This window comes from Rhinopithecus roxellana, chromosome 22 (genome assembly GCF_007565055.1).
Source record: "Rhinopithecus roxellana isolate Shanxi Qingling chromosome 22, ASM756505v1, whole genome shotgun sequence".
NCBI lineage: Eukaryota > Metazoa > Chordata > Mammalia > Primates > Cercopithecidae > Rhinopithecus > Rhinopithecus roxellana.
In genome coordinates this window covers 2,761,167-2,833,255 of record NC_044570.1, presented here as the reverse complement: position 1 = coordinate 2,833,255, position 72,089 = coordinate 2,761,167, and the positions used below count along the sequence as shown (strand labels likewise).

Here is a 72,089-nt window from a genome sequence, read left to right as displayed (position 1 = left end):
AGTTGAACAGGAAGCTTTCAACAACATCAAGAAAGCTTTAATCCAGGCTCCAGCCTTAGGACTGCCTGACCTTACTAAGCCATTCTTTCTCTTTCTCTATGAGAGAAAGAGAATGGCCACAGGAGTTGTAGTTCAAATGGTAGGGTTGTGGTATTGACTAGTGGCTTTCTTGTCAAAATGACTAGATTTTGTGGCCTTCAGATGGTCTCCCTGTTTCAAGACATTGACCACCACAGCCATGCTAGCCGAGGATGCTGCCAAGTTAACTCTAGGACAAAGGCTAATAATAGGGGTGCCACATACCATAATTGCCCTAATAGGTCAAAGGGGATATCACTGGCTATCTAATCCAAGAATATTAAGATACCAAGGGCTCTTATGTGAAAATCCAAATATAAATTTAGAAACTGTAAATATCCTAAATCTGGCTACTCTTTGTGCGTGGAAATGCCCAAGCTGCATGACCAATTTCCCCAACCACTACTGTGTAGATGTGATGGATGAAATATTCTTGAGCCAGAACGATTTAAAAGACAAGCCCATCAATCAGGCAGGAAAAAGAAATAAAGGATATTCAATTAGGAAAAGAGGACATCAAATTGTCCCTGTTTGCAGATGATGTGATTATATATTTAGAAAATCCCATCATCTCAGCCCCAAATCTCCTTAAGCTGATAAGCAACTTCAGCAAAGTCTCAGGATACAAAATCAATGTGGAAAAAATCGCAAGCATTCCTATATATCAGTAACAGACAAACAGACAAATCATGAGTGAACTCGCATTCACAGTTGCTACAAAGAGAAAATACCTAGGAATCCAACTTATAAGGAATGGGAAGGACCTCTTCAGGGAGACCAACAAACCACTGCTCAATGAAATAAAAGAGGGCACAAACAAATGTAAGAACATACCATGCTCATGGATAGGAAGAATCAATATTGTTAAATTCGCCATACTGCCCAATATAATTTATAGATTCAATGTCATTCCCATCAAGCTACCAATGATTTTCTTGGAAAAGTTTTTTCCAGAATTGGAAAAAACTACTTTAGAGTTTGTATGGAACCAAAAAAGAGCCCGCATTGCCAAGACAATTCTAAGCAAAAAGAACCGGGCCGGAGGCATCACACTGACTTCAAACTTTACTACAAGGCTACAGCAACCAAAAAAACATGGTACTGGTACCAAAACAGAGATATAGACCAATAGAACACAACAGAGCCCTCAGAAATAATACCACACATCTACAACCATCTGATCTTTGACAAACGTGACAAAGACAAGAAATGGGGAAAGGATTCCCTATGTAAAAAATGGTTTTGGGAAAACTGCCTAGCCATATGTGGAAAGCTGAAACTGGATCCCATCCTTACACCTTATATAAAAATTAATTCAAGATGAATTAATGACTTAAACATTAGACCTAAAATCATAAATATCCTAGAAGAAAACCTAGGCATTACCATTCAGGACACTGGCATGGGCAAGGACTTCATGACTAAAACACCAAAAGCAATGGCAGCAAAAGCCAAAACTGACAAGTAGGATCTAATTAAACTAAAGAGCACAGCAAAAGAAACTACCATCAGAGTGAACAGGCAACCTACAGAACAGGAGAAAATTTTTACAATTTACTCACCTGACAAAGGGCTAATCTACAGAACCTACAAAGAACTCAAATTTACATGAAAAAAGCAAACAACCCCATCAAAAAGTGGGCAAAGGATACGCATAGACACTTCACAAAAGAAGATATTTATGCAGCCAAGAGACATATGAAAAAATGGTTATCATCACTCACCATCAGAGAAATGGAAGTCAAAACCACAATGAGATACCATCTCACACCAGTTAGGATGGTGATCTTCAAAACGTCAGGAAACAATACATGCTGGAGAGGATGTAGAGAAATAGAAACACTTGTACACTCTTGGTAGGAGGGTAAACAAGTTCACTCATTGTGGAAGATAGTGTAGTGATTACTCAAGGATCTAGAATTAGAAATACCATTTGACCAAGACATCCCATTACCGGATATATACCTACAGGATTATAAATCATGCTACTGGCGGCAGGCGCCCAAGATGTCTGAACAGGAATGGCTCCAGCCTCCAGCTCCCAGCATGAGCAACACAGAAGATGGGTGATTTCTGCATTTTCAATGGACATAGTGGGTTCGTCTCACTCGGGCATGTCAGACAGTTGGTGCTGGTCAGTCGGTGCAGCCCAACCAGCGAGAGTTGAAGCAAGGTGAGGCATTGCCTCACCTGGGAAGTGCAAGGGGGAAGAGAATTCCTTTTCCTGTCAAGGGAAACTGAGATACACAACACCTGGAAAATTGGGTAACTCCCACCCTAATACTGCACTTTACCAAGGATCTTAGCAAATGGCACACCAGGAGATTATATCCCACACCTGGCCCAGAGGGTCCCACGACCATGGAGCCTCCCTCATTGCTAGCACAGCGGTCTGAGATCTAACTGCAAGGCAGCAGGGAGGCTGCCAGAGGGGCGCCCACCATTGCTGAGGTTTAATTATGTAAACAAAGCCACCGGAAAGCTCGAATTGGGTGGAGCCCACCGCAGCTCAAGAAGGCCTGCCTGCCTCTGTAGACTCCAACTCTGGGAACAGGGCATAGCTAAACAAAAAGCAACAGAAACCTCTGCAGATGTAAATGTCCCTGTCTGACAGGTTTAAAGAGAGCAGTGGTTTTCCCAGCACAGAGGTTGAGATCTGAAAACAGACAGACTGCCTGCTCAAGTGGATCCTTGAACCCTGAGTAGTCTAACTGGGAGATATCTACCAATAGGTGCAGACCAACATCTCACACCTCACACGGATGAGGACACCTCTGAGAGGAAGCTTCCAGCGCAAGAATCAGACAGCAACACTCACTGTTCAGCAATATTCTATCTTCTGCAGCTTCCGCTGCTGATACCCAGGCAAACAGGGTCTGGAGTGGACCTCAAGCCAACTCCAACAACCTGCAGCTGATTGGAGAAGGAAAACTAACAAACAGAAAGGACACCCACACCAAAATCCCATCAGAACATCACCATCATCAAAGACCAAAGGCAGATAAAACCACAAAGATGGGAAGAAAGCAGTGCAGAAAAGCTGGAAATTCAAAACATCAGAGCACGTCTCCCCCCTCAAAGAAACCCAGCTCATTGCCAGCAATGGAACAAAACTGGAAGGAGAATGACTTTGATAAGTTGAGAGAGGAAGGCTTCAGTGGATCAAACCTCTCAGACCTAAAGGATGAATTACATACCCAGTGCAAAGAAACTAAAAACCTTGAAGAAAGAATGGAAGAATTGACAACCAGAATAATTAATGCAGAGAAGGCCATAAACGAACTGAAAGAGATGAAAACCATGACAGGAGAACTACGTGAAAAATGCACAAGCTTCAGTAACTGACTCGATCAACTGGAAGAAAGAATATCAGTGACTGAAGATCAAATGAATGAAATGAAGCGAGAAGAGAAGTATAGAGAAGGAAGAGTAAAAAGAAATGAATAAAGCCTCCAAGAAATATGGACCTATGTGAAAAGACCAAATCGATGTCTGATTGGTGTCTGAAAGTGACTGGGAAAATGGAACCAAGATGGAAAACACTCTGCAAGATATCATCCAGGAGAATTTCCCCAACCTACAAAGGTAAGCCAACATTCAAATTCAGGAAATACAGAGAATGCCACAAAGACACTCCTCGAGAAGAGCAACTCCAAGACACATAATGGTCCGATTCACTAAAGTTGAAATGAAGGAAAAAATGTTAAGGGCAGCCAGAGAGAAAGGTCAGGTTACCCACAAAGGGAAGCCCATCAGACTAACAGCAGATCTCTTGGCAGAAACTCTACAAGCCAGAAGAGACTGGGGGTCAATATTCAACATTCTTAAAGAAAAGAATTTTAAACCCAGAATTTCATATCCAGCCAAACTAAGTTTCATAAGTTTAGGAGAAATAAAATCCTTTACAGACAAGCAAATGCTTAGAGATTTTGTCACCACCATGCCTGCTCTACAAGAGATCCTGAAGGAAACATTAAACATGGAAAGGAACAACAGGTATCAGCCATTGCAAAAACATGCCAAATGTAAAGACTGTCGATGCTAGGAAGAAACTGTATCAACTAATGAGCAAAATCACCAGCCAATATCATAATGACAGGATCAAGTTCACATATAATAAAATTAACTTTAAAAGTAAATGTACTAAATGGTGCAATTAAAAGTCACAGACTGACAAACTGGATAATGAGTCAAGACAGATCCGTTTGCTGTATTCAGGAGACCCATCTCACATGCAGAGACACACAGAGGCTCAAAACAAATGGATGGAGGAAGATCTAATATGCAAACAGAAAACAAAACAAAACAAACAAACAAACAACAACAACAACAAAAAAAACAGGGGGTGCAATCTTAGTCTCTGATAAAACAGACTTTAAATCAACAAAGATCAAAAGAGACAAAAAGGCCATTACATAATGGTAAAGGGATCAATTCAACAAGAATAGCTAACTATTCTAAATACATATGCCATATCCTAAATATACGAGCACCCAGATTCATAAAACAAGTCCTTAGAGACTTACAAAGATACTTAGACTCCCATACAACAATAATGGGAGACTTTAACACCCCACTGTCAACATTAGATCAATGAGACAGAAAGTTAACAAGGATACCCAGGAATTGGACCCAGCTCTGCACCAAGTGGACCTAATAGACATCTACAGAACTCTCCACTCCAAATCAACATAATATACATTATTCTCAGCACCACATCACACTTATTCCAAAATTGACCACATAGTTGGAAGTAAAGCACTCCTAAGTAAATGTAAAAGAACAGAAATTATAACAAACTGTCTCTCAGACCACAGTGCAATCAAACTAGAATTCAGGACTAAGAAACTCAATCAAAACCGCTCAACTACATGGAAACTGAGCAACCTGCTCCTGAATGACTACTGGGTACATAACGAAATGAAGGCAGAAAGAAAGATGTTCTTTGAAACCAATGAGAACAAAGATACAACATACCAGAATCTCTGGGACACATTTAAAGCAGTGTGTAGAGGGAAATTTATAGTACTAAATGCTCACAAGAGAAAGCAGGAAAGATCTAAAATCGACACGCTAACATCACAATTAAAAGAACTAGAGAAGCAAGAGCAAACACATTCAAAAGCTAGGAGAAGGCAAGAAATAACTAAGATCACAGCAGAACTGAAGGAGATAGAGACAGGAAAAAAAAATTTGATGAATTAAAGGGGACATCACCACCAACCTCACAGAAATACAAACTACCATCAGAGAATTCTATAAACACCTGTATGCAAATAAACTAGAAAACGTAGAAGAAATGGGTAATTTCCTGGACAGTTACACTCTCCCACAAATAAAGCAGGGAGAAATTGAATCCCCGAATAAACCAACAGTAGGCTCTGAAATTGAGGCAATAATAGCCTACCAACCAAAAAAAAAGTCCAGGACCAGACAGATTCACAGCCAAATTCTACCAGAGGTACAAGGAGGAGATGGTACCATCCCTTCTGAAACTATTCCAATCAATAGAAAATGAGGGAATCCTCCCTAATTCATTGTATGAGGCCAACATCATCCTGATACCAAAGCCTGGCAGAGACACAACAAAAAAAAAAAAAGAGAATTTTAGACCAAAATCCCTGATGAACATCGATGCAAAAATCCTCAATAAAATACTGGCAAACCGAATCCAACAGCACATCAAAAACCTTATCCACCATGATCAAGTGGGCATCATCCCTGAGATGCAAGGCTGGTTCAACATATGCAAATCAATAAACGTAATCCAGCATATAAACAGAACCAAAGACAAAAACCACATGATTATCTCAACAGATGCAGAAAAGGCCTTTGACAATATTCAACAGCCCTTCATGCTAAAGCTCCCAATACATTCGGTATGGATGGAACATATCTCAAAATAATAAGCTATTTATGACAAACCTAAAGCCAATATCATTCTGAATGGGCAAAAACTGGAAGCAGTCCCTTTGAAAACTGGCACAAGACAGGGATGCCCTCTCTCACCACTCCTATTCAAAATAGCATTAGAAGTTCTGACTAGGGCCATCAGGTTACAGAAAGAAATAAAGGGTGTTCAGTTAGGAAAAGAAGAAGCCAAATTGTCCCTGTTTGCAGATGACATAATTGTATATTTAGAAAACCCCATTGTCTCAGCCCAAAATCTCCTTAAGCTGATAAGCAACTTCAGCAAAGTCTCAGGATACAAAATTAATGTGCAAAAATCACAAGCATTCTTATACACCAGTAACAGACAAACAGAGAGCCAAATCATGAATGAACTTCCATTCACAATTGCTTCAAAGAGAATAAAATACCTAGGAGTCCAACTTACAAGGGATGTAAAGGACCTCTTCAAAGAGAACTACAAACCACTGCTCAGTGAAATAAAAGAGGACACAAACAAATGGAAAAACATACCATGCTCATGGATAGTAAGAATCAATATTGTGAAAATGGCCATACTGCCCAAGGTAATTTATAGATTCAATGCCATCTCCATTAAGCTACCAATGACTTTCTTCACAGAATTGGAAAAAAATTGCTTTAAATTTCATGTGGAACCAAAACGATCTGCATTGCGACGACAATCCTACGCCAAACGAACAAAGTTGGAGGCATCACGCTACCTGACTTCAAACTATACTACAAGACTACAGTAACCAAAACAGCATGGTAGTGGTACCAAAACAGAGATATAGACCAATGGAACAGAACAGAGCCCTCAGAAATAATACCACACATCTGCAGCCATCTGATCTTTGACAAACCTGAGAAAAAGAAGAAATGGGGAAAGGATTCCCTATTTAATAAATGGTGCTGGGAAAATTGGCTAGCCATAAGTAGAAAGCTGAAACTGGATCTTTTCCTTACTCCTTACATGAAAATTAATTCAAGATGGATTAGAGACTTAAATGTTAGACCTAAAACATAAAAACTCTAGAAGAAAACCTAGGTAATACCATTCAGGACATAGGCAAGGACTTCATGTCTAAAATACCAAAAGCAATGGCAACAAAAGCCAAAATTGACAAATGGGATCTAATTAAACTAAAGAGCTTCTGCACAGCAAAAGAAACTACCTTCAGAGTGAACAGGCAACCTACAGAATGGGAGAAAATTTTTGCAATCTACTCATCTGACAAAGGGCTAATATCCAGAATCTATAACGAATTCAATCAAATTTACAAGAAAAAAACAACCCCACCAAAAAGTGGGCAAAGGATATGAACAGACACTTCTCAAAAGAAGACATTCATACAGCCAACAGACACATGAAAAAATGCTTATCATCACTCGCCATCAGAGAAATGCAAATCAAAACCACAATGAGGTACCATCTCACACCAGTTACAATGGCAGTCATTAAAAAATCAGGAAACAACAGGTGCTGGAGAGGATGTGGAGAAATAGAAACACTTTTACATTGTTGATGAGGCTGTAAACTAGTTCAACCATTATGGAAAACAGCGTGGGGATTCCTCAAGGATCTAGAACTAGAAATACCATTTGACCCAGCCATCCCACTACTGGGGATATAACCAAAGGATTATAAGTCATGCTGCTATAAAGACACATGCACACGTATGTTTATTGCAGCACTGTTCACAATAGCAAAGACTTGGAGTCAACCCAAATGTCCATCAGTGACAAACTGGATTAAGAAAATGCGGCACACATACACCATGGAATACTATGTAGCCATAAAAAAAGATGAGTTTGTGTCCTTTGTTCTTACTCATAGGTGGGAATCGAACAATGAGATCACTTGGACACAGGAAGGGGATCATCACACACCAGGTCCTATTGTGCAGAGTGGGGGAAGGGATAGTATTAGGAGATATACCTAATGTAAATGATGAGTTAATAGGTGCAGCACACCAACATGGCACATGTATACATATGTAACAAACCTGCACCTTGTGCACATGTACCCTAGAAATTAAAGTATTTAAAAAAAAAAGTTCTGTGAGCCTGGTACAAATATGAAATCCAGGAACTTACCTTTTGCTCTAAGCCTAGTGATGAAAGATATAATATCTCCTATTGGCTAAATTTCAATATAAGCTTGACCATTATGCCTGTGAACTGAAGTAAGAAATATATCGTAATCCTATTTGTGGGCAAAATATTAGGCAGAAGGGTAACATCACATAGGTGCTGTGCCATGCAACAGATCAAGACAGAGCCAAATCATGAGTGAATTCCCATTCACAATTGCTTCAAAGTGAATAAAATACCTAGGCACTCAACTTATGAGGGATGTGAAGGACCTCTTCAAAGAGAACTACAAACCACTGCTCAGTGAAATAAAAGAGGACACAAACAAATGGAAGAACATTCCATGCTCATGGGTAGGAAGAATCAACATCGTGACAATGGTCTTACTGTCCAAGGTAATTTATAGATTCAATGCCATCCCCATGAAGCTACCACAATTGGAAAAACAACTACTTTAAAGTTCATATGGAACCAAAAAAGAGCCCACATTGCCAAGACAATTCTAACCCAAAAGAACCAAGCTGGAGGCATCATGCTACCTGACTTTAAACCACATTACAAGGCTACAGCAATCAAAACAGCATGGTAATGATACCAAGACAGAGATATAGACCAATGGAATAGAATAGAGCCCTCAGAAATAATACCACAGATCTACAACCATCTGATCTTTGATAAACCTGATAAAAACAAGAAATGAGGAAAGAATTTCCTATTTAATAAATGATTCTAGGAAAACTGGCTAGCCATACGTAGAAAGCTGAAGTTGGATTCCTTCTTTACACCTTAAATAAAAATTAATTCAAGATGGATTAAATACTTCAATGTTAGAAATAAAGCCATAAAATCCCTGGAAGAAAACTTATGCAATAGCATTCATACCATAGGCATGGTCAAGGACTTCATGAATAAAACACCAAAAGCAATGGCAACAAAAGCCAAAATAGACAAATGTGATCTAATTAAACTAAAGAGCTTCTGCACAGCAAAATAAACTACCTTCAGAGTGAACAGGTAACTTACAGAATGGGAGAACATTTTTACAATCTGTACATCTGACAAAGGGCTAATATCCAGAATCTAGAAATAACTTACACATTTACAAGAAAAAATCAAAAAACTCCATCAAAAACAGATGAAGCATATGAACAGACACTTCTCAAAAGAAGACATTTATGCAGCCAACAGACATGTGAATAAATGCTCATCATCACTGGCCATCAGAGAAATGCAAATCAAAACCACAATGAGATACCATCTCACACCAGTTAGAATGGTGATCATTAAAAAGTCAGGAAACAACAGGTGCTGGAGAGGATGTGCAGAAATAGGAACACTTTTACACTATTAGTGGGACTGTAAACTAGTTAAACCATTGTGGAAGACAATGTGGTGATTCCTCAAGTATCTACTAGAAATACCACTGACCCAGTCATCCCATTACTGGGTATATACCCTAAGGATTATAAATCATGCTGCTATAAAGACACATGCACACGTATGTTTATTGTGGCACTATTCACAATATCAGAGACTTGGAACCAACCCAAAGGTCTATCAATGATAGACTAAGAAAATGTGGCACATATATACCATGGAATACTATGCAGCCATAACAAAGGATGATTTCATGTCCTTTTTAGGGACATGGATGAAGCTGGAAACCATCATTCTGAGCAAACGATTGCAAGGACAGAAAACCAAACACCGCATGTTCTCACTCATAGGTGGGAACTGAACAATGAGAACACTTGGACACTGGGTGGGGAACATCACACACCGGGGCCTGTCATGGAGTGAGGGTAGCGGGGAGGGATAACACTAGGAGATATACCTAATGTAAATGACGAGTTATTGGGTACAGCACACCAACATGGCACATGTATACATATGTAACAAACCTGCAAGTTGTGCACATGTATCCTAGAACTTAAAGTAAAATAAATAAATAAATAAAGTCCAAGAAAAAAATTAAAAATAAATATATACATACATACATAAAAGACCAGCCCTTTGAGGACCAAGATGTTGAATATTTCACAGATGGGAGCAGTTTCATATCAGAGGGGGTCTACCAAGCTGGGTATGTAGTGGTGACTCTAAGTTCAGTTGCTCAGGCACAGGCCCTCTCCCTGCTGCGACCTCAGCACAGAAAGCAGAATTAAGAGCTCTAACTAGAGCACTGCTGGTGGCCAAAGGAAAAACAATCAACATTTACACTGACTCAAAGTATGCTTTATCCACACTGCATGCCCACAGGGTTATTTACAAGGAAAGAGGACTTTTAACTGCAGGAGGGAAAGAAAAATAAAGAAGATATTTTAAAGCTCTTAGATGCTGTGTGGGCTCCAGACAGGATTGCAGTCATTCATTGTAAAGGACACCAGATGGAGGTGGCATAGAAGCACAAGGAAATAGAAAGGCAGACAGAGAAGCCAGGCAAGCAGCTATGTCCAACCTAGGTACTAAAAAGTAGACCCCAACCCTGCCACTTCTTCTACAGCCTTCCTTTACTGAGGCCCCAAGTTACTCTTCAAATGAGAGAGCTTGGTTTGAACAAGAGAGCGGAAGTTACATAGAAGGAGGCCAGTGGAAGTTCTCAGATGGAGGCTAGACATTCCAGATGCAATAGCCCCTTGATTTGTGAAACAGTTTCATCAAGGAACACACATGGGAAAAACTGCTTTAGAGACTCTTGTAGGACGGCACTTTTATGTGCCGCAACTTACTGCTATCACTCACGCTGTTTGTGGCAATGCGTGACTTTTGCACTGAACAATCCAAGGCAAGGGCCAAGTCGGCCCCTGGAATTCAAGACACAGGAGGGACACCTTGTGAGAACTTGCTTGTGGACTGTACCAAACTGCCCCAAGCAGGGGGCTGATGGTGCATAATAGTGTTTGTTTGCAATTTTTTCAGGATGGGGTTAAACATTCCCCACAAGGACAGAGAAAGCTCGAGAAGTAACCAGAGTATTGCTAAAGGACATTATTGCTAGGTTTGGATTGCCTCTGACCCTATGATCGGACAATGGCCCAGCATTCATGGCTGAAGTTGTATAGCAACTAACTCAGCTGCTAAAAATAAAGTAGAAATTACACACAGCCTACTTCCCACAGAGCTCAGGGAAGGTAGAATGGATAAACCAGACATTGAAGCAGCTGCTGAAGAAATTTTGTCAAGAAACTCATCTTAGGCGGGATCAGGTCTTGCTCATGGTCCTTCTCTGAGTCAGAGGTACCCCTACCAAATTAACTGGATATTCCCCCTATAAGATTGTGTTCAGCTGACCACCCCCTATTATAAATCAGATTATAGGTGATCTCTGGGAATGAGGAGAACTAACTTTAAGGCAAATGCAGGCCTTAGGGCAAGCTATGCAGAAGGTCCATGGCTGGGTTCAAGAAAAGATGCCTATTAGCCTGACAGACCCAGTCCACCCTTTTACACCTGGAGATTTTGTTTGGGTTAAGAAATGGAACCCAACTACGTTAGGGCCCACATGGGATGGGACCCACACTGTAATCTTATCTGCTTTCACTGCTGTTAAAGTTGCAGCTATTATAACCTGGATTCATCACAGTCAACTGAAGCTGGCTGCCCAGGACCAGTGGACCAGTCGGCAGGACCCAGATCATCCAACATGACTGATTCTGTGGCAAAACCAAGCCACTGCTGAGAACTGCCCTGCTCTGACCACACCAGAATCTGGTCTATGCACAGCCGAAGCTTGAGGAGTCTTCAAGCCCTGCTCTAGTCACACAACTGAAAGCTGACTAGTCTACCCACAGCTGAAGCTTGAAGAATCAGCAATAGATAAGTAGGTGTGGATACAACTCATAAGTCTAGTTGTGATTTTATCAGTATTAATTATCTTGTTATTATGCTATTACTACAACTGTTGCCAATCTCTTGGCCCAGGAGAAGGCCCTCCCTGCCCATGTGTAGTATAATCGTGTTTCTATTATATACACTAATGTTGTTACCATTTCTGCCTAATTCTTCCTTATCTCTTACCTCTTTTCATCAGAAGTGTTCAGTCAACTATAGAGGCAATCGTGGTCAGACACACGACTGCACAAAAAATGGCATTGACTAAGTATTAGGCTTTGCCCCAAGAAGAATATGTACGAGGCCAAGAAGAAATAAACAATTTTGGTGCTCTCTATTAAACAACATTAATACAGAGCACTAAAGTGGAGATGAAGTGGGAAATTAAGAAAATAACAGAATGGTAGCATAAGTAATAATAGTAAAAATTATAATAATAAGAAAAATAACAACAGTACATAGAATCAATTTCTGTATTAACCAAGGCTGAGAAGAATTTAGTCCCCTAAAGTTAAAGTTAGAAAAGAATATTAACTGTCTGTTCCAAGAAACATTACCTATCTACCACATACTTCATAGGCTCTGTAAATTCCTGCTTCTTTCTTCCCTGCACAGCTGCAAGGTCACAAGACAGATAAGCATAAGCTGCAAACCAAGTTAAGATGTGTTACAAAAGTGTCAGAGTAGACTTTTGTTCTCGTTTCTGTAAGCCTGCTTCACATAGTACCTGCCTGAAAATGCTTAAAAGGGACTCATTTTCTTTGTTCTGGCCTCAGCCTTTAGGACAAATGTCCGCTAGGCTGGTGTACACCTTAAAATAAACACTTTCCTGCACTCCATCCCGTCTCTCTGGTTCCTTAAATCCCGCTTCACAATGAGGCAAGAGAAAAAATAAAAAGCTTTCAAGTTGGAAATGAAGAAGTGAAATTATCTTGGTTTGTAGACAGCATCATTTTACACACAGAAAAACCTAAAGGATTCATCAAAACCAGAACTAATAAAAGAATTCAAAGGTCAGGTGTAGTGGCTTACACTTGTAATCCTATCACTTTGGGAGGCCAAGGTGGAAGGATTGTTCAAGATCATTCAAGATCTTCCCACCTTAGTGTTCAAGACCAGCATGGGCAACATGGCGAAACTCCATCTCTACAAAAAATACAAAATTGGCCAGGTGCGGTGGCTCACGCTTGTAATCCCAGCACTTTGGGAGGCCAAGGTAGACACATCATGAGGTCAGGAGTTTGAGATGAGCCTGGCCAGCATGGTAAAACCTTGTCTCTACTAAAGATACAAAAAACTAGCTGGGCATGATGGTGAGTGCCTGTAATCCCTGCTACTTAGGAGGCTGAGGCAGGAGAACTGCTTGAACCCAGGAGGCGGTGGTTGCAGTGAGCCAGGGTCGTACCATTACACTCCAGGGTGTAGTGTGAGACTGGCGACAGGGTGAGACTGAATCTCAAAAAAACAAACAAACAAACAAAAAACAAAACAACAGCAAAAAATTAGGCATGATGGTAGCTGCATGCCTGTAGTCCCAGCTACTTAGGAGACTGAGGAGGGAGGACTGAGCCTGGGAGGTTGAGGCTAACGTGAGCCCTGATTACACCAATGCACTGCCAGCCTGGATGCTAGAGGAAGATGCTGTCTTGAAAGAGAGAGAACCTGTAATGCCAGCACTTTGGGAGACTGAGGCAGGTGGATCACTGGAGGTAGGAAGTGCAAGACCAGCCTGGCCAATACGGTAAAACCCCATCTTTACTAAAAATACAAAATATTAGGATGGTAAGCTCCTGTAGTCCTAGCTACTTGGGACTGAGGTGGAAGAATCTCTTGAACCTCCTCAGAGGCAGCAGAGGTTGCAATGAGTCAATCTCATGCCACTGCACTCCAGCCTGGGTAACAGAGCAAGACTGCATCACCAAAAAAAAAAAAAAAGAGAGAGAGAGAGAGAGAAACAACACATAAATAAAGCCAACATTAAAAAATAGCATTTCTACACACAAAGAGATTTATCTGAAAAAAGCAATCACAAAAAATAAGCCCACTTACAATACGTACAAGAAAGTTAAATACTTAAGAGTACATTTAGGCTAGTTGTGGTGGCTCACACCTGAAATACCAGCATTTTGGGAGGCTGAGGCAGGTGGATCACAAGGTCAGGAGATCAAGACCATCCTAGCTAACACAATGAAACCCAGTCTCTACTAAAAATACAAAAAAATTACCCAGGCGTGGTGGCAGGCACCTGTAGTCCCATCTACTTGGGAGACTGAGGCATGAGAATGGCGTGAACCCAGGAAGCAGAGCTTGCAGTGAGCCGAGATCATAACAGTGCACTCCAGCCTGGGCAACAGGGAGACTCCATCTCAAAAAAATAAAAAAAAAAAGAAAAAGTATGTTTAACTGGCTGGGCACGGTGGCTCACATCTGTAATTCCAGCACTTTGGGCAGCCAAGGCGGGTGGATCATCTGAGGTCAGGAGTTTGAGACCAGCCTGGCCATCACGGTGAAACCTGTTCCTACTAAAAATATAAAAATTAGCTGGGTATGATGGTGCATGCCTTTAGTCTCAGCTACTCAGGATGCTGAGGCAGGAGAATCACTTGAACCCAGGAGGCAGAAGTTGCAGTGAGCTGAGATCATGCCATTGCACTCCAGTCTAGATGTTGCAGCAAGACTCTGTCTCAAAAAAAAAAAAAAAAAAAAAGTGTGTTTCACCAAGGAAATGGAATCATCTGTATACTGAAAACTACAAGATACTGATAAAATAAACTGAAGGAAAAGCTGTTGCTGTTCATGCATTAGAAGAATCAATATGGTTAATTTTCAATTCAACTCAGAGCTATTTATTTCAGTGCAATCCCTATCTATGTCAAAAAAAAAAAAAAAGAAAAAGAAAAAGAAAAAAAAGAAAAAAAAGCGTCTTGAAAACAGAATAGAAGAAAAATCCTGAAGTTCATCTGGAAGCACAATAACCCTGAATAGCCAAGTCAATCTGGAGCCATAAAACAAAACTGAGGTTATCAAGTTACCTGACTTCAACATATACTACAAAGCTACAGTAACCAAAACAGCATTATACTCAAAGAAAAAAAAAAGAAAAACAGCACTGACGTATGAAACAGAATAGAGTCCCAAAACAAATCTATACTAATTTTTGACAAAGGTGCCAAGAGCACAAAATGCATAAAAGAAAGTCTCTTCAATGATTAGCATTAGGAAAACTAGATATTGACATGCAGAAGAATGAAATTAGGCTCTCTCACAATACACAAAATCAACCAAAATACGTTAAGAACTTCAAGGTAAGGCCCAACATTTCCACAAGTAAGTATAAGGAAACACAGGGGAAATGTTCCAGGGTACTGGTCTGGGCAGTGATTTGCTTCATATGATGTCACAGTCAACTAAAACAAAAACAGAGAAATGGGATTACATCAAACAAAAAAAGTTTCTGCACAGCAAAAAAAAAAAAAAAAAAAAAAAAAAAAAACGAAACAAAAGAGTGAAGAGAAACGTACCGGGTGAAAGAAAGTATCTGCACACCATACGAATGATAAGAAGTTAATATCTAACATATGAGGAACTCAAAACTTCTAATAGAAAGTTTTCAACTAACTCAACAACAAATGGGCAAAGAACCAGAATAGACATTTCTCAAAAGAAGACACAAGAGTGGTCAAAAGCTGTATGAAAATACTCAATATCATTAGCCATCAGAGAAATACAAATCAAAACCACAAAGAGGTGTCACTTCACTCCTGTTACAATTGCTGTGATGAAGGAGGAAAAAGTTAACAAGTGTTCACGAGGATGTGGAGGAAACAAAACCCATGCACACTGTTGATAAGAATATAAATTAGCACAGCCATTATGGAAAACAGTATGGAGGTTGTTTCAAAAATTACAAATAGAACTACTATAGGATCCAGCTATCTCACTGTTAGGCACATATCCAGAGAAAAGAAAAATCAGTATTATCAAAGTGATATCTGCACTCCTATGATTCTTTCAGCACCATTCACAATATCCAAGATATGGAAGCAACCCAAGTGTTCATCATGGGAAGAACAGATAGAGAAAATGCAGTATACATACACAATGGAATTATCTTCAGCCTCACAAATGGAGAAACGCTGCCATCTGTGATGAAATACAGATAAATCTGGAGGGCATTATAAGTGAAATAAGCCAAGCACACAGAAGGATGTGATTTTGCATGATCCCACTCACGCATAATTCAGAAATATCAATCTCATAAACGTGGATTACAATACTAGTTAACCAGAGCCTGGGGTACTAAGGGAGCTGTGGTTGAGGAGACATTAGTCAAAGAATGTATATTTATAGTTAGACAGGAAGACTAAGTTCAAGAGATCTATTATTCAGCATTATGACTACAGTTAATGACAATATAGTGTATTCCTGAAAAATGCTAGGAGATTGAATATTAAGGGTTCTCATCACAAAAATGATAACAATACACATTTGTTAGTTACATTTAACCAGTCTACAATGTATGTGTACTTCAAAACATCATGCTGTATGTACACAACACATATAAGATTGTCAATTAAAAAACTTTTTTTAAAAAAGTAAAAATACAGAGAAAAAATGTCACGTGTTATTCGTCATCGGAATGGTTTGAGATACTGCAGTATCATAAGCCCTCCTCTTTTCAAAATACCAATCAGAGACCAAACACCAATCTTACAGTGCTATAAGCACAAAGTCATGTGACATAAATCCTGGCTTTCAGACACATTATAATTGAGACTTCAATATGTTAGCAAAGTGGGAAATGTACCATATAAAGCATTTTATCTCATTTCCCATGAGGGTGAGAGCACCAGAATTTTGGCAGTGTTGCCTGCAGTGGCCAAAATGCTGTTCTGATTACAATGTCTGAAGAGTACTGGCAGAGATCCCAGCATCTTGTGGAGCAAGAATAATGAGAAATGTTACATTAGACTAATTTATTTCATGCTTTTGGCATTACTCCAAGTAGGTTAGCATTAGCCGGCATCTCAAGTGTTTCAGCAAATCTATTCGTTACCCAGTTTCCTTTCCTGTTAAAATCACATCTCAGTTGTGACAAATATACCTGTGTAATCAGAACTCCAATGCCATAGGAAATAGATGGCTTAGAAAGTTCCCACATGCCTGTTAACAGTCATAAGCAAACTTCCATACATCCTATCCCTTAAAAGTGGCCACCCCATGCATTACTTCATCAGACTAATACCTTGTTTTTAAGGGTGGCATAATGTGTTTATGAGAATGAACACCACTTAAGGTATACAAATTGATACTCTTGTTACATATTCACTAATTGAGTTTACTCCCCAAGTTAAGATGAAGAATAATTTTCAGTACCCCAAAAGTCCATTCTCAGTTACTTATCCCTACCTCAAGGTAAGTGCTCTTCTATTCTCTGTGCACCAGATTTTTTATGTTCTTGAACAATATATAAATTAGAACCTCTTTTGAGTTTAGCTTCCTTTGCTCTAAACCATGTCAGTGATACTCTTCATGTTGCTCATCTTTTGAGTTTAGCTTCCTTTACTCTAAACCACTTCAGTGATACCACTTCAGTGTTGCTCAATGTTTTAGAAGCACTTTCCTTTTTACTGCTTGTGTGGCTTGTTCTCTATCACGTCCTTTAAACTACCTCTCCTGATTTTCTTGTATACTGTTATATCTGCATGATTGTATTCAGAACATATCCATATATGTAACTATATGCACAAATGCACAGTAATTCTTCACGTGACATCATGCACTGGTAGGCATATGGTATTTGGTTGACTTTCTTACTAGGAAAGGAGCTACTGAAGATGGTCAATTTCTAGGTGTTTGCAATTTGCAATGCCTGTTTCAACACAGCCATCCCTAAAATCAAGACTCTGGGACCCTTTCCAGGAATACATAAAGTCACAATTATTTTCACACAAAATATAACTTGCCCTTTTCACCATACTAATGTTTGCACTGGAGGTTCAATGGCACTGGTGTTTGAGACTCCTGGCTTCCTACCACTAATGGATCAAGACAGTAGCACCAAACTGCACTTGAAGTCATTTCTAATTTTCACAATCATAAAAGCTTCCCTAAAGATAAATAAATATAAGCAAGTTTCACTTAAGAATATCCCCAGCACACAGGGAGAATATCATGTGAAGGCTAGTTATGTAGCCACAAGCCAAGGAACTACAAGAGCTTGGAGAGGCCTAGAACAGATCTCTCCTATCCACTGAAGCAGTATGGCTCTGCCAACACCTGGTTTTGGAATTCTGGCCTCCAGGATTAGGAGACAACTAATTTTTGTCTTTTAAGTTACCCATTTTGAGTACTAGCAAACTAATACAAATGGAAAGCATAGATCCACCCCTTTAATTTTGGAGGGAAAGTGTTAACATGCCATTAACTTGCATGTACTCTTGGTTGACTCTATTCTACTGTATGTCACTGATCAAAGGCCTTTGTGTAGGGCCTGATCTAAGGAGACCTCTATCCTAGTTCCATGAACCTTACTTTTGTTGACTCTAAATCATCAATTTCCTACACATGAGCTCAAGCTTCAGTATTTTCTGTCTATTCTGTTCAGTGCATGTCAAATAGTAGGTACTCAAAAAATATTCCTCAAGAATGAAGAAATGAGAAAGTAATGTTTAATTTGGGAATACAGATTTTTGTGTATGGTCAAGAGCTGTTGACAATGATGGTGCTCATTCCTTTGTTCTTCTGCTTTTCATCCTTTTTTTCCTTTTCTTCATCTCTCTTTGGGCTGGGATTTAAGTATTTGGACTTGCTGCATGAAGCTCATGGGCCTGAGTTGCTCTTTCCCTGCTGTGGATGTGTGTGCTTTTGTACCAGTTTGTCTATGAGTTGTACAGAGAAGATGAGTTCTTAGTCCTGCTCTGCCAGCCCTCTTGGTAGGAAAGAGAGTTGGAGGAAACGAGACCTTCAATGCTTGAGCACAAAGGCCTGAGGGCTTGACCTCTGCCACACGGAAAGAGGCTGTCAGGTTCCGGACCTCTGTAGGGCAAAGATTAGGACCAATGTGCAGTCATAAAGTTCAAGACATCAAACAACAGAGGAGCAGTATTTTGTGAGAGCCCAGACTTGCTGCCTTTTGAGGACCAAGGCAAGCTGAAAGAGACTCAAAACAAAGTTACGGGTTGACAGTGTAGCTCTTTGAGCTCACAAGCTGGTGAAATATAGGAAAAACAAACTCAAATAATATGCAGTGCACAGAGGAGGATATTAAGTCAGAGATGAACATTTATGGAATAAAATCCTCCAACAGAGCAGGCAATGGATGGAAGAGATGTATGCCAGCTGATGTTTGGTGGCTTAGTTTTACTTACATATGATTTAAAATTCACCTACTTACAGAAAGGATTTGAGGGAGATGATGAGATGAGGGTGAGGGATAAGGTAACAATAACCCAAGGTTGTCAAGCATGGTGAGGTAAGGAATGTCCCTACTTCAGGGAGGAAGGACTGGAAAGAGAAGACATTTTTTAACATGTTCAGTATTGCATTTGTCAGTCATGAGATGGAGGGACACTGAAATAACAGTGTCACAAAATAACAATAAACATGGCAGTCAGAGAATTACCCACCTCTTTCCACTGTAGTATCTTTGTTTCACTGAGTCAAAATTTTGACTATCAGCCGGGGTGAATGGCTCATGCCTGTAATCTCAGCACTTTGGGATGGGAGGTCAAGGAGGGTAGATCAATTGGGATCAGGAGTTTGAGACCAGCCTGTCCAATTTTTGTACATCCAAACTATAAAAATTAGCTGGGCATAGTGGTGTGTGCCTGTAGCCCCAGTTACTCAGGAGGCTGAAAGGCACAAGAATCCCTTCAATCCAGGAGGCAGAGGTTGCAGTGAGCTGAGATCACACCACTGCACTCCAGCCCTGGCGACAGAGTTAAGACTGTCTCAAAAAACAAAACAAAATTTGATTATCACAGGCACATGCACACATGGATGCAAACACACACACACCCATTTCGGCAGTTGCAACTGGGATCTTAAAATTACACCAAATTCCTCAGTTTTTAAAGTTTTTCCTTCGTGTGTCCTGAAAGAAACCCCCTGGTTTTCTCTTTCCTTTATGTGGTCATTTCACTTCAGTTCTTTCAGAAACATCAGATGTGATACACAGGGAGAGCTCAAAAGCAAGCACCAAATGAGGATTTACAACAAAACAGCAGTTAAAACCATAGGTTTTTGAGCTCGTGGATGCATAAAAATACCCACTTGGCAAGTACCTCCTTTAAGACTCCAAGGAGGAAGACTATTGACTCTTATTCCCTCTATAACTGATTCTTGTATAGAATCCAACAAGACACAGTGTCTTGCCCTGTTGCCCAGGCTAGGGTGCAGCAGCAGAATCAGGGCTCACTGTAGCCTTGAACACTTTGGTGAAAAAAGCTATCAACTGGTCCTCCCACCTCCACCTTCCAAGTAACTGGCACTACAAGCATGTACCACTACACCTGGCTAATTTTTTTTGCTTTTTACTTTTTGTAGAGACCCAGTCTCAATATGTTGCCCAGGATGGCCCGAAACTTGTGTGCTCAAGTGATCCACTCCCAAAGTGTTGGGATTACAGATGTGAGCCACTGCAATATAAAATAACCTTTATTTTTACTTCCTGTTATGTATCATAATTCAGAATTTGCTTTTCAACAGTAGCCAAATCTTAAACTGTTGGCATCAACTGCCCCCAGCCATTTTTCTTTTGTTTCTAAGTCTTTACAAACATCAAAGACATCCATGTCCCACTGCCTAGTACTTGTAAATGCTACCTGCCAAGACAAAGTGGACTAAATGTGATGTCATTTAAGTGACAGTCCATGAAACAGAGATTATCCTGGTGGGCCCTTAAAAGTGGAGAACTGTTCCTGACTGGGTCAAAGAAAGACCATTCAGTGTATCTGAGGAGTAGGACCACTAGGCAAAAAATGCACGTGACCTATAGAAGCTGAGAACAGGCCTCAGCTGCCAGTCAGCAAGCGAACAGGGAACGTGCCCTACAGCCATAGAGATCTGAATTTCTACCAGTAATGTGAATGAGGAAGGAAACTAACACCTTCCCCAGAGCTTACACAAAAGAACACAGTCCTTTTGGAGACAGAGGCCAGACTTTGGAACAAAAAAACTGTGAGGTAAATTCTATAAGGTGAAAAAAGAGGGGAGGAGGGAAGAGGCGGGGAAATTATTTTAAAACTCCCTAATTAACACAAACACATTTTTCTTCTATGATTTCAACAAATGTTCATTCCCTCAGGCAGCCAGAAGTATCATGCTTTTTGCACTTTATTTAGTGATGTTATTGCCATCATTCTGACCAGAGAAGATGTGAGTAACATGTATGAGGGAAGGAAAGAAAAGGTTTATTTCCTGGAGGGTCAGAGGAAGAACAAGTGGTACCTAGAGATCTTAAGATGGTGCCAAAACCCAGGCCCAAAATTCAAACCCTACTATTATCCACAAGGGGGAAAACACACACACGCACACACACACATTAGGAAACAGGAATTCACTGTTTATTTGTGCAAAGAGAAAAAATATGCCACTACTGTAACTTAGCCACTGCTCTGTTTGGCAGCCAGCCTCTTGTCTCTCTCTTCAGCAATAGTAAGTCGGATGCCCTTTCCCCTGGGCAGGGAAATCCAAGGTTTATAACCCTTCAATTGAGAAGGAGATAAAATAAGTACATAAAAAAAGGGATGAAAAGGGAGGAGACGAAAGAAAGCGGAAGGGAAAGAAAAAAAAAGAAAAAAACAAAAAACAAAACCCAACACTTCACCAAAACACACATGCTTTGTACCTTCCTTTACATTAAGGGGCACCTAACAGAATACTACCAAGCAAAATTCCCAACAAAATAAAAACTTCCCTCTATGTGTTTCCTGAGAGTTGTCTCATTGTCACTGTTCCTCCAACTTCCCGCTGCTGAGCTGCTGAATACAGGTCTTCCTGCTTCTATTTTGTGTGAAGCAATCAGTCAAGAAGCTTTTCATGAACACCTTTTTCTATGAGGCACTCACAGTGCTGAGAAAAAAAAAAAAAAAGGCCATTAACCTCAGCTTCTCAGTTTTGAAGTAGAGAACTGTCAGCTACCTGTTATCAGCTTTACAGAGCTTTCACATGCACCTACTCACTCCCCTGATCCCCTGTTTTCAAAAGTACAGAATGAGCTGTCATAATTCAGTATTGAGAAGAGAAATGGACCAACTATAGAACTGCCAAATGGCACAGCCAAAGAGGCAACAGCAGGCTTTCCCTCTGTACCATATCGTCTCTCAAGTATCAAATGGCTGCCAGCGTACAAGTGTTAAGATGCCGCTCCCAAGGCTGAATTGCTGGATGAAAAGCTTTTGATTAAATCCCTTGCCCTTTGCTTAAGTCATACGGTAATGGATTCTCATGTGAAGGTATGTGTGACTCCAGAGGTGCTCCTTCACTGAAAAGGTCTTAAAATATCTCAGAGCAAAGTCATCTTTAATGAGTAAAGGAAACTCACAGGTGGTATGTGGCTTGTAAATGCTCTTATTCTCAAATTAGCAACTCACTCATAGTCCCTTACATCAATCTTCATTATCAACTCCATGTTCAATGATGAGGTATATGATATAGTCTCAGAGGGGTTGGCAGACAGTGACCTTAACCCAGCACAAACCAGTGATATAGCCCTGCGGAAGTTACAAGGCTGAGTTTAACTTAATTTGTTGTGTGACAGTGCTGGCAAGTCACACAGACCTCCTCAAGAGGCAGGCGCAAGGCTCTAGATCTAACTAACACTCTTGCTGGGTCAGAGGCTCTAAATAAAGCGCTTGCTGCACTCTGTGCACCTTAACAAAGGAAAAAGAAAAGAACAAACAAACACCAGTAGTGCATGCAGGTCTTTATGCTTTTTAGGGTGAGTCTTCTTAGAAAGTAGTAAAGATAGTGGAAGTCTTACATTGCCAATGACAAAAATGTTGGAAATCCTTGTGGCAAAGCTGTTGCCACTGGCATCCTTCATATGCACCACATCGAAAGAACCGGGATGTCTTTCCCTGTTTATGATCACACCAACACAACCGAGGTTAGCTCCACCAATCGCCATACACACATTGCCTAGAGGGAAAGGAAAATAAACAGGAGAGCAGTCATTTTAAAACCAGATAGAGGCCTGCTGCCTTTAAAACCAATTAACACAGATAGGATCACCGGGACAAAAAAATGGAGGATCACTCCAAAATCATAATTTCAAGAACTCTTATCACTATGAAGATGCTTTTTGTGAAGCAGATTGCAGTCAGCATTTTAAGGCATGTCCCTAAGGATTTTTCCAACAACAAGCTTTCCCTGCATTGTTTGTCCAACAATAATTCTTCAAAGGTTAAATAAATAATCATTTGGTGGGGAGGGGGGGTGGTCAAAGATGGCATGGAAGAGTACTGGGTGGGTGGGAAGAAAGGAATGATGACTAAGAGGGAGGGAGAACTGGAGAAATTCAGGCTAATCAGAAAGACACTAGACAATAATGAAAGGACTTTAACTGGACTGCTAGTTAATCCAATCTCTAGAGGGGGGAACTTCCAATGTTCTGATGGCTGTCATGGGGTCCCTGAAACAATACGTTCATTTTGGATATCTGGACTTATTTTTGTGGGACATAACCACCTAATATAAGCATCCTATATAGGGCACAGGCCACTATGTCAAGTAAGTTTTATTTATCACAGAATAAGCATGTTTTAAGAAAAAGTTTCCCTCAAACCATTGCTAAGACTCAGGCATGAGTCCACTTTTTTATGTGAAGACACATTAAAAAAAAAAGAAAAGAAAAAACCAGAAGACACACCAAAATCAGAGAATGCAGCCCTGTCTTAATGCCAGCAAAACAAAATACAAACTAGTACCCTAGCCTAAAAAACTCCAGGGTAAGTTTGAAATTATAACCTATGAATCAAGAGGAAAAACATAAATCAAGGGCATAAACACTTACTGAGCTCTCAAAACCTGATGGGAAAAGAAGAAACCAACTCAGCCTGAGGGGCTTAAAGATGAGGTGCTGGGATAAAAGAAAATTAAAATTATGTTTAAGGTGAAAATTGCTTGATTTGACAATGAACAAAGAGATTTCTGCAGTTTGACCCTCCCTACCACAAAGATGTTTATTGATCCAAAATGCAGATTTTTAACAGTAATCCAGGGCCAGTGGGAAATGTGTGTTTTGCTACGGTGAGAAGTCACAGGAATTAAAAGTACCAAAGGTTTGGCCTCAGCATTAGCAAGTATACTGAGAGTCAGAGAAGTGATCTGAAAGTAATTTTGTATTGCATTTATTCCAGATGGTATGAATACCCAATAATGTTCAGGTAAGTCACAAGAAAGCACCCACACACTCCTACCAGAAAAATTAAAAAAAATCACATTAACTGCCCAAGATTTTGTTTCTTAGGTCCGTATACTTGGCCAGAACCTTGGCCCAGGTTAGGGTTCTTGTGGCAACCACTGAGAAGACAGTTAAACGAGTAGCACCTAACACCCTCAGCTACAAAAAATTTTTGTACACTATGCTTTAGGGCAGAATGTAGGAAGATCTGGATAAAAACACCTGGTCAGTAACAAAATGCAAGGTTTGTTCTATCTGATAAACAGAAGATGACACCTGAAAAAGAGGTGAGATGAAATGCCAACGAAAGTTGGGTGTTTTGTTCTAATAGAAAAGACCCAATTGCAGAGACTCCTGTAAAAGAAACTCAGTACTTGGGAAAGAGCAGCAGAAATGCCTCACACTGTTTATGTCGATAATAAGGTCCACAAAGGTTTTTCAGTTCATTTTCCAGAGTCCTTATGTGGGAACACTATGGACTTAGTACGCACAGGGAAAAAATAGAACTAAATTACTCCTGGTAAGATTCAAATTGTTAATAATAGTTCTTTCCCTTCACTTGTTTGCTACTGCTTCTAGAACTGAAGAAAGGGTATAAACTGATGAAAACACTGACTCTTTCAAGGTGTGTTAAGTTCCAATAAAAAGCCCCTGACATTTAGAAAAGTACTCACCAGGACACTTTAGTAAATGTAAGTTGAAAGCTAAGACCCTTCACAAGAATCACTGTAACTCTTGAATGTGTCAGATCTATTCTATATATCTATTAGACAACTCTCAGGAAAACAGACTGAGTGGAAACTAATGTTGACTTTTGTTGTGAGACTCTGCCTTCTTTCTGATGGCCTCACAAGGAGAGTGGAATAGAAATCAAAGCGCTGGGTTCAGTCTCCAAGTGAAAGCTCTAACCAGAGACCCTCAAGGCAGAACTCTCATAAACATATGAGCCCAAAAACAACCCTGTCTTCCTACTAACAAAATACAGAATTTAGCCGGGTGGTCGTGTTTGTAATCCCAGCACTCTGGTGGGCTGAGGTGGCAGTTCACAGGAGGACAGGAGTTCAAGACCAGTTTGGCCAACATGGTGAAACCCAATCTCTACTAAAAATACAAAAAATGGCTGTGTGTGGTGGTGGGCAACTGTTCCCAGCCTCTTGGAAGGCTGAGGCAGGAGAATCACTTGAACCCCAGAGGCAGAGGCTGCAGCATGCCAAGGCTGCATCACTGCACTTGGTTTTCTCTTCTTGTGATAGTTTGCTATCACGACCACCCGGCTAACACATCACTGCACAGCGAGACTGTCTCAAAAAAAAAAAAAAAAAAAAAAATTCCTCAAGGATCTAGAACTAGATGTACCATATGACCCAGCCATGCCACTACTGGGTATATACCCAAAGCATTATAAATCATGCTGCTATAAAGACACATGCACACGTATGTTTATTGCGGCACTATTCACAATAGCAAAGACTTGGAATCAACCCAAATGTCCATCAGTGACAGACTGGATTAAGAAAATGTGGCACATATACACCATGGAATATTATGCAGCCATAAAAAAGGATGAGTTTGCGTCCTTTGTAGGAACATGGATGCAGCTGGAAACCATCATTCTCAGCAAACTATCACAAGAAGAGAAAACCAAACACCGCATGTTCTCACTCATAGGTGGGAACTGAACAATGAGATCACTTGGACTTGGGAAGGGGAACATCACACACCGGGGCCTATCATGGGGAGGGGGGAGGGGAGAGGGATTGCATTGGGAGTTATACCTGATATAAATGACGAATTGATGGGTGCTGACAAGTTGATGGGTGCAGCACACCAACATGGCACAAGTATACATATGTAACAAACCTGCACGTTATGCACATGTACCCTAGAACTTAAAGTATAATGATTAAAAAAAAAAAAAGAATGGAAAAAAAAATTGACTTCATGTTGTTCTTACTAACAATACTTTACATATAGTGTATAGCATGGAAGAAACTAAGACACCATGATAAAGAACCACCATCATCACCATAGCATCAAACCAAATGCAGAACTTGGAACTGCCTTGAAAGAGTCTACAAGGACACACACAAAACAAAACAGAATAAAACTAATGTAAATCAGCAACAGGAAGCCTACCTTTGCAGAGTGACCTAGTGGATTTGAAAATCAAATAATGAAAAATTTAGTGACCAAAATTAAGAATGGAAAGGAACAGGTTTAAAGAAACATGCCCACAATTGGTTGCAGAGAGAATCAGAAAAACAGAAGGTGCTGGGAGGAAACGCTCATGATGCACCATGGAAAGACAAAGGACAAAAAACAAAGAAGACTGGATAACTGGGTCTACTGTGAGAAGCCCTAATACAAGTTAAATGCAAGTCCCGAAAACCAAGGTGAGAGGAAGGTTAGGGACAAAGCAGTATGTGAAAACACAATTTTCTAGAACGATGCCAACCCAGATGCATGAAATCCATCAAAAATCTCAAGAACAGTAAAAGGAGAAACAGCACATCCTGCCACTGTCCCAGAGGAGAATAAAGAAGGTAGTTAATCCTGAGCTTTGATGATTTCAATATGCACACTGTAATCACAAGCACAACCACTTAAAAATAACAGAACCAGAGGTGGCTTTATTTCAAAACCACCAAGGAAACATAAATAAAAACTAAAATATTAAAAAATAACAACACAGCAGACATCTGTAAAATGGCAAAAGAGGAGGCCCCAGGCTCTCCCTCCCCACTGGACACACAAACTACACAACAACATATGCAACTAAATTGCACTGGTGAATACTCCACAAATCAGTTAAGAAGCTGCAGGACTCCAGGCTAGTACAAAGTCAAGAAAAGAAGCAATAAACCAATAGAAACATTTGTGGCTTTTAACCTGCACAAGACACTCCACTTCCCCAGCACCGCATAACACATTTGTGAGAAAAAAATCCAAAATCCTGGCATCTCCCACAGGAAAGAAAGAGAAATGTCAATGATGCATGGACGTTCTGGCTTTTCAAGGGGTCAAAAGCCACCTGAAAAACTGCTTTCTGTCTTATGTAAGTTAGTACTGACAAGGAAGGTAGTTTGGACACCCAGGCTCGAGGGACTCAGAGAAAGAAGACAAGGCATGCAGGTCAGGTGTGGTGGCTTGGGCCTATAATCCTAGCACTTTGGAAGGCTGTGGTGGACAGATCACTTGAGGCCAGGAGTTAAGAGACCAGCCTGGTCAATATGGTGAAACCCTGTCTCTACTAAAAATAGAAAAAAATAGCTAGACATGGTAGTACATCCCTGGAATCACAGCTACTAAGGAGTCTGAGGCAGGAGAATGCTTGAACCCAAGAGGTGGAGGTTGCAGTCGAGATCATGCCACTACACTCCAGCCAGAACTCTCCAATCCAGAAGACAGTGGGATGACTCACTCAAAGTGCTGAAAGGAACAAATTGTCAACCAAGTGTCAATTTGGGTGACAGAGCAAGACGCCGTCTCAAAAACAACAAAACAAAGACCTGCGAGTTTTGGAAGGTCGGGACAGTTGTTACAGCACCAGACAGGCTGTACTACCACAGACAGGCATCAGGGAATGAAAGAAGTTAAGATCTTCAGAGATGCACAGCCAGGAAAGTGCACACATAAATCCCGAGTTGAGAGATCCCCAGAACCTCTGGCCTGGTTGACTAGTGAAAGTCATCGTCCCTGTATGAAGACACCTGGTAGAGACTGGAGGAGGTGGCTGTGTTTCTCTAGAAAAATAAGCCTAAACAAATGATGATCTATGAGGTACCTTACAAAGAATTCAAACTAACCATCTTAAAGATGCACATCAAACTAAGGGAACACAGACAGACAGACAGAATCAGAAAAACAACACATAACATGAGCGTTACCAAAAAAGTGAAGGAAACCCACAACAAATAATCAAATGGGAGCTGAATACTATTAAAATGAATTGAAAAATACATAGGTTCCGAACAAGTCTGCAAACCTGAAGACAGGTCATTAAAATTAACAAGCCAGAGGAGCAAAAAGAAAAAAAAATAACAAAGATGGTGAGCCTAAGGAAGGGAGTATGAAACACCATCAAGAGGAACAATACACAAATTACAGGAGTTGTAGAAGGAGCAGAGACTATGAGAATATGAGAAGGGGATTTGGGAGAAAAGGGGGAAAGAGGGGGAAGGGCAGAAGGACTACTAGAAAAAAAACAATGGCCCAGGTGCAGTGGCACATGCCTGTAATCCCAGAACTTTGGGAGGCTAGGTGAGCGGATCACAAGGTCAGGAGATCGAGACCATCCTGGCTAACACGGTGAAACACCGTCTCTACTAAAAATACAAAAAATTAGCCGGGCATGGTGGCGGGTGCCTGTAGTCCCAGCTATTCAGGAGGCTGAGGCAGGAGAATGGCATGAACCCAGGAGGTGGAATTTGAAGTGAGCTGAAATCACGCCACTGAACTCCAGCCTGGGTGATAGAGCAAGACTCCGTCTCAAAAAAATAAAGAAAAAGGCCCAAACTCCCCAGCTATAAGAAAGAAGAAAGAAGATGGACATACAAATTCAAGAGGCTGAACTCCAACTAGGATAAGCCCAAAGAGACACACATCAAGAGATAATACAATCAAACTGCCCAGAGTCACAGAGAAAGAATCTGGGAAGCAGCAGGTAAAAAATGACGCATCATGTACAAGGGAACTCCTACTAGAGAAGCAGTTTTCTGATAATCTCTGATAACTCTCCAATCCAGAAGACAGTGGGATGACTCACTCAAAGTGCTGAAAGGAACAAATTGTCAACCAAGTGTCAATGGAAAGAGTGTAATTCTGTAAAATATTTGAAGAGATTTATTCTGAACCAAATACGTGTGATCATGGTCCATGAGACAGCTTTTAGGAGGTCCTGAGAATATGTGCCCAAGGTGGTCGGGACACACCTTGGTTTTATACATTTTAGAAGGGCATGAGACATCAAACACATTTAAGAAATACATTGGTTTGGTCCAAAAGGTGGGACAACTCAAAGTGGGGTCGTCCTAGGGGGTGGTCCAGGCTATTGGTGAACTTCAGCATTCTCTGGTTGACAACTGGTTTGCGTAAGGTGAGTTTGCCTAAAGACCTGGGATTGACAGAAAGGGAATGTTTTAGTTAAGATAAAAGATGGTGGAGATCAAAGCTGAAGGAGTCTTATAATGGCTGCCCTTGGAGACAGACATGACAAATGTTTCAGATTTTAGTTAATCTCTTTAGGATTGGAAGGATTTAGAAGAAAAAAGATCTAGCTAAGGGAGACTCTTTACTGCAGATCTTCCCCTCACAAGAACAGCTTTGTAGGGTCATTTCAAAATATGGCAAAGAAACATGATTTGAGGTAAAATTTTTTAACTTTCTCTATTGTCTCAAAATGTTATGCCAGTGTCAGGATGGAAAGTAAGTCATGCTATATAGGGTTAAATAAAACCCATCTGATGATAAGTCATGCCCATTTGTATGTCATGATTCCCCAGTCACCTTAGACAGGAATTTAGGCAAGATAAAAATCAGAGTTCAGTCCTCACAAGAATACCAATCAAGCAAAGGTGTCCTTCAAAATTAAAGAAAATAAGACCTTCTCAGATAAGCAAAAGCCACTAGGCTTGCCCTAGAAGAAATGCTAAAGGGAATCCTTCAAGTAGCAACAAAAGGACATTAGACACAAAACCATATGAAAACATAAAGATCTCTAGTAAAGGTAAATATACAGAAAAACAGAGAATCCTGGATCATAATAGTATATAAATCACTTTTAAGTCTGGTATAAAATTTAAAACATGAAAGCATAAAGACAACCATAAACCAATGTAAATGGGTACACAATAGAAAAACATTAATGTGTGGCATCAATAACAAAGTTGGTCTGAGGGGATATGGACATACAGCTTAATAGCTGAAAACAGACTGTTTTCAATTTAAGATAATTTATATAATTCCCTTGGTAACCACAAAGAAAATAACCAATAAAGGATACATACAATAAAATTAGAAAGGATTCAAAGTATTCTTTTATTTTTTGTCAATACAAAAAAAGACAGCAGCAAAACACAAAAGGCAGGTAATAAGGGAGAAAAAATAGGGACAAAATATCTACAGAATATACAGAAAATAGCAACAGAGCTATGCTAATGCCTTCCTTAACAGTAATTATTGACTGTAAATAGATTAACTCCCCACCCCAATCTAAGGACACAGACTAGCTAAATGAATAAATCCAACCAACCAATCAAGGTACAACGATATGCTACTAACAAAAGACTAGTTTTAGATTTAATGACACACATAGGCTGAAAGTATAAGACTAAAGTAAGACTAAAGCTGATGTTCCAGGCAAATGGTAACCAAAGGAAAGCAAGGCTGACCAAATTTGGGTCAGACAAAATAGACTGTAAGTCAAAAAATGTCACACAAGACAAGGCAGCTCAAAAATGCTTATGTTACAAAAGACCTCAAATCAAAACCTAACTAAATCACAAGAAACTAGAAAAAGAGCAGAATAAAACCAAGGTTCGCAGAAGGAAGGAAATTAAATAAAGATTGGAGCAGACATAAGAGAAAAAAAAAAAAAAAAAAACAGAAAAAAAGCTAAGGGTTGATTTTTTGAAAAAAGAGATTAACAAAAGGGACAAAACCTAGGCTGGGTATGGTAACTCCTGGCTGTAATGCCAGTACTTTGGGAGGCAGAAGCAGGTTGATCACTTGAGACCAGGAGTTCGAGACCAGCGTAAACGACATGGCAAAACCCCATTTCTATGATAACAACACAAAAATTAGCCAGGTGTGGTGGGGCATGTGCCTGTGGTCCCAGCTACTCGGGACACTGAGGCAGGGAGAATCATCTAAGTCTAGGGAGGTTGAGGCTACCATAACTAGTGATCGAACAACTGCATTCCAGCCTGGACAACAGAGTGAGACCCTGTCTCTAAAAACAAAACAAAACGAAACACAAATTCTGACAAAACTTTAGCCAGATTAAGAAAAAGAAGATTCAAAAAAATTAAAATCAGAAATGAAAGAGGAGATATAACCAATGCCACAGACACAAAAGCACCATGAGAATACTATGAACAAGTATACACCAACAAAATGAAGAACCGAGAAAAAAACTGATAAATTTCTAAAAACTTAAAATGAACCAAGACTGACTTGTGAAGAAATAATAATTATAATAAAAAAAAATTAACAGATCTAACCAGACCTGAAGTTTGAATCAGTAACCAAAAAGTTCGCCAGAAATAAAAGCCCAGGATATAAGAACATTAAAAGAATAATTACTACCAATCCTCTTGAAAAGGCTGGAGAGGAGGGAACACTTTGAAGCTCATTCTGTGAGGCCAGCATTACCCAGATACAAAACACAGACAAGGACATCACCAAGAATGAAAACTACATGCCACTATCTCTAGTAAGTATGATGCAAAAATCCTGACCAAAATGCTGGCAAATCAAATTCGACACCAAGTTAAAAGGATTATACACCACAATCGATGATTTACTCCTGGAATGCAAGGAATAATGAAAGATACAAAATCAATGTTACCTTAACAGAATGAATGACAAAAACCAGGCAGTCATCTCCACGGATGCAGAAACTGCATTCGGCATGATTCAACATCCTTCATTAATAAAAACACTCAACAAATTAGGCACAGGAGGATGTGGCCAAAACATAATAAAGGCCATATATAATATAAAAAGTCCACAACTAACAGTATACACATGGGTGAAGGAATGAAAGCCTTTCCTTTAGGATCAGGAACATGGCAAGGATGCCCACTCTATCACTACCTCTGTTCAACACAGGACCAGAAGTCCTGCCCAGGGCTATTAGGCAAGAAAACGTTTGTAAATAAAAGACATCCCAAGTGGAAAGAAGAACCAGCTCCCCATAGGTACTAAGGGATAGCTATACAATGAAAACTGCAAATGTCCATATAACCCAAAGCAACTTACAGATAGTTTCATTGCAATCCCCATCAAAATACCAATAGCAATTTTTTTTTCTTTTTGACAAAAAAAATCAGCTGTAAAATTCACATGGAATCTCAAGGGACACATGCCCTCTACCCTCTGACCACCAGAGATAGCCAAAACACTTTTGAAAAATAAAGACAGGCCGGGCATGGTGGCTCATGACTGCAATCCCAGCACTCTGGGGGCCAAGATGGGCAGATCACCTGAGGTCAGGAGTTTGAGACCAGCCTGGCCAACATGTTGAAACCTCATCTCTACTGAAAATACAAAAATTAGCCAGGCATAGTGGCTGGCGCCTGTATTCTGAACTACTTGGGAAGCTGAGTCAGAACTGCTTGAACTCAGGAGGCAGAGGTTGCGGTGAGCCTAGATTGTGCCACTGCACTCCAGCCTGGGAGACACAGCAATACCGTGTGTCAAGAAAGAAGAAAGAAAGGAATAAAGAAAGGGAGGAAAGGTGGAAGGGGGGAAGGGAAGAAAGAGAAGGAGGGAGGCAGGGAAGGAAGGAAGGAAGGAAGGAAGGGAGCCAGGGAAGGAGAGAGGGAAGAGGGAAGGAAGACACAAAGTTGGATAACTCACGCTTTCTGATTTGACACACAATACAAAATGACAGTAATCCAACAGTGTGGTATTAGCATAAAAAACAACAGAAGGAAGAAAACAGAGCCCAGAAATAAACCTAAGGGTATATGGCCAAATGATCTTCAACAAGGGTGCCCAGAACTCTCAATGGAGAAAGGACAGTCGCTTCAACAAATAGTGGTGGTAAAACTAGGTCCCCAAATAAAAGAATAACATGGGGAAGACTTTACCTTATACCATACAAAAATTCAGCTCTAAATGGATTAAACATAAGGCCTCAAACTGTAAAGACCCACAGCCAAAAACAGAGGACCAGAAGCTTCTTGATATTAGAGACATGATTTCTTGGGTATGACACCAAAAGCAAAAATAGACAAACTGAAAAATGCCTGCCAATCAAAGGAAACAACCAGTAAGGGTGAAAAGACAACCTAAGGAATGGGAGAAAATATCCACAGATATTAAATCTGATAATATCTAAAGAACTCCCACAAAGCAATAGTACCAAGAAACACCCTGACTAAATATTGGGCAAAGGACTTGAATGAGACCTTTCTCTGAAAACATACAAACACACAAAAATATATTCAATATCTCAACTCATCACAGAAATCCAAATTTAAAACAACAACAACAACAATAAAAACTAATGAGATATGATTTCATGCCTATCAGAGTTGTCAAGAGAGAAATAAAAAAAATGTATATAAAAAGCAAACAACAGCAAAGTCTGGGCAGGAATATGGAGAAACTGAAACTCTTGTGCACAGTTGATGAGAATGTAAAACAGTGGGGCTGCTATGAAAAGCACAAAAATTACTCAAAAATTGTGAAATTTTCACATATGATCCAGCAATCCCACTTCTGAGTGTATACATAAAAACATCCAACAGAATCTGGGAGAGTTACCTGCAGAGCTGTGTCTGCAGCAACATTACTCAACAATAGTCAAGAGATGGTAGCAACCGAAATGCCCATCCAGAGGAATGGATAAAGATAATGTGGTATACACTCAATTGATTATTATTCTTCCTCAGAAAGAGGAAGGAAATAACGGTCACATGCCACAACGTGGATGATGAACCTTGAGGACATTATGCAGTGCCAAGTAAACCAGTCAAAAACAGACAATCACTATGATTTCCACTTATTAAAACAAACCCAAAGGAGTCAAATTCACAGAAGCAAAGAGTGGGATGGTGGTTGTTAGGGGCTGTGGGGAGGAGGAAGTGGCAGAGTTGTTTAACAGGCAGAGTTCCAGTTTTACAAGATGAAGGCATTCTGGAAATCTGCCACACAACAATGTAAATATAGTTAACACTAATGGACTGTACGGTTAAAAATAATTATGATGGTAAATTCATGACTATCTTTTTTTTTTTAACCACAATTAAAAATTATTTAGGCATTTTAAACCAAACAAACCAAGAACTACAAAGAAACTTTTGCCCTTATTCAGTTGGTTTCTTCTTACCAGGAATATTGGCTCTGTGAAATTATTTTATGTAAACTCCTAGGAGTAAACTTAATAAGTAAACTTAATAAGTAATAAATAAGCAAACTAATAAGTTTTCCATAAAACAAAGATCTATATATTTCAAATAAAGTTAGGTAGGGGAGAAAAAAATCTGTTGAATTTTAACAGGGAATTTCATTTAATAAACAAATGGCAAACATTTCACTTAATGGGAGATAGGAAGTCCATGTCCATTTTAAAAATTATTTTCAAAGGTACACAAAAGTTGACACAAGCATAATATGCTCCTACCTATCCACTCTCCAGTTTCAAAACATTTGAAAAATCATGGCCAGCGCTGATTCGTCTTTACCCATGTAGTTCCGTACTGAATCACTTAGAAACAAATGGCCACTACCAAATTGTTTGAACCTGAAATATTTTGGCAAGCCTCTCAAAAAGGGAAGTAACTCTGCAAATGATTGCTAGGTATCTTAGGCATCTTCCAATATATACATGCTTTCTTTTCTCCCTTTATCCAAGTTTGTCTTGATTCTTTGACAAGAATACTTCCTGAATGGTATGGTGCACTGCCACTACTGGGAGATGCATGATATCTAGTTATGTCTTTTGTGGTCACACTGAAATCAACATGTTTAGGCATCATAAGCATGAAACATCCAGTTTAATATCCCCTCTCTCAATGTTTTTCCCTAATGAGAAGGCCTCTCAACTTTCATAGCCAAATATTCTTACCTAAAATTTCCAGTTCCATAGTAAATACCAGGAGTGCAGGCAGCACAGGCACAAGGTCATAGTGGTCAAACAACAATCAGCCCCAGCGTGTGGAGTACTGAATTCAAGAGAGCCAGCTTGGGCTCTTTAAACAGCAAGCCAACTGAGGACTTTGGCTGGGTCTTAAATCAGGGTCCAAGTGGGGACTATGGAGGTGCACATAAGCAACAGAACAAAGTGTAAAGTCATCAAAGGTAGGCAGGAGTTGCTACTGTTTGTTGTCCCTATCCTGTTCTATCAGTGTTTCTGCATTTCTAGAAAGTTCTGTTAAACACACTGGGCATAATATTTTACTTCTTTAGCACATCAGATACTAGAAAGCACTTGGGTGTAAACCTGTCAGGAGTCAGAGCCTGGGGTGCAAGAAGGTGAAACAAATCTGCAGACACATCTTTTCCTTATCACAAGTTTAAGGTCATCTGGACAACTTCAGCCCTTCACCTCAAGAAACACACATAAAATTTATCACATTTAAAACAAAGTTCCCCTCTCATGACAAACCAAATGCACACAGTTTACATAGCTATGGTTTACATTCTTGAAAGAGGCTGGGCTGTTGGATGTAGCCCCATGGGACATCACACCACTACTCAGCATGAAGAATCCACTGCAAACCCAACAGACCATGAGGCAACATACTCTCTCTTAGGGAGAGCCAAATGTGTTCTCTTTCTCTCCAATCAAGATAGTAGTACAGAAAAAATAGAATAAAATAGAAAGAAAATATAGGAAAAGGCAAGGGAGGTGGCCGAGAAGACAAGGAAAACAAACAACCAACAACAACAAAAAACAACTTACCTGTGTCAAATTTGATAAAGCTGGTTATCTTGCCAGTCCCTAAATCAATCTGCACAGCATCATTCAGTTTGATGACAGGATCTGGGTAGCAAATGGTTAGAGCATCATGAGTCACCAGGTGTGGAATTCCCTTTGTCCCCACAGTAATCTTCCTCACTTTGCACAGCTTGTACTATACACATAACAAGGAAAAACCAATTTAACAGGTAAACACAAAAAGTCAGCCCAAAGTAGTCACCCAACCGTTATTATCCCACCAATTTTCAGCATTTCTTTAGTCAGAGAGGGAGTGCTCTTGGGAAAATTATATTAACCAGTCACAGAGCTGAGGGTCTGCCATAATGATTTAGTAATTTAGACATCTGGGAAAGCTCGCCAAGGAGGAATCTGTTTTAGAATCCTCTGGGGGCTCTGGTAGCTGAACTAACTTCTGGTCCTTTATCACAGGCTAAAAGCTTGTTGCCTGTATACCTGAGCAGTAACACAGAATCAACTGACTGGTCTATCATTTTCTCCTCAGGGATGTTTTTCCTGAGAGAACTCTCATCTTGCTACCCTGGAGAGGTGGCTAGTGAGTGCCCTAGCAACAAAGTTAACTCTACTACTGCTAAAAACATGCTTTTATGACCAGGTTAGATAAAAACAGCTTTCTCAGCGAACCAGGTGCCTTCCATACACAATGCTCTTCTTCCTCATCTGATTTTTAAGTGGCACATCCCATTATCTACAGGCCATAGTTCCTTATTAAAATTTATTGCTCTGGTATGGCTCAAATGACATCTACCAGCAGAAGCTGTTCAAAATATCTCATACCAATTACTTGTGTCAGCCCAACAGTTAGACAAGCCCCATAATGTTCCAGAAGCAATCTTCAGAAGCTTCAAATGGTATACTTTGTAATCTCAAATGAACATAACCCATTTGTGGCTGTTAATGTCCATCCTAGGTAACACAGGCCCCCCACAGAGTGTCACTGCTCCAAAGTAACAAAGTGGTTTTCTTTTAGCTTTGCTGGGAAAAAAAGCTTCTCAGGGCAAGTTTTGGGTAAATACGTAAATAACAAGGACAAGTAGAGTGTCAGGTGACAAAAACCCCCCATTTGAAAAGATGAGAGAAACCCTCCAAAAAGTGCACAATAAATGAACTCCAGGAGCCACTACTATTTTTTTTTTTAATCTGCTCCTGCATTTCCTCTACAGATATTTCACTCTCTCCCTCATCTTTGGGCTCTCAGGACTGACTAGATTTGCCAGTTTGTCTCTATCATCGTTTTTGACCTGCCTAGGAGGTGTGGAAAGAGACATGGAAAATAAAGTAGCCAGAGCTTGGGCTCTCACTCCTATAAAAAGGCCCCAAGTTCAAATACTGTATCCTTAAGCTTCAGAGGACAAGATGGGAATAATTATTGCACACTCCTACATGTAATACATTTATGAGATGAAAGAACATAAAGGACCTAGCAAAGCAGTCAAAGCCAGCTAATATTATTTCTGCTGCTACTACAGATCCAACACTATTAAAAGCACTATGGAGTTGTAAGGCTATTTAATACAATGCAGCAGTCCAAGAAAGTGATGACACTCCACATGTGGAACTTAGGCCATATTAAGTCTACCAGTTAAGGTAAGGGAATTCACCAGCCAGGCATATCCAAGCCCACTTATATGTGTTAAGGCCTGGCTCCTAGGCAGTCAATCTAATGAGAGCACTCTCCTCTCTCCATCTCAAAAGTTCACAGTTGACACAACCCTCCAGGCACTCTCTTCAGTGAGTGTTCTGTTTGTTTACCAACACCAGCTCACATTTACCCCCACTACAAATACAAACCCAAGATCATTTTCAGCTTTCTTGGCCAAACAGTTAAGCACAGAAATGAAAGCTGCCTGGCTCCCCAATCAGAGCTGCCTAGTGGACCAACCAACTGAAAACCTTAGATAAAAGAGAGGTCCCACACAAATGCAGAAATTGAAGAAACCCCCAGACACTGTGTGAAAACATACCAACTAAAACTCTTAAAGAAAGTCAGAAGTAGTCCAAGGGACAATTAAGCTGATTGAGCTCTTTTCTTTCAAAAGGAAAACCAAATCCTCCTGTCCCGCTGCCCTGCTAGTACTACCCCCAAATTAATTTAGGAATACCTTTGGGTAAAGATTTCTATTTGACCCTAAAGGACAAGACATCAGAAACTTGCCTGCATACATACAAAAAGGCCCCAGTATGTAAAACTTTTGTTCTACTGCCAGTCATAGTAAGGCAAAGCAGGACAGGAGTCCTTTGAAAGTTTAGGGCCTGTGAGACAAGTTTGGATGGGATGTGGAGTGAGCGAATGGTGGCAGGGGCGCAAAGCAAACATATTGCAAACCAAGGTGACCATGGGAATGGATTCACCAACCAGGGATGTTTAAGTACTTTGCATTCATAAACATGTGTATTGAAGGTTATGTGTGCAGAGGTAGGGTCAAGAGGTGCTGTCATCAAGACACTGAATAAAACTTGGCAGACTCCTTCCAACCACACATAAATATCCCCGTAAGGGAAAAAAGATCCAAATCCAATATACAACGAAATTCAGCAGATAGAATTACATACCAGAACAGAACAAAATCAAGCTATGGTGGTGCCACAGGAGGCAAAATACTTAAGTGTGATGAGGCAGAAGGAGAATATGGACACAGACAGAGTGACCAGGGTGATGAAGGAGGACTTTTTGAGGTTCATTGAGCAGCCAAGCAGAATCACCTCAGACAATGAATGGCATACAAGGGCACAGAGGGTTACTAACCTGCCAGCTTCGCATGAATACATGTGGATGGGGTACAGTATGATTATCAAAGTCCATTCTTCTCTTTGTCTTCTACTCCTAAATGGAAACCTACCAAGCTACAGTTCATAAGCACCAGAGCAGCTGGCCAAGAAACCAGGCTTGTTCAAGCCTAGGGTAAATAACTGAGGAGTTATTTACTGAGGGGTAAATTAACTGAGGAGTATATTTTTAAAAACTGAGGAGAAAGCAGGCAGAGAAAGCACATTTTCCCCTTTTACCTCCTAAGGCCTTGGGACAAAACCATAAAAAAGAGAACATCACTCCACAGCCTATATTCTGCAACCAGTGAGGTCAGACTTGAAAACAATCTGTCTGTTGACTTCACTCTTCCATCCCCATTTAGGAGAAGGACAACTTGCAATATGCCTTTAAAAGTTACTATCCAATCATCAGTGAGCCAAGATCGTGCCATTGCATTCCAACCTGGGAAACAAGACTGAAACTGTCTGAAAAAAAATAATTAAAAAAAAGAGTGCCTTTCTCATCCTCCCAACTATAGAGGAAACAGTGGCCCACCCAGGTGAGGTCAGATACTAGGCAGCAGTAGCAGAGGTAAGACCTGGAAGCAGAAACTGACAGGGAAAGGCTGCAAATCCAGGTCCCCAGGCAACACACAGCCAATGTTCTCTCTGAAAATACCAGGATGAGGAAGACAAGTTTTTGCTATTCAGTGTTCAGAGTTCCACCTGTCCCAAGAAGAGGCTATGTAATCTATCAAGTTAGTTACCAAGTGCCTACTATGTGGATGTGGACCCTGAGGGCTGTATATTTTCTCTTGGATGCCCCATGTTTATTCCTGCCCAAAAAACTTTTGGTATCTTAATCACCTCGCTTCCGTCTTCTTCTTCACACTGGCTCCCTTTCTATCTCAGAAGACCCAAGACTTTCTTATGGCTTCAACCACTATCTTCCATTGTCACCACATCAACAATGTGGAAATTGCCTAGTCTGCCTCTTGTCAGATGTTTGCATTCTTTGCCTCTGGGAATATGTCCTCATCCTGCCAGGTCTTCAAGGTTGAGTTCAAGAGACTCCTGTATTTCTCACACAATTTCCTGCCCTTGTTTCATGGCACCTGTAGCCTTTACTGTTAAACCTGTATTTGGGCTCAACGTAAAAAGCAGCGAGTCCACCCTCTGAAACAAAGGGTAACTTCAAATTAAATATATTCGATTATTAATGGGGACTCAGTGCACTGTCACTGAACTCCTTTGTTATGTGGAATTCGGCATGTTCATTAACCCCCTAAGCTCTGGGCTCTGGGAGTGCCCTCTAAACTGGGAAGTTCAAACAGCAAAGGAGACCACCAGGACTTGATATCCTGGTGTTTTGTTGTTGTTTGCATTTTTAATCCTGCATCTATTTGAGAGCGCAAGCTCTAAGAAATGGGTTTCTGATATGACACAATTTGAATAAATTACAACACAGCAGCCTAACAGCTCTTTTGAAAATATTAACCCCTATGATGGGTGCTGTGGCTAACAACTGTAATCCCAGCACTTTGAGAGTGGCCACAGCGGGTGGATCACAATGTCAGGAAATTGAGACCATCCTGGCCAACATGGTGAAACCTGGTCTCTACTAAAACACAAAATTTAGCTCGGTGTGGTAGCTCATGTCTGTAATCCCAGCTACTGGGGAGGCTGAGGCAGGAGAATTGCTTGAACCCAGAGGGAGAGGCTGAAATGAGCCTAGATCATGCCACTGCACTCCAGCCTGGAGACAAGCGAGACTCAGTCTCAAAAAACAAAACAAAACAAAAAAGAATGGCTCCTGAATGACTACTGGGTACATAACGAAATGAAGGTAGAAATAAAGATGTTCTTTGAAACCAATGAGAACAAAGATAAAACATACCAGAATCTTTGGGACACATTTAAAGCAGTGTCCAGAGGTAAATTTATAGCACTAAATGCCCACAAGAGAAAGCTGGAAAGATCTAAAATTGACGCTCTAACATGACAATTAAAATAACTAGAGAGGCAAGAGCAAACACATTCAAAAGCTAGCAGAAGGCAAGAAATAACTAAGATCAGAGCAGAACTCAAGGAGATAGAGATACAAAAAACCCTCCAAAAATATCAATGAATCCTGGAGTTGGTTTTTTGAAAAGATCAACAAAACTGATAGACCGCTAGTAAGACTAATAAAGAAGAAAAGAGAGAAGAATCAAATAGACATAATAAAAAATGATAAAGGGGATATCACTACCAACCCCACAGAAATACAAACTACCATCAGAGAATACTATAAACACCTCTACGCAAATCAACTAGAAAATCTAGAAGAAATGGATAATTTCCTGGACACTTACATTCTCCCAAGACTAAACTAGGAAGAAGTTGAATCCATGAATAGACCAATAGCAGACTCTGAAATTGAGGCAATAATTAATAGCCTACCCACCAAAAAAGTCCAGGACCAGATGGATTCACAGCTGAATTCTACTAGAGGTACAAGGAGGAGCTGGTACCATTCCTTCTGAAACTATTCCAATCAATAGAAAAAGAGGGAATCCTCCCTAACTCATTTTATGAGGACAACATCATCCTGATACCAAAGCCTGGCAGAGACACAACGAAAAAAGAGAATTTTAGACCAATATCCCTGAGGAACATTGATGCACAAATCCTCAATAAAATACTGGCAAATCGGATCCAGCAGGACATCAAAAAGCTTATCCACCATGATCAAGTGGGCTTCATCCCTGGGATGCAAGGCTGGTTCAACATATGCAAATCAATAAATGTAATCCAGCATATAAACAGAACCGAAGACAAAAACCACAATTATCTCAATAGATGCAGAAAAGGCCTTTGACAAAATTCAACAGTGCTTCATGCTAAAAACGCTCAATAAATTTGGTATTGATGGAACATATCTCAAAATAATAAGAGCTATTTATGACAAACCCAGAGCTAATATCATACTGAATGGGCAAAAACTGGAAAAATTCCCTTTGAAAACTGGCACAAGACAGGGATGCCCTCTCTCACCACTCCTATTCAACATACTGTTGGAAGTTCTGGCTAGGGCAATCAGGCAAGAGAAAGAAATAAAGAGTATTCAATTAGGAAAAGAAGAAGTCAAACTGTCCTTGTTTGCAGATGACATGATTGTATATTTAGAAAACCCCATTGTCTCAGCCCAAAATCTCCTTAAGCTGATAAGAAACTTCAGCACAGTCTCAGGATACAAAATTAATGTGCAAAAATCACAAGCATTCTTATACACCAGAAACAGTCAAACAGAGAGCCAAATCAGGAATGAACTTCCATTCACAATTGCTTAAAGGGAATAAAATACCTAGGAATCCAACTTACAAGGGATGTAAAGGACCTCTTCAAGAAGAACTACAAAGCACTGCTCAGTGAAATAAAAGAGGACACAAACAAATGGAAGAACATACCATGCTCATGGATAGGAAGAATGAACATCGTGAAAATGGCCATACTGCCCAAGGTAATTTATAGATTCAATGCCATCCCTATCAAGCTACCAATGACTTTCTTCACAGAATTGGAAAAAACTGTTTTAAAGTTCATATGGAACCAAAAAAGAGCCCACATTGTGATGACAATCCTACACCAAACGAACAAAGTTGGAGGCATCATGCTACCTGACTTCAAACTATACTACAAGGCTACAGTAACCAAAACAGCATGGTACTGGTACCAAAACAGAGATATAGACCAATGGAACAGAACAGAGCCCTCAGGAATAACATCACACATCTACAGCCATCTGATCTTTGACAAACCTGAGAAAAACAATAAATGAGGAAAAGATTCCCTATTTAATAAATGGTGCTGGAAAATTGGCTAGCCATAAGTAGAAAGCTGAAACTGGATCCTTTCCTTACTCCTTATATGAAAATTAATTACAGATGGATTACAGACTTAAACGTTAGACCTAATACCATGAAAACCCTAGAAGAAAACCTAGGTAATACCGTTCAGGACATAGGCATGGGCAAGGACTTCATGTCTAAAACACCAAAAGCAACGGCAACAAAAGCAAAAATTGACAAATGGGATCTAATTAAACTAAAGAGCTTCTGCACAGCAAAAGAATCTACCATCAGAGTGAACAGGCAACCTACAGAATGGGAGAAAATTTTTGCAATCTACTCATCTGACAAAGGGCTAATATCCAGAACCTACAAAGAACTCAAACAAATATACAAGAAAAAAACAAACAACCTCATCAAAAAGTGGGCAAAGGATATGAACAGACATTTCTCAAAAGAAGACATTCATACAGCCAACAGACACATGAAAAAATGCTCATCATCACTGGCCATTAGAGAAATGCAAATCAAAACCACAATGAGATACCATCTCACACCAGTTACAATGGTAATCATTAAAAAGTTAGGAAACAACAGGTGCTGGAGAGAATGTGGAGAAATAGGAACACTTTTACAGTGTTGGTGGGATTGTAAACTAGTTCAACCATTATGGAAAACAGTATGGCAATTCCTCAAGGATCTAGAACTAAAAGTACCATATGACCCAGCCATCCCATTACTGGGTATATATCCAAAAGATTATAAATCATGTTGCTATAAAGACACATGCACACGTATGTCTATTGCGGTACTATTCACAATAGCAAAGACTTGGAATCAACCCAAATGTCCATCTGTGTCAGACTGGATTAAGAAAATGTGGCACATATACGCCATGGAATACTATGCAGCTATAAAAAAGGATGAGTTCGTGTCCTTTGTAGGGACATGGATGCAGCTGGAAATCATCATTCTCAGCAAACTATCGCAGGAACAGAAAACCAAACACTGCATGTTCTCACTCATAGGTGGGAACTGAACAATGAGATCACCTGGACTTGGGAAGGGGAACATCATACACTGGGGTCTATCAAGGGTGGGCTTGAAAGGTTAGCAGAGGCAGCTTGTCTCTAAGACTCACGTGCCAGCAGCACTCCCGGGCTTCAGGCTGAGCACAAGAGCCAGCCCAGAAGCCCCAGTGGCACTCTTCTCAGACCTCTGCTCTCCAAATCGGGTTTCCTGAAGCAGCACAAGCAGCATTCCCATCCGCCAAGTAGGGGCACCCGAAAAGTGAAAGATCGCCAAGGTGGAAAGGCCCTCCTTCAAAAGACAGAGGCCGGTAAGCCCTGAGGTAGAGCGTACACGTCTTACCGTGGCGAAATCCTGAGACGGTAAAGAACCTCTTGTTTTCCAGTGCAACAGTACTCTGTGGTCCTCCACGGGAAGTCAAATGAGTGAGAATTTCAGTTCTGGTTTCCGCCTCTAGTAATTAACCTTTTCTTACTCTACAGTTGTAGAAGTCACAGCTTAAAACTGAATTTCTTAGCATTTTCGGTTTCTCATACCAATTCACAAGTGTCAGTTGTGCCACCGGACTTTTTGTTGTACTTCCTCCCGGTTTGGACAAACGGAGGCAAGATGGCGCACTTCCAGGTTCTTCACCACTAACCTACCCCTGCTGGAGAAGAGTACCGGACCATGGCGAAGGTGTGAGCATGACGAAAAACCAAGGAAACCGAAACTTAACTGGGGAAATAGAAACTTACCCAAACCCAACCCCCTGCTCCACCCCTGACCCGCCCAAATTCCACCCCTGCCCTGCCGATAGACCTCTCACCCTAGACCTAGCACATAAAAGGACACACCCGATGGACACCAGGCACGAACTTCCTCAGCCCCTAGTCCTGTCGGAACTGCACGAGGAACTTCCCCGGAGAGCTCCACTGGGCAACTCCCTCGGCCTCCTTTGCCGGAGACCCACAGACCTCACCCCCACATCTTCTTCCCTGAAGCTGGATGACCAAAAAATAAATTTGCAGTTTTGCTCCTAGCCTTGCCTACTCACTGGTTCTTTGGTACTCGCCTTGGAGGTCCTAGAAAACAAATCACTCCCCTTAGATTGGCTGAGCTGTGAGGACACAGTTTACACTCTAAAAATTATCTTTCGCCAACTTTAAAAATATTTAACAGAAGCTCTGAAGGAGCATGATTTAGGAGCCAAAGAAAAAAAAAAAGCCAAACGTAAGAAATAACCTACATGATTCTTTGTGACTGTGACATGTTGTGTTGTAAAATCATGATTTGAGAAACAAATAATTCGTTCTGAATTGGGGCCAATTTTACAGGTTTGAGAATGTATTTAAATCGTCTGTATTGTAAACTTTGAAAGAATAGGTTTTACAGGATGTGAATTGTAAGATCAATACCTTGTTTTGGATTAACTTGTGGTGATGGTTGCACAACTCTGTGCATGTCGCTAAACCCTCCACAACAATTCACTTTTAAAAAGGTGAACTCGGCCATGTAAGTTGTACCGTGGGCGCATGTGTGGTATTACAGCTTTATTGAGGCTATGCAAAACACAACCAGCCAAATGAAGCTGGACTTAATGTGTACCATTTGACGAGTTTGGACATAGGCATAAACCCACAGTACCACCATCACAATCAAGGTAATAAACAACTGCATCACCTCCAAAAGTTTCCTTGTATTCTTTCCTGGGTGTTTCTTTTCTTTTTCCTTTCCTATTCTTTCTTTCTTTTATTGTGTTTTTGAATGAGGCAGGGTCTGGCTCTGTCGCCTCGGCTGGAGGGCGGGGCACCATCTCAGCTCCCGGCAGCCTCGACTTCCCAGGGCTTGAGTGTTCCTCCTACCTCAGCCTCCCACAGTGTTGAGACCACAGGCACCTGCCACTGCTTTCTGAAATTTTTTTTTCTTTTTTTTTTTGAAACGGAGTCTGGCACTGTCCCCCTGGCTGGCATGCAATGGCGCTATCTCTGCTCAGTGCAACCTCCACCTCATGAATTAAAGCCATTTTCCTGCCTCAGCCTTCTGAGTCGCTGGGATTACAGGTGCCCACCACCTGGCCCGGCTATTTTTTTTTTTTTTTTTTTTTTGTATGTTTAGTATACATGGGGTTTCACTGTGCTGGCCAAGGTGGTGTCAGACTCCTGACTTCGTGAACCACCACACTCTGCTTTCAAAGGTGCTGGGATTACAGGTGTGAGCCACCAAGTCCGGCCTCTGACTTTTCTTTTTTCTTTAGCTGTGGAGAGAACACAATACAGTAAGATGGACCATTTTTACCAATTTGTAAGCGCATAACAGCACCTGAAGTGTTTTTGTTGTTGTTTTGTTTGTTTTTGCATTCAATTCATTGACGCATGTCTGCAGGCAGTGTATGTTCCAGCTAGCAAGACAGCAGACTACACACTGTTTGCTCTGTGCTAGTAGTTACCTATTCTATTCTGAGACTCCTAGACTTCTTTTGCCATTTCTGAGGTCCCCTTGCTGATTTTGTGGTAGGAGTTATTACGAAATTATTTTAGGCAAATAGAGAGCAGTTTTCATTTTTTTTTAAACCTGCTCCAGTAAAGTTTCTTGTCTAGATGGAAAGCCCAGTCTCTTAGAGCTTGGGTGGCGGCAATCTTTGATATGCAAATGCAGGCCATTAGAAACTGAGTCCACCCAAACATAGAGATTCCCGTGCCGTCTTGCCCTTGCCCTGCATGTTCCTGGCAACATGGCTACCCCTACATATCCCCACATGCATAGAACATCATGGAGTCCTTTATTTGCACATTAGAAGACTAGAGTAGGTGGGCTGGCTTTTCCATGGGCTAAGTGAATGACATGCCTGGTCAAACCAATCCACTGCACCCTATGCAAATCAGACACCTCCTCCTCCAGCCTCTACATATACCTGGTTTGTTTCCTCCCCACCTGGGTTCCATCTCTTGGCTTTGGAGTTCCCCTCCCTCTGTCTCTGTACAGGGGAGCTTGTTCCTTCTTCTTCCTTGTTTCTTGCCTGTTAAAGTCTCTGTTCTTTAAAACTCCATTTGTATCCTGTTGCTTTATCTAATTCAATGTGAGACAAGAGCTCTGGTGTTGATATCCTCATCAGAGCCCTGTCAAATTCAGTTCCAGTCCTGGACAGCCCTCCAATAGCCCTTAACCTTAATTGGGCTGATTCCTTCCACTCTCTGTGGCAGACAACTCACTTTTCTACTCTTTTCCCCATGATTTTCCTTTTTTATTGTTCTCCCCCAAAAAAGCATTCACTCGTCCAGATATAACACTGTTGAATACTGCTCTCTGACTAAAACAGGCTTTTCTGATTGAATCATTTTCAGAAGACTGTTAGTCAAATACATATGTGGACATGAGGAGAGCCCTTACCAGCCAAATTATCCTTATTAAATTCTGATCCACAAATGCTAGGGGAGAATGTGATTTGAGCAATAATAAGATTTCCTGCATAGCTGACTCTGCATGGATTACTCTTTCTCTGCTGCAATTTCCCTGTCTTGATAAATCAGTTCTGTCTAGGCAGCTGGCAAGGTGAACCTGTTTGGCGGTTACAGAGCTGCATCCCTGAGCATGTCCATGGCCTCCCAGAGCCTGGAGACCTTCTGCTGTCCCGTCTGGTAGGCAACCAGGCAGTTCGTGCTGATCTTTCAGCCACTGGCCTTCCCCTGTCCCTGGAGAGCAGCAGCTCTGCTTGGTGCTGAGCCTCCTGGAGCTGCTGCCCTGCTGTAAGCCTGATTCCCCTGGCCCTCCCTGCCGCCTCAGCACATCCTGTCTGCTGCCTCTGCTTGGCTGACTGGGTAAGGGTGTGCTCCATCTGTGGGTTGAGACCTACTCAGTGCCCAGATGAGGACATATGGCAAACGAATTGTAACTAGATCTGTGCCTGGGTCATGGTGCACCACCCTTCTGCTGGATCAGGCTCCTGAGCACTTGAAGCACAGAGAAAAGGGAAGCAGAGGCACTTCCCTCGGGACCAGACGAAATGAGTAGGTAATTTTTCCATGCAAAATGGTGGTAAAAATTCCCGTCTGCCTGAGGTTCGGTTTTTAAAAATCCATTCATTGTGTTTCTTAACAGGAAAATTTCAGAGAATGCAGCTGAGCAAAAATTGCACCAGGGAGAAACTCAGAGCTAACAGTGTGTGTATGTGTGCGCGCTTTTTTATTTTTTTAGGTGGAGACTGGCTCTGCCTTCCAGGTGGGAGTGCAGTGGCGCCATTGCGCCTCACTGCAACTTCCTCATCCCAGGTTCAAACGATTCTCCTGCCTCAGCTTCCAGAGTGGCTGGGACTACAGGCATGCACCAGGACGCCCGGCTCAATTTTGTATTTTCAACAGAGAGGGTGTTTCACCATTTTGGCCAGGCTGATCTCAAACTCCTGATCTCAGGTGCTCTGCCCACCTGGGGCTCCCAAAATGCTGGGATTACAGGACTGAGTCCCCTCCAATTCTTTCCTGTTTTGCACCATATGTTATCTCCTGCGTGTTTTGTGACCTTAAATCCCTTCCCTATCCAGGGTTTTGAGCCTTCGTTTTTCCACCATAGGTGTGCAAACTGCAGCCCATGAATGAAATCCTGCCCATATTCTAAGGCCCATGAGCTAAGAATGGTTTTTTACATGTTAGGTTTTTGTTTGTTTGTTTTGAGACAGAGTCTCGTTCTGTTGTCCAGGCTAGGATCACAGTTCACTTTAGCCTCAACCTCCTGGGCTGAGACTACAGGTGCACACCACCACACATGGCTAATTTTAAAAGTTTTTGGTAGAAAGGGGATATTACTGTGTTGCCTAGGCTGATTTCCAACTCTTTGGCTAAAGAGATCTCGCACCTCAGCATTCTAAAGTTTTGGGATTACAAACCTGAACCACCTAAACTTGCCTCAAAATGTTTTTAGAAATCAAAAGAAAAAAAAAAAAAAATCCTGGCATGTGAATATACATGAAACTTAAAAGTTAGTGTCCACACATAAACTTTGATGGGGCATGCAGCTATGTTGTGTACTGCAGCCTGGGTGACAGAGTGAGACAGTGTCTCAAAACATAAAAATAAATAAATACAGAAGTTCTTGCTCTGTCACTCATGCTAGAGTGTGATGGTGCAATCTTGGCTCACTGCAACCTCAACTTCCCAGGTTCAAGCAATCCTCTTGCCTTAGCCTCCCAAGTAGCTGGGGCTACAGGTATGGGCCACGCCTGGCTGTATCCCACATTCCTTGACTCATGACCTCTTCTTCCATCTTCAAAGCCAGCAACTGTGGTTTAAGTTCCTTCTTATCTCTCTGGTTCTCTGCAGATGATAGTCTGCTTTCCAGGATTCTGATAGTTACATTGGGCCAACCCAGCTAATCCAGTCTAACCTCCTCATTTCAAACATCCTTAATGTCACCTGCAAAGTCTCTTTTGCCATATAAGGGAACATATTCACAGGTTCCAGAGATTAGGACAAGGACATATTTAGGGAAACTTATTTGAGTTATCACAAGTGTTTGTCCACTTTAACTTATATACATAGTTTCATCCAGCTGTGCTATGTGGTGACTCACACCTGTAATCCCAGCACTTTGGGAGGTTGAGGCAAGAGGATGGTTTGAGACCAAGAGTGTGAAACCAGCCTGGGCAGCATAGCAAGACTCCATCTCTACTAAAAATAAAATTTAAAAAAAATTAGTGGAGCATGGTGGTATATGCTTATTGCCCAAGCTATTTGGGAGACTGAGGGAGATGTGTCACTTGAGCTCAGGAGTTTGAAGTTACTGTAAGGACTCATAATGCCACTGTACTCCAGTATGAATGACAGAGAGTAATCCTGTCTATCATAAAAAGAAAAAACACCCCCATAGTGTCTTATCTCCTAGATCAGCAACCTCCAACCTTTCTGGCAACAGAGACCAGTTTCATGGAAGACAATTCTTTTCCCCCATGGATTGGTGCTGGGAATGGTTTTGGAATGATTCATGTGCATTACCTTTATTGTGTACTTTATTTCTGCTATTATTACATTTTAATATATAATGAAATAATTTTACCACTCACCATCATTTAGTATCAGTGGGAGCCCCAAGCTTGTTTTCCTGCAACTAGATAGTCCTATTTGGGAGCAATAGGAAAGAGTGACAAATCATCAGGCATTAGATTTTCATTAGGTGCCTGCAACCCAGATCCCTCATATGTGCAGTTCACAAATAGGGTTCACACTGCTATGAGAATCTAATGCCACTGCAAATCTGACAGGAGGTGGAGCTCAGGTGGAGTGATGGGAGTGGCTGTAAATACAGATGAAGCTTCACTTGCTAGCCTACTGCTTACCTCCTGCTGTGTAGCCAGTTTCTAATAGGCCATGACCCATAGTGGTTCATGGCCTGGGGGTTGCAGACACTTGTCTTAGATTAATCACAGCTCCAAGCTCGATTTCATGTAAAATCTTCTTCATCCAACCAGGGTCTGTGGGACTGGCCCTGAGAACAGGCACAGGCAGGGACATTACACTGCTTCTTGTATGTTGCCCTGTCAAGGTGGTCACCCCCATGTGGGCAGGGATCTTCATGTCCCCTGTGCTGAGAATGGGCATGATCTTTGCTCAATAAACATTCAGTCAGTGTACACTGAGTGAGACAAACTGTACTGGTACAACTCTATTATTCTTTAATTGAGATATAACTTAAATAGTGTAACAGTCACCTTTAAAAGTGTGCAGTTCAGTGACTTTTAGTGCCATCTGCAGAGTTATACATCAGTTAGCACCACTACTAATAGTTCCAAAGCATTCCCTCCATCCCAAAAAGAAACTCTGTACCTATTAGCAGCCACCCTGATGTCAGTGGAATCATACCATATGTGCACTTTTTGTGTTTGGCTTTTCACTCAGCATTCTGTTTCTGAGGTTTACCCATGCAGCAGCACACATCAGTACTTCATTCCTTTCAACTGGATGTTACCTTTGCACATGCTGATGGCCATCCTATAAGTTCAGGTTGTAGAAAGTGTCTGCTATCACTGGCCCCTCTTTCTCTGTAGAAAATGTATACCCGAAGGCAATTCTCAGAGTGATGGTGCTGATGATCCAGCACATTTCTCCACCCTCCCTGAGCATAGGATGCTGGTAAATCCCACTGCTGGGGACTCCTGATTGTTCCCAAATTGAAGACAGCCAGACCTACAGGGCAGGCCCAGCATTGTGGGAAAGTGGAGGCAGGCATGGATGACCAGCCTGCCCTGAAGAACAGCATGGTAGCAGAAAGCAGCCAGTCCTGACGTCTACCCAGCCCTTAGCATAATGGTACAGGCAGGTAATTGAGAGAGATTTGATGAAAGACTAGAAAGAGCCTCAGAGCCCACACTGAAGAATTTGTTAAGTTGGTTGTTGTGCATATTGTTGTTCCTTGGTATATAGTGGGAACATTTTCAGTCTCTGCTTACTTTTAGGATTTCTTTTGTCATTGATTTTGATGTTTGATAACCACATGCCTAGGTGGGTAGGTGTGTTTCTGTTTATATTTATTCTGCTTAGGATTTCCTGAGCTTCTCAAATTAAATGATGATGTTTTCCACCAAATTTAGAAAACAATTGGTGATTATTACCTCAAGTAAGTTTCCTGTTTCATTGTTTCTTCTTTTCCTATTGTATACATATCTTTAGGTTGCCTGATATTGTCCCATTGGTCAGTAAGCCTCTATTCGTTTTTCAATCTTTTATGTATTCTTCAAACTGGCATATTTCTAAGATCTCCAACCCTACTTCTACTGTCTTCAATCTGCTGATAAACCCACTAATGTGATTGGATATTTTATCCCACCGAAATCTCAGGGTGAATTGTAATCCCCAATGCTGGGGGTGGGCCCTGGTGGGAGGTGGTTGAATTATGGAAGCAGATCCCTCATGGCTTGGTGCTGTCTTCATGATCTTGAGTTCTTGTGAGATACGGTGGTTTAAATGTGTGTGGTACTCCGCCACCCCTGTGTCTCTTGCCCCTGCTCAAGAAGGTGAGACTCCTGCTTGCTGTTCACCTTCTGTCATGGTTGTAAGCTTTCTGAGGCATAACCAGAAGCAGATGCTTTCTGTACAGCTTCAGAACGTTGAACGAATTAAACCTCTTATAAATTATCCAGTCTCAGGTATTTCTTTATAGCAATCCAAGAACTGCCCAATACACCCACCTACTAACATTTTCAATGCTGACATTATACTTCTTAGTTCTCAAATTTCCTTTTTAAAAAATTAACTAGGCCGGGCACGGTGGCTCAAGCCTGTAATCCCAGCACTTTGGGAGGCCGTGACGGGCGGATCACGAGGTCAGGAGATCGAGACCATCCTGGCTAACACGGTGAAACCCCGTCTCTACTAAAAAATACAAAAAACTAGTTGGGCGAGGTGGCAGGCGCCTGTAGTCCCAGCTACTCCGGAGGCTGAGGCAGGAGAATGGTGTAACCCGGGAGGCGGAGCTTGCAGTGAGCTGAGATCTGGCCACTGCACTCCAGCGTGGGCAACAGAGTGAGACTCCGACTCAAAAAAAAAAAAAAATTAACTAAAAGAGATCTCACTCTATTGCCTAGGCTGGAGTGCAGTGGTGTGATCACAATTCACTGCAGCCTAAACCTCCTGGGCTGGGACTACAGGTGCACACTACTGCACCCGGGTAATTTTTAAAATTTGTTTTGTAGAAACAGGGCCTTGCTGTATTTCCCAGGCTGGACTTGAACTCAAATAGTTATCTTGCCTCAGCCTCCCATAGTCCTGGGATTACAGGTGTGAGCCACAGCCACAGTTTCCACCCTCCATTTGCTTTTAAGTGATACAGTTTTTCTCCATTCATTGCACAGTTGCCCCATCTATGCATTTATTGTGAGCATCATTTCCTTTATGTTCTCTACATTTTTCTCATAGTTACCTTAAAGGCCTGGATACCAAATCCACCATCTATGTCATTTCCAGGTCAGCTATTCTCACTGCTGACCCCAAACTGAGTCAATCCAATCACCAGGGTTAGCCACAAAGCTCAAGATGCCAAAGGCTACAGAAGAACTGGTCTGCTGCTACAGTGTCTTTTAATTCTAGGCAAACAAGAATCAGCTCCCACATCACATTCTCATGAACTTGAGTCCAATGACAAGAATTCCCACTTACTGCATGTCCCTGGAAGGTTTGACTGGAAGGTCACAACCAAGCCTGCACACATATGGATATACATGATACAGGAGGCAAAGGTCATGTTGTTTTCTCAGTCCAAATCAAGGGTGGGTGCTATGCAGGGAGGGAGGACATCTGCAGTTATTCACTGTGCACACAGGTCCATGGACTTGCAACAATGAAGGGCACAGTCAAGAAGCCTCTTTATTTTATTAATTTATTTATTTTACAGACATGGCCTTCTGTCACCCAGGTGGAGTGCAGTGGCTCAATGGCTCATAGCAGCCTTAACTTCCTGGGCTTAAGAGTCCTCTCACTTCAGCATCACAAGGGGCAGGAGGGCCGGGCACGGTGGCTCAAGTGTGTAATCCCAGCCCTTTGGGAGGCCGAGACAGGCAGATCACGAGGTCAGGAGATCGCGACCATCCTGGCTAACACAGTGAAACCCCATCTCTACTAAAAAATACAAAAAACTAGCTGGGTGAGGTGGCGGGCTCCTGTAGTCCCAGCTACTCGGGAGGCTGAGGCAGGAGAACGGCGTAAACCTGGGAGACGGAGCTTGCAGTGAGCTGAGATCCAGCCACTGCACTCCAGCCCGGGTGACAGAGCAAGACTCCATCTCAAAAAAAAAAAAAAAAAAAAAAAAACAAGGGGCAGGAGATCCTCAAACCTCAGCCTCTGACTGTCTAGGATGACAGGTGTCTGCCACCTCACCTGGCTAATTTGAGAATTTTCTGTATAAATGGGGTCTCCCTACATGGTCTAAGCTACTCTTTAAACTCAAGCTATCCTCTGGCCTTGGCCTGTCAAAGTGTTGGGATTGCAGATGTGAGCCACTGCACCCAACCAAGAAGCTTTATTCAGTAACATGATAAAACTGTCCTCAAACGTGATCACACTGTCATTTTCTCTAAGACCTTAAAGACCCTCTCCTGCCATGTTGGCAGGAATAACAAGATATCCTGGAAGAAAGGATTTATGACACTTCCTGTGCTCCTTGGTCTGCAGAATCTCCAGGTACCATGACACAGGTAAGAAGGGCTTGTGAGAGGGCCACCAGGCCTGCTCTGCACTTGGCTGATTCCAGCAGTATCACTACAATGAGCTAATTTGATTCTGTTTCAGACAGGGGAGAAAAGAGGAGAGGAAAGACATCGTTCCCTATTTTCAGGATATTTCATATATTTTTGAAAAAAAAAAAAAAAAAAACCTTCTTGCAGCACACTGATGCATCCCACTGACCGGGAGATAGAGTCAACAAGAACCACTTTGGGGATGAAATGGGCATATGCTTTAGGGCCTGTGACCAACACCTTCCCTGACTTTGAGTCTTTTTCAAGTCCAGGTGTTTAAGGTCATGAAGACACACAACAAAAAGCTGAACTCCCCTTGTATACTAGTTATATCTAAGCTTCTAAGTCTTTTATTTTTTAATATACTTTAAGTTCTAGGGTACATGTGCACAACGTGCAGGTTTGTTACATATGTATACATGTGCCATGTTGGTGTGCTGCACCCATTAACTCATCATTTACATTAGGTATACCTCCTAGTATTATCCCTTCCTGCTACCCCCACTCCATGACAGGCTCCAGTGTGTGATGTTCCCCTTCCCGAGTCCAAGTGATCTCATTGTTCAGTTCCCACCTATGAGTGAGAACATGCGGTGTTTGGTTTTCTGTTCTTGCAATAGTTTGCTCAGAATGATGGCTTCCAGCTTCATCCATGTCCCTAAAAAGGACATGAAATCATCCTTTGTTATGGCTGTATAGTATTCCATGGTGCATATGTGCCACATTTTCTTAGTCTATCATTGATAGACCTTTGGGTTGGTTCCAAGTCTCTGATATTGTGAATAGTGCCATAATAAACATACGTGTGTGTGTCTTTATAGCAGCATGATTTATAATGGGATGGCTGGGTCATCAATAGTATTTCTAGTTCTAGATACTTGAGGAATCACCACACTGTCTTCCACAATGGATTAACAAGTTTACAGTCCCACCAATAGTGTAAAAGTGTTCCTATTTCTGCACATCCTCTCCAGCACCTGTTGTTTCCTGACTTTTTAATGATCACCATTCTAACTGGTATGAGATGGTATCTCATTGTGGTTTTGATTTGCATTTCTCTGATGGCCAGTGATGATGAGCATTTATTCACATGTCTGTTGGCTGCATAAATGTCTTCTTTTGAGAAGTGTCTGTTCATATGCTTCATCTGTTTTTGATGGAGTTTTTTGATTTTTTCTTGTAAATGTGTAAGTTATTTCTAGATTCTGGATATTAGCCCTTTGTCAGATGTACGGATTGTAAAAATGTTCTCCCATTCTGTAAGTTACCTGTTCACTCTGAAGGTAGTTTATTTTGCTGTGCAGAAGCTCTTTAGTTTAATTAGATCACATTTGTCTATTTTGGCTTTTGTTGCCATTGCTTTTGGTGTTTTATTCATGAAGTCCTTGACCATGCCTATGGTATGAATGCTATTGCATAAGTTTTCTTCCAGGGATTTTATGGCTTTATGTCTAACATTGAAGTATTTAATCCATCTTGAATTAATTTTTATATAAGGTGTAAAGAAGGAATCCAACTTCAGCTTTCTACGTATGGCTAGCCAGTTTTCTCAGAATCATTTATTAAATAGGAAATTCTTTCCCCATTTCTTGTTTTTATCAGGTTTGTCGAAGATCAGATGGTTGTAGATCTGTGGTATTATTTCTGAGGGCTCTATTGTATCCCATTGGTCTATATCTCTGTCTTGGTACCATTACCATGCTGTCTTGATTACTGTAGCCTTGTAGTGTGGTTTAAAGTCAGGTAGCATGGTGCCTCCAGCTTGATTCTTTTGATTTAGAATTGTCTTGGCAATTGGGGCTCTTTTTTGGTTCCATATGAACTTTAAAGTAGTTTTTTTTTCCAATTCTGTGAGGAAAGTCATTGGTAGCTTCATGGGATGGCATTGAATCTATAAATTACCTTGGGCAGTAAGACCATTGTCACGATGTTGATTCTTCCTACCCGTGAGGATGGAATGTTCTTCCATTTGTTTGTGTCCTCTTTTATTTCACTGGGCAGTGGTTTGTAGTTCTCTTTGAAGAGGTCCTTCACATCCCTCATAAGTTGAGTGCCTAGATATTTTATTCACTTTGAAGCAATCATGAATGGGAATTCACTCATGATTTGGCTCTGTCTTGATCTGCAATTGGTGTATAGGAATGCTTGTGATTTTTGCATTGATTTTCTATCCTGAGACTGTGCTGAAGTTTCTTATCAGCTTAAGGAGATTTGGGGCTGAGATGATGGGGTTTTTTAAATATACAATCATGTCATCTGCAAACAGGGACAATTTAACTTCCTCTTTTCCTAACTGAATACCCTTGATTTCTTTCTCTTGCCTGATTGCACTTGCCAGAACTTCCAACACTATGTTGAATGGAGTGGTGAGAGAGGGCTTCCCTGTGTTGTGCCAGATTTCAAAGGGAATGTGTCTAGTTTTTGCTCATTCAGTATGATATTGGCTGTGGGTTTGTCATAAATAGCTCTTATTATTTTGAGAAAAGTCCCATCAATTCCTAGTTTATTGAGAGGTTTTAGAACGAAGGGCTGTTGAATTTTGTCAAAGGCCTTTTCTCCATCTATTGAGATAATCATGTTGTTTTTGTCTTTGGTTCTGTTTATATGATGGATTATGTTTATTGATTTGCGTATGTTGAACCAACCTTGCATCACAGGGATGTAGCCAACTTGATCATGGTGGATAAGCTTTTTGATGTGCTGCTGGATTCTGTTTGCCAGTATTTTATTGAAGATTTCTGCATTGATATTCATCATGGATATTGGTCTAAAAATCTTTTTTTGTTGTGTCTCTGCCAGGCTTTGATATCAGGATGATGCTGGCCTCATAAAATTAGTTAGGGAAGATTCCCGCTTTTTCTACTGATTGGAATAGTTTCAGAAGGAATGGAACCAGCTCCTCTTTTTAAAACTGGTAGAATTCAGCTGTCAATCCAACTTGTCCTGGACTTTTTTGGTTGGTAGGGTATTAATTATTTCCTCAATTTCAGAACCTGTTACTTGTCTATTCAGTGACTCAACTTTTTCCTGGTTTAGCTTTGGAAGCAGGTATGTGTCCAGGAATTTATCCATTTCTTCTAGATTTTCTAGTTTATTGGTATAGAGGTGTTTCTAGTATTCTCTGATGGTGGTTTGTATTTCTGTGGGATGGGTGGTGATATCCCCTTCATAATTTTTTATTGCACCTATTTGATTCTTCTCTCTTTTTTTCTTTATTAATCTTGCTAGCAGTCTATCAATTTTGTTAACTTGTCAAAAAACCAGCTTCTGGATTCATTGATTTTTTGAAGGGTTTTTTATGTCTCTATCTCCTTCAGTTCTGCTCTGATCTTAGTTATTTCTTGCCTTCTGCTAGCTTTTGAATGTGTTTGCTCTTGCTTCTCTAGTTGTTTTAATTGTGATGTTAGGGTGTCAATTATAGATCTTTCCTGTTTTATCTTGTAGGCATTTAGTGCTATAAATTTCTCTCTAAACACTGCTTTAAATGTGTCCCAGAGATTCTGGTATAATGTTTCTTTGTTCTCACTGGTTTCAAATAATGTATTTATTTCTGCCTTTATTTTGTTATATACCCAGTAGTCATTCAGGAGCAAGTTATTCAGTCTCCATGTAGTTGAGCGGTTTTGATTGAGTTTCTTAGTCCTGAGTTCTAGTTTGATTGCACTGTGGTCTGAGAGACAGTTTGTTATAATTTCTGTTTTTGTACATTTTCTGAGGAGTGCTTTACTTCCAATTATGTGGTCAATTTTGGAATAAGTGTGATGTGGTGCTGAGAGGAATGTATATTCTGTTGATTTGGGGTGGAGAGTTCTATAGATGTCTATTAGGTCCGCTTGGTGCAGAGATGAGTTCAATTCCTGGATATCCTTGTTAACTTTCTGTCTCCTTGATCTGTCTAATGTTGACAGTGGAGTGTTGAAGTCTCCCATTATTATTGTATGGGAGTCTAAGTATCTTTGTAAGTCTCTAAGGACTTGCTTTACGAATCTGGGTGCTCCTGTATTGGGTGCCTGTATATTTAGGAGAGTTAGCTCTTCCTGTTGAATTGATCCCTTTACCATTATGTAATGTCCTTCTTTGTCTCTTTTGATCTTTGATGGTTTAAAGTCTGTTTTATCAGAGACTAGAATTGCAACCCCTGTTTTTTTTTTGTTTTCCATTTGTTTGGTTGACTTTCCTCCATCCCTCGATTTTGAGCCTATCTGTGTCTCTGCACGTGAGAAGGGTCTCCTGAATACATCACACTGATAGGTCTTGACTCATCCAATTTGCCAGTCTGTGTCTTTCTGTTGGAGGATTTAGCCCATTTACATTTAAGGTTAGTACTGTTATGTGTGAATCTGATCCTGTCATTATGATATTAGCTGGTTATTTTGCTCTTAGTTGATCCAGTTTCTTCCTACCATCGATAGTGTTTACAATTTGATATGTTTCTGCAGTGATTGGTACCGGTTGTTCCTTCCCATGTTTAGTGCTTCCTTCAGGAGCTCTTGTAAGGCAAGCCTGGTGGTAACAAAATCTTCAGCATTTGCTTGTCTGTAAAGGATTCTCTTTCTCCTTCACTTATGAAGCTTAATTTGACTGGATATGAACTTTCAAACTGAAAATTCTTTTCTTTAAGAATGTTGAATATTGGCCCTCACTCTCTTTTGACTTGTAGAGTTTCTGCCAAGGATCCACTGTTAGTCTGATGGACTTCCCTTTGTGGATAACCCGACCTTTTCTTCTGACTGCCCTTAACATTTTTTTCCTTCATTTCAACTTTGGTGACTCTGACAATTATGGGTCTTGGAGTTGCTGTTCTCAAGGATTATTTTTATGGCATTCTCTGTATTTCCTGAATTTGAATGTTGGCTTGCCTTGCTGGGTCGGGGAAGTTCTCCTGGATAATATGTTAAAGAGTGTTTTCCAACTTGGTTCCATTCTCCTCGTCACTTTCAGGCACACCAATCAGACATAGATTTGTTCTTTTCACATAATCCCATATTTCTTGGAGGCTTTGTTCATTTCTTTTTACTCTTTTTTCTCTGACCTTTTCTTCTTTCTTCATTTCATACATTTTATCTTCAATCACCGATACCCTTTCTTCCACTTGATCGAATCAGCTACTAAAGCTTGTGCATGCATCATGTCATTCTTGTGCCATGGTTTTCAGTTCCATCAGGTCATTTAAGGTCTTCTCTATGCTTTTTCTAGTTAGCCATTCATCTAATCTTTTTTCAAGGTTTTTGACTTCTTTATGATGGGTTCAAATATCCTCCTTTAACTTGGAGAAGTTTGTTATTATCAATCGTCTGAAGCCTTCTTCTCTCAACTTGTTAAAATCATTCTCCATCCAGCTTTGTTTCATTGCTGGTAAGGAGCTGTGTTCCTTTGGAGGAGAAAAGGTGCTCTGATTTTTAGAATATTAAGCTTTTCTGCTCTGGTTTCTCCCCATATTTGTGGTTTTATCTACCTTTGGTCTTTGATGATGGTTGATGTACAGATGGGGTTTTGGTGTGGATGTGCTTTCTGTTTTTATTAGTTTTCCTTCTAACAGTCAGAACCCTCAGTGCAGATCTGTTGGAGTTTGCTGGAGGTCCACTCCAGACCCTGTTTGCCTGGGTTATCACCAGCAAGGGCTGCAGAACAACAAATATTGCAGAATAACAAATGTTGCTGCCTGATCCTTCCTTTCAAAGCTTCTTCTCAGAAGGGCACATGGCTGTATTAGGGGTCAGTCAGCCCCTACTGGGAGGTGCCTCCCAGTTAGGCTACTCAGGGGTCAGGGACCTACTTAAGGAGGCAGTCTGTCCATTCTTGGATCTCAAACTCTGTGCTGGGAGAACCACTGCTCTCTTCAAACCTGTCATACAGGGATGTTTAAGTCTGCAGAAGTTTCTGCTGCCTTTTGTTCAGCTATGCCCTGCCCCCAGATGTGAAGTCTGCAGAGGCAGGGAGGCCTCCTTGAGCTGTGGTGGGCTCCACCCAGTTCGAGGTTCCCAGCCATTCTGTTTACTTACTCAAGCCTCAGCAATGGTGGACGCCCCTCCCCCTGCCTCACTGCCACCTTGCAATTAGATCTCAGACTGCTGTGCTAGCAGTGAGCAAGGCTCTGTGGGCATGGGACCCTCCAAAGCAGTCGCAGGATATTATCTTCTGGTGTGCTGTTTGCTAAGACCACTGGAAAAGCACAGTATTGGGTGGGAGTGTCCTGATTTTCAGGTACCGTCTGTCACAACTTCCCTTGGCTAGGAAAGGGAATTCCCTGACCCCTTGCACTTCCTGGGAGAGATGATGCCCTGCCCTGCTTTGGCTCATGTTCCTTGGGATGGTCCCACTGACAAGCCCCAGTGAGATGAACCTGGTACCTCAGTTGGAAATTCAGAAATCACCCATCTTCTATGTCGCTCATGCTGGGAGCTGGAGGCTGAAACTGTTCCTATTCAGCCATCTTGGAACCTCAACCTTATGGGTCTAATTCTTTACCTTCTGGTTTCTTTCCTAAGATGACAGCTGGAAATCTAGCAACTTTCCAATGCACCAAAATGGCCAAGACCCTAGTTAAAAGCCAGTCTCTGGTTCTGTCCTCAGAAGGTCTGACTCCACAGGGCTGGACCATGCCCTGAGAGGCAGTGGAAGTATGAATGACAGCAAGGGCACTGAAGTCCTAGCACCTGGGCCTCATTCCTCATTTGACCCCTTTACTGTCATGCAGCTGTAGGTCAATGGCTTCCTGGAGCATCGACTGCAGTTGCGGATGTTGCAAGTTGTCCCAGACAAGAGGGACCATGAGCACGACAAGGCATCTCAGGAGATCAGCAATGTGCCTGGGACAGGGTGTGAGCTGAAAGTGTGGAAGTTCCCATGGTAGGTGCAACCCCGCACCCTCATCCTTTTTTGTGTCTGGCAAAGTGACTTCAGTTGCTCACTCCTGTCCTCTAGCAGAGAGTGGTGGAGGAGCTGTGGGTATGAGTGTCTATTTCCCTTCCTCTCAGATACGCACTGGCAGCAGGGATCACTAGCATTTCTGGGGGCCAGCAGGCATGCGTGCCTATGTCCCTGGCCTCTCTCCACTGCAGGGGCCATGCCAGCAGAGCACTCCCTAGACTCACTCTCACCTCATGACAGAGAACTGAGGAGAAGGAGAAAATGCCATGGGATGCCAAGATGGGAGGACACAAGAAAAGAGGTGCCTTCTCAGACAGTCTCCTCCCTTATCCTGAAGGCTCTGAGGAAATCCATCAGCAAACCCACCCTTTTATTAAGGATTGTCATAAGGCTTCTCATACATAGAGGATCTCTGTATTCCAGCCATGTACACAGAACCTTGACTGTCAAAGGGAATGAAAACTACTGTGCTCAGTTACATGTGAAATGGAGAGAATAGTCCTCCCTTTCCAGGGTTTATGCTAATTTAGGGGGGTAATGCCTTAAAGAACAGGGAGCAGAGGGTTTTGAGGGCTAGGTAGCAGCATCTGACCACCTCTTGTGACCCTTTGCTTTCCACACAAGCCTGTAGAAATTGGTTTTAGCTACCGAGTGGGCTCCATGATATCCATGAGAGGAGATGGGGTTATGGCAACTCTACAGGTTTGCCCAGACAAGATCTCTCATTGGTTTTCCTAAATACTATGGTCCATTCTGTTATTTGTCAAGCTATTTTCCCCAAGATAGCTACAAACACTAAATTAGCCAATACTGAAGCATTGCTCCTAGGGAAAATAGAGGGTTAGCTTCTGCAAGCCTCTGGCCACAATGTCCTCACCAACTGACGAATACAGAAGCTCATCTTATGTGCCCTTGTTCCCCTCCCTCCTTGCAGATTGAGTCTCACTTTGTCATTCAGACTGGAATGCAGTAGCACAATCATGACTCACTAGAGCCTTAAAATCTTGGGCTCAATTGATCCTCCCTTCTCAGCCTCCTGAGTATCTGGGACTATTAATGTGTGCCACCACGCCTGGCTTATTTAAATATAATGTTTGTTGACAGAGGCAGGGTCTTGCTGTGTTGAGCAGGCTGGTCTCAAACTGCTGGCCTCAAACAATGTTCCCACACTGACCTCCTAAAATTCTGAGATTACAGGTGTGAGCCACTCTGCCCAGCCATGTGCATTTCTTAAAGGAAGTCAGTGCTGAACTGAGAAGAATCCAGCTTTTTCTGAATGTGCTAACCATCAATTGCCTCTGCCCTTCCTTGATCATTAAGAAGTGTGAACCTCTGTGTGTTTACTGTAACTGCAGGGACCCTATTCACTTCCTCATCCACCTTCACTCTCAGTTGGAAAATGTGGGTGGGAGGATGCAGGTGTCAGCAGTGGTCTTTTCCACAGTTGAGATCATCTCTTTCTGGGCCCATCCTGACATTTTCCTTTTGAACTACAGAGAGATTTACAGGAGGCTGCAAAAGTAACACAGAGATGTCCTGTCTCCTTCACCCTGGGTTCCCATAAGGTTACATTCTGCATAGCTGTAGCATTATATCAAGCCTAGAAAGTTGACTTTGATGCAATTTGCCTGTAGAGTGCTCTGTGTCATTTTATCATATCGGTAGATGTGTATGGCTGCAACTCAGACCTAGAGTGTTCCGTCTTCACTAAAATCTCCCTCAGGCTACTGCATCAGCAGGTCACCATTTGTCACACCCTTCCTAAATTGTCACACTGCTGCTCGCATTTTATCATTGGGAGAATGTTACATGAATGGTAACATGGAGCATGCAACCCTTTGAGACTGGCTTTTGTCACTTTGCAAAATGCCCTTGAGATCTCTTGGGGCTATCGTGCATCAATAGTTAGTTTCTTGCCCCCACTCAATTTCACTCCACCATGAGTATCTGAGCTAACACTTCCCACCAAGGGTGACTGAGGGCATCCGCATGAAGCATTCCTGGGGAAAAGCTAGTGGGGCAAAGCAATGTCTCCCATCATCACATTATATCAAATTGACATAGACACAGACACAGCCTGACAAAGACACAGAAGGCTCTCCTTGCAGCTCTTCGCAGTTGCGTTTCACCAGGAAGGCCAAGTTTCTCTTCATCTTGAACTGTCTCTTACATGCAGCCCTACACCAAACAGTGAGCAACCAATGCCTAGATATGTCTGACTACTGATGGAAATTGGGTCTACGTCATGGCCAGCCAGATTGCAGTTGAGAAGAAGCTCACCAGGAAATTCAGGACGATGTGGTTCGTGATCTTCTTGGGCCAGCTGGGTAGAAAATCCATAGGACCCTGGTGTCACTTTGAGGAATATTATTTTCAGCTGAAGGACTTCACAAATTCATAATACAAGAATTAGAGGAACCTGGCCAGGTGCAGTATGTCACATCTATATTCACAGCACTTTGGGAGGCCTAGGTGGGAGGATCACCTGACATCAGTTTGAGACAAGCCTAGCCAACATGGTGAAACACTGTCTTTACTAAGAATACAAAAATTCGCTGGCAGTGGTGGCAGGTGCCTGTAATCACAGCTACTTGGGAGTCTCAGGTGGGAGAATTGCTTGAAGCTGGGAGGTGGAAGTTGCACTGAGCCAAGATCACGTGACTGCTCTCCAGCCTGTGAAACAGGGTAAGACTCAGTCTCACACACACACACACACACACACACACACACACAAGAAAAAGAAAAGAAAAGAAAAAGAATTACAAGAACCTCACTGGTGTTTAGCTTGGGCATATAGTTCTCTGAAAAGCAGAAGCCAGAGCTTTCTTCATTAGACATCTTCCCTTACTCCCCAGGTTCACGTGTCAGATATTCTAGGGCTGTGAGTCTGTTATGGAATCCTTCCTGCCTACAGAGGTAGGTTTTGGCCTTTAAGCCATATGTGAGGGAACTCCATCAGGAATGGCATTCTCACCAGCCAGCTGCTTTGATTTGCAGTCTAGAGCACAGAGTAGCAAGTGTCTGGCATGGAGATGACACACAGATCAAAAGCTGTAGGTGGGGTTGCCAGGGGTCAGAGGAAAGACCGATTGCGTACAGAGTCTCCCTTTTGGGCTGAGAAACACTTCCTGAATGAGGTTGTCCATGTACTGCCTGCATATGGAGCCATTTGTCTCAGCACCTTCTGCCTCATCGATGGTGTTCAATTAAAGCAACACCAAAAGCTAATTTCACTGGCAGCCCTAAGAGAGATGTGTTTGATGAAGGTCCCAAGCTGTGCAGGAGTGGCCACAGAGTAGATTCTCTCCCTCTCCAGGGCAGCAGGGCAGAAACAGTGTCCTCCCTAGGTGTCCCTCACTCTCTGCTCTGCCTATATGAGAAAGAGTCCCTGCTGCAGTACCATGTGGAATGACAGATGTGGACACCTACACATTATGCCTTGACAGGACTTTTGGCTCATGGTCTTGTTTCCTGCAGGACCCATGTGTCCTGCTTGCAGCCCTCCCCAGGCACTGAGATGTGTTGTACCATCTTAGACACTTTGAGGTTAGCACTCCCATTCAGAACAGCATTTAAGCACCCCAAACTAGGAAAGACACTTAGATCTTCTCCTGGACTGTCCTGACCTGCAGGACAGTCGAACAGACTCTGGAACGGGTAGTGGGAATGGAGGAGACAAGAAAACACGAGAAATGGAGACAAGACAAATAGCCTGATCAAGTCTCGTTTAATGGTGGCAGTGCAATGCCTTATATAGGCTGGCAGAGAAAGAGGTTGGGCCAGGGCGGTGACGGGGGTCGGATTTTCTCAAATTACAATTGCGCATGCGCCATGGGTTTGTAATTTTCCCGGGCGCGGGATCACGCCTGCGCCGTAGGCTGCATATCTTCCTGGGCGGGAAAAATGCGCCTGCGGGAAAGGCTTGGGCCTGCGCGGGAAAGGTTTAGGCGCACGTGGGAAGGGTTTAGGCGCGCGCGGGAAAAACTTTAGGCGCGCGGGAAAGGTTTGTAATAAAGAACCCGGAAATGTGCCATCTTGTCTCCGCTTTGCGGAGCTCAAGCAACAGAGGTCGGCTAATTCCGGGCCTCATGGCTCCGGACACTGGACAATGCTCCAAGGACAGGTGATAAAATAATCAACTTTTCCCCGAAACGTCGAGGGATTCCCTCAAGATGTAGCAGGCATTTGTCATTAAGGGGAGTGGCACCTACTCCGTGTTGTCCACTTTAAACCAGTGTAAAGTCTCCCAATAGTCTGTTAGCTCTAGGGGTGGGCACCAGTCTTTACTTTAATGTAACAGGACACATCTAACAACAGGACTGAGATACACAGATGAGAAAGTTGGGAAAGAAAATGCAGACTCAGGTAGGAAACTGGTAAATCAGAATCTACAGATTCTAGGCTCTGGATGCTGCATGTGACCTGGGCTGGCCCCAACTTGCAAAGGGATGTGGTTATGTCCAGAGCAGTGGCCTCACATCTGAGCAAGAAGGTGCTAACATCATAGGCCTAAGGTTGCTCTCCCTACAGAGGTCTGCTTGCAAGGCCGGCCCTTGGCTAGCCACTGAGAATTTAGGTGTCTGAAGAGTTCCTGCCCTTCACTAACAGATGTGAGTAGTTCACTCTGCCAACACTGGTACAAAGAGTAACTTTATGTCACACATCTGCTTTTGAAAGTGTCAAGGGTCTGCAATTTTGGCTTGCGCCATGGAGGCCTATGTAACCAACTCCCAATAAAAACCCTAGGCACTGAGGCTCTATGGAGCTTCACTGCTACAAAACACTTCAAAGGTGTAGTTACAACTTATTTCTGAAAGAATTCAGCATGGCCTGTGAGAGTCCACTGGGAGTGAAGCCTCTGAGCTCTAGATTTGGCCATGTGCACTGTTTCTCTTTACTGATTTTGCGGTAAATTACTGTGCTGTTAGGAACCTTAGCTGTGAATATGCTGAGTCGTGGGAGTCATCACAGCAAAGTGCCAATCCTGGGTGTGGTTTTGGGGAGCTCCTAAAATAGCATCCTTCCTGCAATTACAAGAGAAAAGAGCCTGCATTGATTTTGTGGCCCATTCACTGCTGTGTTTCAGAGTTGTGAGTAGATAAGTTCCCAGGTCATCTGTATCTTGCAAACCTTACGAGCAGTGCTTGCCCCAAAATGGGTCTCCTTCTTACAGATAGGTTCCCTGGGCTCTGTGTTCTGTGTATTCATATTTGGTTTAAGGAGCATTTCATATAAGTCTAAATTATTGTTATTACTGTTTGTATTTATTAGAGAAAAGATCCTCTGTCACCCAGGCTGGAGTGCAGTGGTGCAATCATAGCTCATTGCAACCTCAATCACCTGGGCTCAAGCAATCCTCCTGCCTCAGTCTCCTGGGTAGCAGGGACTACAGGTGCGTGTCTCCATAACTCCCTCCTTCTCCCTTTTTCCTTTCTTTTCTTTTATCTTGAAATTTTTGCTGAGACAGCGTCTTGCTATGTTGCCCCAGGTAGGTCTTGAATTCCTGGACTCAAGTGAACCTCATGTCTCAGCATCCCAAAGTGCTTGGATTATATGTGTGAGCCACCACACCCAGCCTAATTTTGAATTATTTTCAAATTATAAAATACAAGCATAAAAACTCACCTGAATGAAAAGAAAACTGCTGTTTGGTTTCTCCTGTGTGAGCAACCCAAATTATTGTCTGTGCTCTGCAAACAAAGAGAAAGTTAGTAATTACCCCTGCAAAGTTTTCTCTAGTAACATGTGTCTTACAAGAAAAGACAGTGAGCCTCTCTCCTTATAAATCAGCACTGTCCAATAAAGATAGAAAGCAAGCCTTATGGGCCAGTATTAATTCTCTAAGATCCACATTAAAAATTTTAAAAATTTTAAAATTCATTAACAATCTTTTATTTTAATCCCATATGCCCCAAAGAATACCATCTCAACATGTAAGCAGTATCAAAATCTTACTGCACTATCTACTTTCTTTTCCTCCCATCCTCAGTCTTTGAAGCACAGCATATTTTACACTTAGAAATCTGGATAGCCACATTTGATGAGCCCATCAGCCACAGATGCTGGTATCTGTTTTAACATCAGAGCATGCCTAACCAATACTTGCAAAAACTGCCAAAATTGATGGAGATTCTTCCTCATCCCCAAATGCAGAAAACTGTTGAAAAACCTAGAACAAAGTATCTGTTAACATTTTTTGGAATTTTTCCAAGTGCAAGGCTGTAAAAGAAGTCATTTCTCAAAATGCCTCCAATTGTGACTCCATGAACTGGGGTCAGTAGAAATGTGGACAGAGTCACTGGCATGCACTGAGACCATGTATCAATGTACAGGCCTGTCAGTAAGGAGAAAAGCAATGTAAACCATCAGTTCTTATGAACTTATATTGATGTTGGGAAGATTATTTAGAGAAGAAGTTCAGTGAATAGCATTGGCAATTTGTGTTCATCAGCTGGAATTTTCAACGTAATTGGAAACTTTACACCTCTCTGTCAGTCAAGATTTTGCATTAAGAAGAATGAATTCTATTTTTTGTTGACTGTGGGCATTTTTAAAGGAATGTGAGAAGTGTCTTTGAAACTTGGTAGTCATAGGTTTTGGGTCAGCCCTTGGCCTATTAACATTTGTTTAGACGTTGGTATATACGTAATTTATATTCTTATAAATTCTACTTAATTTAGCCACGCCAAAGCAAATCTAACACTGCAGAGAATATACACACTCATCATACTTGTGCCTGTCTCCTATCTGGGCAGCAATGGATGAGTTAATACTTGCAATAGTGAAGCGCTTGATAAAGAAAAGTCAATTTCATAAGTTATTTTAATAACTCAATCAGTGATTACTGAGAGCCTACTGAATGCACAGCAAACTGCTTTGTATGTACATTAACTGAAATTAAAACATCTTGACAAAAATCTGATAGTATCTACGTGGGAACGTTTAGTGCATCAACCAAAACTCAGCTTTTAAAATATACACTAGGCTACCAAGTCTGAATGAAGGGTCTCTTGACATAAAAGAGAGTGAGATATCTTATGAATGAATGATTTGTTGACCTCATTATATCCTACTATGGGGGTCAGCAAGATTTTTCTGTCAAATGGCCAGGTAGTAGGAATTTCAGGTTTTGAAGACCACGTCTTCTCCTTTACAGCTGCTCATCTCTGCTATTGTAGCATGAAAACAACCATGGACAAGTCTCAACAAAAGAGTGTGACTGCATGCCAATAAAACTTTATTCAAAGAAAAAAAAAAAAAAAACAGATGAGGAGCCAGACTTGGCCTGTGTGGGACACAGTCTGCCAAATGCAATTATGACTTCTCTAAGAGTAAGATAGTGTATAAATGTCAGGTCTATCATTTTATAACTTTCAACAGAAAGCTGTGGCTTAAGATTTTCAAGGTATTCTGAAATTATCACAAAATGCAAAGTCTCATAAAAGCCTGAGCATCATCCATTATTCAGTAATGGTTTCCAGTTGTTGAAACAAAAGTTTATGTAAAAACATGTAAGTTTTTGTTTTTTTTTTTTTTTTTTTTTTTTCCAATTCTAGATAATGGTTCTTTTCCAAAGCCATGGCTTGGAATTCCTGCTGAGTCTTGGGAATGCACAACTGTTCCAGAAAGATTGTTTAGGGTCATGACTCCAGGCCAGCTCTGTCACTAGACACATTAGGAAAGTAAAATCCAGACAGGCCAGGATTTCTGGATGACTCAGATTCAGGGCCGGGATGAAGTCTGCATCCCCTTCCTCTTTACCCTGCGTTTCCACCCTACTGATGGCTTTTAGATGCACCTGGAGTTAATGCCACTGTAGCTCCCTGCAGACCTGCCCAGGGGCACAGCAAGTCAATTTTAAACTGACTTTGTGGGCCATCTGGGGAGTGTACCCTTATGCCTAGGTTGCTTGACTCCTCCTGTTCAGAGAAATCTACCGTCTACATTGGAAGGCAGCAGTTAATCAAATGAGGATACCTGAAGCCTGAGAAACACACACAGCCTGTGCTACTCAAGTTCCTCAGTGGGTGAAAGTTCAGGCAGTACACTCCCCACATCACATGACTCCTTCCAGCAACTGACAAATGCAGTGTGGAGATTTTCTTCTATCACTGAACCATGTACCTCCCGTAAAAGGAAACTGCACAAGGGTCTACAGAACAACAGAATATATTAAGAGATTATGTGCTGCAAATTAAGAAAAAGATCAAAACCATAAACACAAAGCCTAAACCAATCCTTTCCATTTCTTAAGGGGAAGTACAAAACCTAAGAGTTCCAAAAAGACATGATTTTGAGATCTAAAAAAATCAGCTGGGTGCAGTGACTCATGCCTATAATCCCAGCACTTTGGGAGACTGAAGCAGGTAGATCACCTGAGGTCAGGAGTTCGAGACCAGCCTGGCCAATGTGAGGAAACCTTGTCTCTACTAAAAACACAAAAATTAGCCAGGAATGGTGGCATATGCCTATAATTCCAGCTACACAGGAGGCTGAGGCAGGAAAATCGCTTGAAGCCAGGAGGCAGAGGTTGCGGTGAGCTGAGATTACACCACTACGGTGTAGCCTGGGTGACAGAGCAAGACTCCATTTCAAAAAAAGAAAAGCAGAAAAGAAAGGAAGGAAGGAAGGAAGGGAGGGAGGGAGGGAAGGAATCAGTGTTTGCACGCTGTGACTCATGCCTGAAATACCAGCACTTTGGGAGACTGACAGAAGAGAATCACTTGAGCTTAGGAGTTGAAGACCAGCCTGTCCAATATGGCAAAACTTTATCTTTATAAAAACAAAAATATTAGCTGAGCATGGTGGCAGATGCCTGTAATCCCAGCTACTGAGGAAGCTGAGGCAGGAGGATCGCTTGAACCCTGCTGAGGCAGAGGTTGCAGTGAGCTGAGATGGTGACATGGCACTCCAACCTGGGCAACAGAGTGACTCTTTCCCCCTCCCCACCCCCAAAAAAGTAAAATAAAACAAATAAATAAGCACCTATTGGTCAAAGGGGCATATTTTAAGCTAATACTCACTTTGTCTACACCAGTACTCAAAAGATAATTCCCCTTTTTGCTTCATTTCAGGGCAAAGATAGGGCCTTTATGTTGGCCTAAGGTGCTGGTCAGGTTACCTGTTAATAAAAAAAAACATGTTGATTTTGTTGTCATGGTCTGTTCATTCAAAGATTATGTATGGCAGCTCCTCTTACCTGACCCCTGCTCAAGGGGTACAGGACTTACCATTTTCTGTCCATATTCTTGCAAAATTATCATATGAACCCGAAGCCAATAGCGTCCCATCACTTTGAGGGCCAGAAAGAGACACAAACCCACAAAAAACAGCTTAGGAGTGGGAGCCTCTCTCAGGATCCCAAGTCCAGAAAGTTCTTCAGGCAATAGTCAGTGCCATGCGGTGTTAGCCACACACTGCTCTTAAACATGAGGCATGAAGATCAAGGAGACAAAGGAGCAATGAAAACACAATGGAACCATTCACCACTTTGTGTTCTCTGTTGAGTGACAGAACTAAAAACATCATGATGAAAGTTATCATGAGACTTTGCAGAAAATAAAAAGCAGTAATGTGTGCATGTCACGTGTCAATGCATTTAACAACTGTTGCTGAAATCCCAAGGTGAAGAGGCACCTTTCCTGGGCTGCACCTCATGTCTCCCCAGTCTCGTAGCTCCCAGCCTATTTCCCCACCATGAGACCACAGGCTCATTTTACTAAGACATGTTCACAATGCAAAGATATGGCTACCAAATAACCAGCTCACTGTCTGCCTGATACGGCCTTATTAAGAGCTCTTAGAAGCCAAGACCACCTCTATGGCTAGCCCCCAAGTTGGACCTGAGTACATGGGACCACCCACCTCCTCTGTCTGCACACATTCCATCACTGCAGCCCATGCCTGGCTGGCAGATTTTACCAATAGTGCCCAGGGGGTGGAAGATGCTTACGTTCCAGTCCAGTGAGGTGACATCTTTGTTACTCGGGACATCATGGCCCCTTCTGGTATACAGTGCCTTAACACGAGCTGGGTGGAGACCCTGTTGCCATTCTCATTCAGATTCCATATCTTTGCCATTGAGTCTTCAGATCTATAGAATAAAAACGCCTCTAGCATTTGGTTCAAATGGGATGAGAAGCTCACCTCAGTTTGCTCTCTGGCCAGGTGACATCATCAGCATGTGCTGTTCTCTCTTTTTCATACTGTTGGATGCCTGTTTCTGTCCTTGCCATCTTTGCATTTGGTAATTTTAACTGCCTTGTGTTACTCTTCACCCCACAGAGAAGACAATTTGAACTATGGCTTCTCCACAATTTGAGACCCATAGAGAAGAGGCTTATAGAGCCACCCATTTCTGGGTCTGCCCAAACTGGGATAAGAAAGGGTATGCATGTTCCTTAAGGAAGAACTCCAGAGAAGGGCAAGCAGCTTCAATCTCCCTGACCCTGGAGTGCCCCAATCCTGACTTCCTTACCCAGAAGCTAGCAAATCACTGATGGTTCCTAGCACAAATGAACACCTCGGACTCGTGACCCTGAAGGACTGTGGCTTTGTTGGGTGAAATCTCAACATCCCCATCTATTTCCATTGGCTTTCAGTGATTGTCTGTCATAGGAAACAAAGAGACATATGGCTTACCAATACAAGAGGAAAGCATTTAAAGGGCACTTTGGTTTCCAGAAACATCTTGTTTTTATGTACTAAGTAATACTGCCTCTAATGAGTCTAACTAAATTGTGGCTTTTGTTCAATTTAGAAAATATATCAAGTTTCTTTATAATTTCACAGCCTCTAAACTTCCCTGAAAAACAAAAAGTTATTTTGACCAGGTGTGGTTTACACCTATAATCTCAGTGCTTTGGGAGGCAAAGGATGGTGAATTGCTTGAGACCAGGAGTTCAACACCAGCACAGGCAACTTGGCAAGACAGCATTTTTATAAAACATTGAAAAATTAGCCAGATACAGTGGCACATGCCTGTGTCCCAGCTACTCAGGATGCTGACACAGGAGGATTGATTGAGCCCAGGAGGTATAGGTTAGAGTGAGGCATAATTATTACATTGTACGCAGGCTAGGGGACAGAATAATACCCTGTCTCTAAATGCTCCCCAACAAAACAATTATTTACTCTTTGCAATTGAGGCTAGCAAATTATAGGTCATGGATGAAATCTAGCCACCAGCAGTTTCTGCATAAGTAAAGCGAGACTGACACTCGACATGTTTTCACATTACCTATGGCCACGGTTATGGGTTAAACTGTGTCCCCATAAAATTTGTGTCTTGAAGCCCCAATTAATAGGGCCTCAGAATAAGGCTATATTTGGAGATAGGGCCTTCAGACAGGTTAAGTAGCGTAAAATGAGGTCACTACAGTCGACCCTAATCCAGTGCAACTGCTGTTCTCATGAAAAGAGGGGATTAGG

The 72,089-nt window shown here is 41.6% G+C and overlaps 1 protein-coding gene across 1 annotated transcript; it reads right to left on the bottom strand.

Annotated features, from left to right (window-relative positions):
• Positions 1 to 21,518: 21,518 nt before the first annotated feature.
• LOC104666618 (40S ribosomal protein S4, Y-like) lies at positions 21,519 to 70,894 on the bottom strand. Its single transcript, XM_030926320.1, has 6 exons — positions 70,806 to 70,894; positions 66,285 to 66,349; positions 62,830 to 63,014; positions 35,952 to 36,123; positions 22,898 to 23,055; positions 21,519 to 21,620 (listed from the first exon to the last, which is right to left on the bottom strand). Exons 1-6 carry the CDS (start codon positions 70,892 to 70,894, stop codon positions 21,519 to 21,521), a joined length of 771 nt encoding a protein of 256 aa, XP_030782180.1.
• Between the last annotated feature and the right edge of the window lie 1,195 nt (positions 70,895 to 72,089).

Bases quoted from the DNA above. Each gene is read 5' to 3' on its own strand.
- LOC104666618 (XM_030926320.1), bottom strand. From the start codon at position 70,894: ATGGCAAGGACAGAAACAGGCATCCAACAGTATGAAAAAGAGAGAACA. The intron at 23,056-35,951 runs GTAAGTTGTTTT...CTTTCCCTCTAG, and splicing joins CTTTATCAAATTTGACACAG to GCAATGTGTGTATGGCGATT. The intron at 21,621-22,897 runs GTAAGACTTCCA...TCTCAATTGAAG, and splicing joins ACATTTTTGTCATTGGCAAT to GGTTATAAACCTTGGATTTC.